This window comes from Quercus suber, unplaced genomic scaffold, assembly GCF_002906115.3.
Source record: "Quercus suber isolate HL8 unplaced genomic scaffold, Cork oak 2.0 scaffold_797, whole genome shotgun sequence".
NCBI classification, from domain to species: domain Eukaryota; kingdom Viridiplantae; phylum Streptophyta; class Magnoliopsida; order Fagales; family Fagaceae; genus Quercus; species Quercus suber.
Genome location: NW_027070232.1, coordinates 214,198 through 285,335, shown reverse-complemented (window position 1 = coordinate 285,335; position 71,138 = coordinate 214,198). Strand labels below are relative to the sequence as shown.

General features: G+C 33.9%; 8 protein-coding genes and 1 long non-coding RNA gene across 12 annotated transcripts in view; 1 reads left to right on the top strand and 8 right to left on the bottom strand.

The window, feature by feature from the left end:
* Window positions 1-269, bottom strand: part of LOC112006355 (flocculation protein FLO11) — a gene marked incomplete at its 3' end in the record, with an annotated part of 2,994 nt that extends 2,725 nt beyond the window's left edge. Inside the window, 1 exon segment of one of the 2 annotated variants that reach the window (XM_024038636.2) lies at window positions 1-269. This exon segment is cut by the window's left edge and continues 206 nt beyond it. 2 annotated transcript variants of the gene reach the window in all.
* Window positions 270-5,359: 5,090 nt separating this feature from the next.
* On the bottom strand, window positions 5,360-6,647 carry LOC112006358 (protein yippee-like; the record flags this gene model as incomplete). The annotated part of the gene is made up of 4 exons (XM_065767359.1): window positions 5,360-5,605; window positions 5,676-5,731; window positions 5,841-5,949; window positions 6,556-6,647. Coding segments are annotated over 4 exons (342 nt in total), but the record flags the coding sequence as incomplete, so codon positions are not given.
* A 7,660-nt stretch (window positions 6,648-14,307) lies between these two features.
* On the bottom strand, window positions 14,308-17,349 carry LOC112006356 (uncharacterized). The gene is made up of 4 exons (XM_024038639.2): window positions 17,172-17,349; window positions 16,614-16,815; window positions 16,449-16,521; window positions 14,308-14,524 (listed from the first exon to the last, which is right to left on the bottom strand). Exons 2-4 carry the CDS (start codon window positions 16,765-16,767, stop codon window positions 14,308-14,310), a joined length of 444 nt encoding a protein of 147 aa, XP_023894407.2. The 5' UTR covers window positions 16,768-16,815; window positions 17,172-17,349.
* Window positions 17,350-19,127: 1,778 nt separating this feature from the next.
* LOC112006359 (chlorophyll a-b binding protein CP29.2, chloroplastic) lies at window positions 19,128-22,194 on the bottom strand. The gene is made up of 2 exons (XM_024038641.2): window positions 21,623-22,194; window positions 19,128-19,625 (listed from the first exon to the last, which is right to left on the bottom strand). The coding sequence occupies exons 1-2, from the start codon at window positions 22,109-22,111 to the stop codon at window positions 19,263-19,265; spliced, it is 852 nt and encodes a 283-aa protein (XP_023894409.1). The 5' UTR covers window positions 22,112-22,194; the 3' UTR covers window positions 19,128-19,262.
* An 8,738-nt stretch (window positions 22,195-30,932) lies between these two features.
* Window positions 30,933-34,685, top strand: LOC112006337 (high mobility group B protein 1). The gene is given in 9 exon segments (XM_024038614.2): window positions 30,933-31,067; window positions 32,057-32,152; window positions 32,389-32,413; window positions 32,416-32,516; window positions 32,620-32,677; window positions 32,800-32,844; window positions 33,326-33,406; window positions 33,505-33,585; window positions 34,321-34,685. Coding segments are annotated over 8 exon segments (540 nt in total). The 5' UTR covers window positions 30,933-31,067; window positions 32,057-32,084; the 3' UTR covers window positions 34,402-34,685.
* Window positions 34,686-36,762: 2,077 nt separating this feature from the next.
* LOC112006362 (E3 ubiquitin-protein ligase AIRP2) lies at window positions 36,763-41,510 on the bottom strand. The gene is made up of 5 exons (XM_024038645.2): window positions 41,048-41,510; window positions 39,884-40,034; window positions 39,639-39,705; window positions 39,254-39,488; window positions 36,763-37,194 (listed from the first exon to the last, which is right to left on the bottom strand). The coding sequence occupies exons 1-5, from the start codon at window positions 41,110-41,112 to the stop codon at window positions 36,984-36,986; spliced, it is 729 nt and encodes a 242-aa protein (XP_023894413.2). The 5' UTR covers window positions 41,113-41,510; the 3' UTR covers window positions 36,763-36,983.
* Window positions 41,511-47,607: 6,097 nt separating this feature from the next.
* Window positions 47,608-50,176, bottom strand: LOC112006360 (cis-prenyltransferase 4, chloroplastic). Of its 3 annotated transcripts, XM_065767356.1 has the most exons (4): window positions 49,654-50,176; window positions 49,512-49,579; window positions 48,310-48,688; window positions 47,608-48,206 (listed from the first exon to the last, which is right to left on the bottom strand). In XM_065767356.1, exons 1-4 carry the CDS (start codon window positions 50,059-50,061, stop codon window positions 48,186-48,188), a joined length of 876 nt encoding a protein of 291 aa, XP_065623428.1. In that variant the 5' UTR covers window positions 50,062-50,176; the 3' UTR covers window positions 47,608-48,185. The 3 variants fall into 3 exon arrangements, with proteins under 3 accessions (XP_065623428.1, XP_023894411.1, XP_023894412.1); XM_024038643.2 differs by having other exon boundaries at window positions 47,608-48,688; XM_024038644.2 differs by having other exon boundaries at window positions 47,608-48,688; window positions 49,650-50,029.
* Window positions 50,177-52,201: 2,025 nt separating this feature from the next.
* Window positions 52,202-56,953, bottom strand: LOC112006327 (protein root UVB sensitive 5-like). Its single transcript, XM_065767355.1, is given in 12 exon segments — window positions 52,202-53,801; window positions 53,869-53,961; window positions 54,103-54,143; window positions 54,146-54,166; window positions 54,169-54,219; window positions 54,310-54,370; window positions 54,599-54,712; window positions 54,832-54,891; window positions 55,612-55,670; window positions 55,673-55,700; window positions 55,909-55,981; window positions 56,083-56,953. Coding segments are annotated over 12 exon segments (864 nt in total). The 5' UTR covers window positions 56,115-56,953; the 3' UTR covers window positions 52,202-53,570.
* Window positions 56,954-58,093: 1,140 nt separating this feature from the next.
* On the bottom strand, window positions 58,094-68,639 carry LOC112006328 (uncharacterized). Its single transcript, XR_010626560.1, has 10 exons — window positions 68,379-68,639; window positions 67,896-68,272; window positions 67,419-67,494; window positions 66,414-66,547; window positions 66,210-66,302; window positions 65,984-66,076; window positions 63,683-63,876; window positions 59,702-59,868; window positions 58,920-59,621; window positions 58,094-58,362 (listed from the first exon to the last, which is right to left on the bottom strand). It is a non-coding gene; the product is annotated as an uncharacterized LOC112006328 (long non-coding RNA).
* Window positions 68,640-71,138: the final 2,499 nt, after the last annotated feature.

Below are 71,138 nucleotides of genomic sequence, written 5' to 3'. Positions count from 1 at the left end.
AAAAAAACACTACGGATCTGAAGCAGCAAGCAAAAGCTTATATATATACACAGAGTAATAAATAAGTAAGAAAAATGAGTAGCATTTATTGTTTCTAGTTTAAGAGAGGAGTGGCAATCGGAGTAATAACTAGTGGAAGTGATGTCTAAAATAGTAAGAGAGAGAGATGGAGGAGTTGAGAGTGGCACTCTGTGAGTGTTGTGTTTTTAAAAGCTCTGAGGAGAAAGAACGAAGAAAGAGAAGCGTAGGAACAAAACAAAATATAGAGGATTTGAATTGCGCACACCGACACGAATGGAAAACGACTACGTTTTTCATACATTTTTACGATGTTGCCATTTCTTCTGGCGATATTCAACGTTTCTTTTTCGTTTGGTAACTTTCATTTTCAACAAATTAATTAATTAAATGCCAAAATAGTGATTACCACTATTTTTTGTCAATAAATAAATATCATGATATTGAAAATTAATATTTGTTTAAATATTGATATTATGATAAGATTCAGTCTATTTTACTGTATAATAAATGGATAGGATTTTAAATTTTGCATAATATATCAAATATCGGATTGCCTTAAAAAATTAGAAGAGGATCTATCCAATAATGTAATATATGTATCGTTTTGAGAGAAATCCTTGAACCTTGTACGTATTTTTTGAACGGCTAAGTAGTAAAAAATGGTAACATTTTTTTTTGGAACCAACTTGAGTCCAATGTAGTTTCTCAAAAAAAAAAAAAAAAACACTTGAGTCCAATGTCTTCTTTAAAAAAAAAAAAAAATTGGGTTTAGTGTTTTTGTGCATTGTACTATTTGGAATTTGGATGTGTCAAATAATTGTCATGTGCTTAAATCTCGATGGATCACTGTACAAAAGCTCTTGACCCAACCCTTGCCTTTTTTATTTTTTATTTTTTTTAGCTTCTATTTTAAGAGGAGATATGAGACTAGTCAAACACACAACACAAGGATTATAAGGCCATTCAAGCTACAACTCCATGGAAAAATGTTACCAAATCATTGCTTACAATTCACAATATAGATCACATAATTTATAAGATTTTAATCCCAATATTATATTAAAAGTTTTGTACTACCTCCGTTCCATTTTTTTTGTCCTCTATTCCATTTTGAGATGTCTCAAAATATTGTCCTGTTTCTAAAAATAAAGGTCATTAATTTACTAATGTCCCTATTATACCCTATTAATTTACTAATTCAATTTTTTGATAAATTTTTTAAGCGTAGTTTTGAAAACTTATACATTTTGAAAAGATAGATAAGACAATAAATGTGTTCCCTTAAAAACTTTACTTTTCAAACAGGACCAAAAAATGGGACGGAGGGAGTATATTTTATAAGATTTTAATCCCAATATTATACTAAAAGTTTTGCAATTCAATTAATTGACACATTCATGTATTTTTAATAGATGCAACTCGAAGGATTAAATTCATTAATTCTCTTCATTGTAACTGATGAAATTTAAAATAAATAAATATTGGTTTTTTTTCTTTTTTTTTTGGGAGGGGGGGGGGGGGTGGGGGAAGAACATGAAGAACCTNGGGGGGGGGGCGGGGGGGAGGATACAATTTTAAATTTTTATTGCTTAAACGTTGGACATTGCATGATGGCACCTTTCATGCAGGAAAATTTACTCTTTGTCCGTTTGGCAGGTGAGAATTTAATCACCTTGGTGCTCATTTAAAACCGACTGGTGTATTCCATGCTTTTTTTTTTTTTTTCAATTCTGCAGTACTGGTGAATGCATGGTGGTCAAACAGAAAACCAGTAAGAAGATTCGCAGTATGGCACTATCATCCTATATATTAACTGTGACTAGTTAAACATCATTTGTGCCGTTTATTATACTTTTACAAACATCTTTCTTTTTTCCCTGAATAAAATTTCATTTATTCAAGCAAGAACCAAAACGGTGAATAAAAGAATAAAGTTTCTCTATTAGTTTGGAGTGAAACTCTTCAAACTTTTCATATATTTTTATATTAAGTGTGAATTTTAAAAATTTAACTGTTAAATTGCATGTTTTTATTGTATTTTTCATACTTGCAAAATTTTAAGAAAATCAAAAATCAATTGCTAGTCATCAAATAAATGTTAAAATTTTAAGGTTTTGTAATCTAAAATTATGTATAAAAAATAAGTTTATTGATTGAAAAGTAAATAACATTCGATTTGAATGAAATTTGATTCGCATATTAAGAACATAAGAAAGATGAAATTCAACGATTAAATTTTCAAAATTTACAAAAAAGAAGAAGAAGAGATATATGATAAATTTAAAAAAAATTTCTCTAATCTAATTTGGAGAGAAACTTTGTTCATAATTAAACCCTTGAACCCCAATAGAAACAACACAACACATATTGCAATGTTTTGGGCCAATACATATAGTATATTGGCTAATCAATTATTCTTTTTTTTTTTGGTAGGATCAATTCTACTTTCACACATCCAATATATTTTTCATTAGAAAAAATGTATTATTTTGTAAGGACGATTTTGAAATTTAAGGGTCTGTTTGGTACATATGTTTAAATACATGTTTTCAGTTTTTAAACAATATTACACATATTTTTATACACTTTTTCATTCACATATATTTTAAAAAAAATTAAAAATTATTATTTAAACACATGTACTACTAGCCTAAACCTCTAAACCTCTAAACTCAAACCTATTCTAAAAGTAGTATTAGAATTGGAAAGAAGTCAAGGACATTCCCATTTCTACACTGCTGCACACGCAGAAACCTTGACACTTTATTAGGTAAAAAAATATGGATGGTAATTCCCAGAGGAAATTCAAACTTTGGCTTTGAAAAGACACTAAGGTTTAAACGTGGGCTGTTGTATTTCTTGGGATAAACTACCACATCAAACGGCTACGCTTGGTCCAAGAAGAAACTCATAAGACTTGAATTTAAATTGCATGACATGGACCTTGAGAATCGTGTGGTTTAAATTTTGGTGTCTGCCTTTGTGTGCGGACCCACTAGGAGAGAAGTATTTAATATGTATTAAAAGTTTTTTTATAATTAAAAAAAAAAAGCTTTTGTTAATTGGTGCTTAAATGCACAGAGAAGAATCCAGCCTACATTAGAAAAAAACAAAAATAAATAAACAAATATTGTAAGGCTTCCTAAAAAAAAAAACTAATTGATTATAATAAAAAACTCAACTTTAACGAATGCATTGAGACACTTGTTAACAGAATTCTTAAATAAAATGCCTAATCAATTGGGTTACAAAGACCCTATATAGTTGGCGGACAATTTCATAAAAGTAAGAAATGAGATTGATTGTTATGTAAATTAATAAATTTATGATGATATGTAGACATTTTAAAATTTTTAATATTTAATATGAATAAAAAAATCAATTCATTTAGAATAGAGAGAATTATTTTTCAGTAAGATATAGTTACGTTAATGTTAGTTTATACTAAAATATGGCTTTTAATGCATAAACTTATCGTAAGTGTTTTGTTATTATATATGTTAGTATAAGAAATATATTATGAAGTGGAAATCGTAAATTTAAATCCTATTTAGTCGTAGAATAATAATACTACTAATAATATATACTATACAAATACAATGCAATGCATCACCTTGGTGATGATTGTAATCGTCACACTATGCTTGTTACATGTATTATACTTTTCATTGTCCCTTAAAGCACCTCAAATTCCATATTGATGTTAACTTTGAAAATGAGAACTCGAGGCATAGGCGATGTGCCGCGCTCAACGTTTGAGACCACACCTCCCCATATCTTTTGGGCAATGTCTCGAGCCTCAACCTTTTGAATTCTTGAGTCGGGCCAAGTGCACATGAGTTTTCACATGGGCCTAGTGTCCATCATTTTCTGTATGTTTAAGAGTCTAGAATTTTATCCGTTGGAGCAATCAAAAGCATTTAAACTCTGTCGGCATGGCAATGGGGCGGATAGGCCCAAATCCATGGGGGCATCTTCCTTTTATTATCCTCTCTTTGCGGCAAGATAACGAAAAAAACTAAAAAGTCCGAGGTAGGTCTGGATATGAAAAGGAGACGATATGTAGTGTTTCAGATGCTTGTAGCGTCACACTTAAAATATGTGGATTCCACGTATCATGAGTGTGATGTTGCATGCTTCTTAAATATTTGATATATACTTAATAATTACAGAGTCCACATGTTGTGAGTGTGATGTTACATGTATTCGAAACATTAGATACTTTTTATAAGGAAAAAAAGAAGATATTTTGACATATTGAATAAGTGGGTTGGTAGTGTTTTAGATAACTATAGTGTCACACTTACAATATGCAGGCACCACATATTGTGAGTGCCATGTTACATGCATCCAAAATGTAATAACACATTTACGAATTACAATAAATGGAGTTTATACGTTGTAAGTGTGTTGTTACATGCATCTAAAAAATTAGGTACTTTTCCAAGAAAAAAAAGAAGAGGGAGATATTTTGCCATCTTGAATGGGTGGAGTGGCATTTGATGAAAGTATGGGAGAAAAGATAGGGGCAACAGTAAGAGTACTAAGACTGAGAGAGAAGAGTTTTGAAAAACTATACGAGAAGGACTAGTTAGAAATGGGACTGAGACATTTTGCTATTTGAACAAAGTTTCTTTATATTGAGTGTGAATTTTGAAAATCTAACCGTTAAATTGCATGTTCTTATTACATTCTTACTGCTTACAAAATTTCAAAAAGATCAAAGATCAATTGCTATGTCATCAAATAAATGTTATAATTTCAAGTTTTTGTGATCTAAAGTTGTATATAAAAAAAAAGTTAATTGATCAAATAATAAATAACATTCAATTTGAATGAAATTTAATACGTATGTTAAGAATATAAAGAACATAAAATTCAATGGTTAGATTTTCAAAATTTACATAAAAAAAAGAAATATATGAGAAGTTTTAAGAGTTTTTCTCCAAATTAGTTTGGAGAGAAACTTTGTACAATAAGAAATACATGATTTTTTTTTTGGGGTGGGGGGGGGGGGAGGGTATATAGGCATCATACGTTAACTTTATTATCGGACCACAAACTTTACCAATCAAATTAATTAGCAAATTCAAGCAAAATGAGTTCAATGGGATACTGGCTCCGGCTCGAAGATAGTTTTTCTGAACTACCTTTGAGTTTCCCTGGCCATTGCCCGGCTCAATGTGCAGCCTTTGTAAGAGAAAGCAAATATAAGGAGTTCCAAGCCTGGTTGTGTTCAACCAGAAAAAACATTTGTGAACGGTAAATTGGACATAGAACCCAGCAATTATCCACATTATATGCAAAGCTATAAAAAAGATTCTATACCAACAAAAAATTAAATCAGAGAAAGTGCATTGTTATAATACTATCTGCAAAAATGGTCCATAACAGTGAAGCGACTAACATTATGAACTCGGTTTTCAGACTCAACCAAGAACATAGAGTGCATAGAATGTACAATTAAAACAGTCTATCAATTCCATATTGAATGGCTAGTCAGGCATCATCAGCATCACTACTGCCAAATATAGCTTCATTAGGTGACGAGTAGTTGCTCCCATCAGGACCCAACACCTTAAACCTACTCAACAATAAAATTCATGTCACTTCAAATGTTAAAAGTGCAACCACAAACATCAGTAATCAATTACCTCTCTAGGATAAATTTTCCTTCCTTGTACTTCTGGGTTTTCTCATGTGCAGCCTCCTGAAAAATGAGTAGCAAGACTTAAAGAGAAACCATTGAAAAACCGTGTTCACAAGTGATGAATAAAGAACAAAAATTACAAGCCATAAATTTTGAAAACAGATCTTACATATTTCCAACCCACAATTGAGCAACATCCAACACAAAAAATGTCAACAACAGTGTGCAATCCAGTAATCATCATGCGCTCTTCTTTCTCTCCAAGTGTGACATTTACGCTGTCATGCATTTGGAAAGCAAAATGTTACTTGAAGCATTCGCATGTAAAATTTCCAAATGACATTGCTATCAATGAGCCTGCCTAGAATGCAAGAGATGATGGGATCTACCATCTTCTCAATTGGTCAAGCATAGGGTGGTGCTCGAATATAAAGAGAAAACACAATGGTAAAGCTTTCCCACAGGCCACAGGCAAGGTTTTCAATTCGTTGATGAGAATGAAGAACCCCTTTGGCTACTTCATATCATGCTGTTTTTTGCAGCAATTTTTTCCCAATTACTAGGACAATTGATGAGAAACATTTTGGAAATTCAATGACGTGCTCATTCAGTAGCCTCTCAGAACAATATAACCAGATTTTCTATGGAGTTTATACCACATTGAGAAATGATTAAAACTGACAAGTACATGTACTATATGAATCATGCAAGCATGCACAAAGCACAACATTGATCAATATCGTACCATATTCATATATTATCAGATAATAGTAGAATTGTGTGCATAAAAAGAGATGTTACCACCCATACTTATGGGCTTAATACTAACTACTAATAAATTTTAAAAAATATCTTAAATATTTCCAATGAGTAGTAAAGCTTACACTTTATCAAAGAGATAAGCCTTTCCATGCCTGCAATGGAAAGACTGTATACAGGAAAACAAAGGGTTAGAGTATCTGCATGTTGCATCATTTCAGATATAATTTGGGTGCTGAAAAATAATAAAGAAGAGGGAATCAACACACCAAGTTGAAGAAAGACAAGATGCTACCAGTAGTCACTCCCAAAGGTCACTTTCATTATCATAATTAGACAGATTATTTTATCATAAGCATGAGTAACAAATTTAGCCAGAGAAGCCCCAGGTCTCTGATGGATGGCATAATCAGAAGACTTGAATTTGGCCTTTAAGAAGAAAAATTATGGGTATGTTGATAGCTATGTTTTAATAAACATAGTCAAAGTACTTTAAAAGAAATAAAATAAAATAATATAAATAAATGCTTTACAATCTGAAACAATTCAATGAAAAGAACTTAGTTCCGTTGTGTATCCTATGGTGTATTTGGAAGGAACAAAATCGGAGGACTTTTGAGAATTTGGATAGTTCAAGTGTTTAGATGATTGCCTCTTTTAGTGGGATGCTTTTTGATTGGTCTCGGGCTTGGGGAATCACAACTAGTGATTCTCTCCCCTCTTTTCTTAGCTCTCTTTCTCTTTTGTAATCTTTCTGTTGTTTAGTTTTCTTTTTTGTTTTTCTTGTTTTCTTCTTCTTGTATTTTCTGGGTTTGCTCTATGTTCTTCATGCATAGAGTAGCTTTTCGTATATATAACATTCTTACTTATCAAAAAAAAAAAAAAAAAAAAAGAATCTAAAACAGACGCTATTAATTTAATAGACCGGTCTCTATAATCTATTTCTGGACTTAAAATTGATCAAAGTTAAACAAGGAACATTTCTAAGGACTATTAGGTAACCAAATTTCTCAGTGGCAATTAAAGATGTCAAAGGTTGACAGTATTCACATTGGCCTTACCTGTCAAGGTTCTAAATAAAATGATCATTATACATACAGATAGACCATTCTTACACAATATCAAAGTGAAAATTACGCAGTATGTATCATTTATGAGATAAGGTGAGAAAATCAACATTAAGCATTCCACTGCAAACCTTCAGCAGTCCACTCAACAGATTTGAACATAACAAAGTATGACATGGAAAACACAATAAAATCACTGGGTACTTTTCAATTCCTCATACATTAAAACACATATGGTACTAAGAAGCACAACTCGGAACACTACAACAACAACCAATCCTAAGTCCCAAAATTTTAAGCCGGTTCTGGATCCACATATATTCTTTTTCACTATCCAAAAATCATACTCTCTGTTACATTCTTAATTGATATGTTATGTCCTCTTTTCATACTTGAAATACATATTATAAAAATTAAAAGAAAACAGAAACTTATTATCAATACAAAGTCCCCAAATTACACTAAATCAAGGTCTCTCTTTTTTAGTTATTCATAATGAGCCTTCCCTGTTTCTATTCTTCCTTATTAACAAAAATAAAATAAATGTTGTAATAGATTTATCAGTAAAGGCCTAAAGGGTCTTCCTCTTACATTGTAGACAAAAATCTTAAAACAAGAAAGTCACACATGAACAAATCATAACAACGCATCGTGCAACATTACATTATAACTTAAATAATATCCAGAAAAAGAGAGCAAAGGGATCAATCAACNAAGAAAAAATCAGCAGAAAATATAAAATCAACAAGATGGGTTACCACAATGCAGATTTGTTCCTGATGCAGAAAAAGTTTTATCTAGGATAAAAACGCAATTTTGGTTTTTTATTTTTATTTTATTTTTGTTGATCTTTATCAACAGTTACACACACAGCTAGAAAGCAATCGAATCGTTTCATCGTACCGATGTTGTTTTAGGTGTGCCCCTACACACACACACACACACACACACACACACACATATAGAATTTATTTACGGAGTTAATTATTTGGACCGGATATTCGGCTTATCAATTTTAAAGAAGCATGCTAAAGACTTATAAAATGTTGTAACTTTATACCATACTTGCTATATAAAAAGTTATAAATATTAGGGATGTGATGGTGGGTTATGTTGGGACGCTTCTACAGTTCTACTAACTCGCTACATAATGGCACATAATTGTGCCATTTTATGCATCTTTGAAATTACTCATTTTAGAAGAGACCGGCATGACTAGTGACACACTTTGTTTAGCCATTGTAACTTGTAATATTAAAAGGACAAAGTTTAGCTACAAACGATTGTAGCCTTAGGCTACAAACTCACTCAATATCTTTTTATTGGAGGTGAATTTTGAAAATCAATCGTATTGCATGTTCGTTATTACTTCTTACTCTTCAAAATTTCAAAAAGTAAAGATCAATGCTATGTCATCAATAAATGTTTAATTTCAAGTTTTTGTATCTAAATGTATCATAAAAAAAAAGTTAATTGATCAAATAATAATAACATTGCAATTAAAAATTACATCGTCATTTAAGACATAAAAACATGTAAATTCAAGGTTAGATTTTCAAATATACAGTAATATTTATTTTATTAAGTAAGTTTGTAGCCTAAAGCTACAACCAATTTTGTAGCTAAACTTTGTCATATTAAAATTTTGTTTTAAAAAATATTGTAATGTAATTTGCAGTTTAAGCTCATAATTTTGTTAAATATATCAAACATGTCACATGTGTCTAAGTGTAGACAAAAAAAATGTTCTTTCACACTTCATTTCTGTAATTCAAACCAATTTGACTTTTTTTTTTTTTTTCAGGAAATTTACATCTTATTAGGGGTGTGTATGGGTCGGGTTAGGTCGGGTTGAGAGGATTTTTTTTACCCAACCCACCATGGTGGGTCAAAAAAATTTAACCCAACCAACCCAACCCACATGGGTTGGGTTGAGTCAGGTTGAACCCATGGGTTTGACAATTTTTTTATTATAAAATTGAGTAGAAAAAAAATATAAATATTAACATATTAAAAAAAAACTCAAAGATTAGTATCAATGTAACTCCTTAAAAGCAAACAACACTAATGACTAAACAACAATAGTAATTTACTAGGGTTTGTGTGAAGTAATTGGCTTTTATATAGGATAGGAAGAGCTTGTTATTTTAAAAATTTTATCAATTATATAATATTATATATATATATATATATAATTAGTATCAGTAGGAGGAACTGAGGAAGTGCTGCTCTATGGTTTTTTTTTTAAAAAATTATTAAATATATAATATATATTTAAATATATATATATATAAGTGCCCTATAGCTAGTTTAAAAAATTATTAAATATATAATATATTTTAAATATATATTAAATATGGGTAGGTCGGGTTGGATTTGGCGGGTTTGTAATTTTATGACCCAAACCCAACCCGACCCGCTATAAAAATAATTTTTGTAACCCAACCCAACCCACCAAGTCCTAAAAATTGACCCAACTCAACGGGTCGGGTCGAATTTGGCGGGTCGGCGGATTTTCTGCACACCCCTCCATCTTATTACTCAACAGAACAAAACAAAATGATAGTCGGTTTGGCTGGAGGACTTACCTCCATATTTTATGCCTAGTTGCCTACTATAGCCGCAGATATATCATGATTAATAACTACTATTAATAAAATTTTCTAATATATATATATATATTAAAGTGATTCTAATCCCATATTTCCCATCCCCACTCTCTGCCTAAAAAAATTGTACATAACTTGTAGCACTTTCTTTTTAAAATCTTTTTTTTTTTTAATCCTTTGTCAAAATACTTTTTTTAGTTTTTTTTTTTTCAAAGTTAATTTTTTGTCATTGCATGGTATTATGCGAGGTCTTATATTTATGGGAAATGTTAATGAGTGCCGTTGGGATATTGGTTAAGAATTCATTTTAAGAAAGTTTTTATATCACTTTTATGGGAAATGAAAAAAGCTGTTAAAACATTAACTATTTTTTTTTTTTTCATAATTTTTTTTAATTAGATTGTTAACTAATGTCCTACGACACTCGTTAACATAATTTTATATTTATTAAAGAATGGTAAATTAACCTCTTTTCTTTGCTGGGGGGGGATTAATAATGCTTTTAATTGGCATTGTAGCTGACAGCCTGTGACTAATGATTTGCCATCAAGTTATTGATTGACTGTAAAGCAGGCAAAATGAGCTGATGAAAATAATGTCAAGTACCATAAATTTTTTCATAAACTGTTCACATTTTGTTCAGCAATTAGTGTATAATAAAATTGTTAAAGGATTTTGTAGTTTAATTAATTGACAACTTTTGATATTTTCATAACATCTAAGATTCAAATTGTACCCTCTTTTATTATAAGTTATAATTATCAAATTATTAAGAAAAAATATTTATCAAAAGGGTTATACTAACGAGTCCCTTAGGGTACTCATTAATAATCTATTTTAGGAAAGTTTTGATACTACTTTTATGAGAAATGAAAAAATTTGTCAAAATTATTAATTATTTTTTTTCATTTTCATAAAAACTTTCTTTAAATGAATTATTAACTAGTGCCCTAAGGGCACTCGTTAGCATTTCCCTTATCAAAATTAATGTCAATGGTTAACCCGTGTAAGTAATGTTTCTCTCCAATTACAACTTTCCGACTTAAAATGTGAAAAAAAAAAAAAAAAAGGTCACCAATATTTCCAGACAGAAAACCTATTCTTTCTCCCTAAAATTCCTAATTGCTATAGTTGTTGTTAGGGGTGTTCGCGGTGCGGTTTAAATAAAATCATAACTGCACTGTACCTTATTTTTGTGATCACATGTGTGGTGCGGTGTGGTGCAGTTTTGAGTTTAACCAAAATCATAATCGCATCGCATCTCATTTTTGCGATCACATGTGCGGTGCTATATATAATATGAGATTTGAAGTTGGTATATTTTTCAAATTTTGGGCATTTTCTACCCATCCCAAAACTAATTTTTTCCCTTTTTTGGGCCAAGTTTTATATTATTTAGCTACTTTTTCTTTATTTTAGGTTGGTTTTTCTAGTTAGCACTTGTTAGGGTTATCAAACTTTTTTTTTTTTTGAAAAATAGGGTTATTAAACTATTAAAAATATATTTAATATTAAAAATAAATAAATATATTAATATATATAGACTGCAGTGTGGTGCGGTTTGGTTTGTGCAGTTTTCTTATTATAAAACTGCAAATCACACTACACCATGTGGTGCGGTGTATTATTACTTGTGGTGCGGTGTGGTTGTACTATTTTGCGAACGGTTTTGGTGCGATTTTTGCGATTTGTGCAATTTTGTGAACACCCGTAGTTGTTGTTAACTTCTTGTTATTATGATCTTAATTCATTAAAAAAATCATTCATGAAGGCCAGCAAAAAATAAAAACAAAAAAGGCAAAAGGACAGAATTCTTACCCAACAAGCCTTTGGTGGTACCTTAGCAGGCAAGTTTTGCTCTATAAGATTTCTGATGGTGACAGTACCTCACCTTCCACTAAAATACACTTCTTGGGGAAGGAGAAAACACCAACATCAACTACAATAATTGGTGAACTGAATTGATAGAAGGGACATATTCATGCACTTTAAGACACACATCCTCATCAGTTTCGCCACCAATTAGGTGGGTTTCATACAAAATAAATGAAAACAAAAGTTAGGCTGTGCTTCTTTCGGCTATAAAAGGAATATGTAAAATATTTTACACCATGGAAAGTGTTTGGATTGGCTGAAAAATTTAGTCAAACAGAAAAGTTGACCGTAAAATAACAACCCTTGAAGTGTAAAATAGTTTACACTTCTATTTTACCTTTAATCCACTTACACCCATTTTCACAGAGAGAGAGAGAGAGAACAGAAAAGTTGACCGTAAAATAACAACCCTTGAAGTGTAAAATAGTTTATACTTCTATTTTACCTTTAATCCACTTACACCCATTTTCAGAGAGAGAGAGAGAGAGAGAGAGAGAGAGAGAGAGAGAGAGAGAGAGAGAGCTTACCTATGGCTNTTCATGCAAAAACACCACCCCCCCCCCCCCTCTCCCCCTCCAAACAAAAAAAATATTAAGTGTTGTGACTATGGCCAAAATTATATTCGTTCAGTTGCCAGATGATGCAGAATTTTAAGCACCTGGCTGCAGATAGTTAAATTTGCTATTTATTTTCTCAGGAAATTACTCTCTTCTTGTGGTGAAAACTTTGTGAAAATAGGAATTTTGTGATGATTTGGGTAAACAAAGTCAGTTCACATTGTCAGCACAAAATTTATGAATTAGTATCATAACTACTCTACTAAACACCAATAAACATAAACATTTGTTTCTAAATGATACACTTCTGGAGCGAGCTTTTGTGTGCAAGGAAATTAAGTTATGTGTCTGCTATATCTGTTCATTCATGGCACTTTGAAGTGTATATAGTCTTTCTCACTTCACCTCCTAAGCACTTTGCCTAACTTGTGCATGCTTTTATTGGCAGATTCCTCTTGGTTTAGTTAAAGGAAGGGTGACCCACGTCGTGTGGCCTCCTCAGAGAATAGGTTCAGTCGAGAGAGTATTTCCTCAAGAAAGAGTTTCTTCTTTTAAGTAGTATTTCAACTGGATTATTTTGCAAGGGATAACAATTAAGTACTTTTCTTGATTAATTTCCTCTTGGGCATTTGCCTAGGCAGTAATTTTTTTATTGGATTTACCATCTTGTCTATGATTGTTGATCTATAAGTTAGGCCCTTACAGTGTGAGTGATGTTGGGTTTTGCCTCCGTTTTTTTTTTTGTTGGGGGGGGGGGGGGGGGGGGGGGTTATTTTGAAGTTATATATACATTCTTACAAATTCACAAACGCAAAGAGGAGTACATGACTAGATTTGGCCTTTGGGGCTAAGATGGTCAACATGTTCAGTTGAGATGTGTTGGGTCAATGTAAAATGGTTTCAGTGTAAAATAATTTCAGCTGAAAATGTTTTTGGTAAAGGAAAATATTTTTGGGTATTTGGTTGCATTCCAAAAAATACGTTGGAAATATTTTCATGTGTTTGTTTTTTCTCAAAAATGCTATAGAAAACACACTTTTTACCCATTTCTCACATTTTCTCAGCTTCCAAACACATATTATATAAAGATCCCAATATTAAACCCCAAAAAAATAAAAAATAAAAAATGAAAATCTCAATTCCACAAACCCAACACTAGATCGTGATAGAGAGAGAGAGATTTGAGAGAAAAAGAGAGGGTTGAGGCAATGGTGGCGAGATTTGAGAGAGAGAAGCAGCGACGGCGCAAGCTTGACAGAGAATAGAAAGGCAATGACAATAAGATCAGGCAGCGAGATCTAAAGGCCTGTCGAGGTAGAGGTAGTTTTGATCTAGTTGTGGTGGTTGTTGTTAGTGGGTGGGGGGCACAGTGGTTCGATCAGTTTGTTTGTGGGTGGGTCAGGGTGGTCCGAACAGTTTGTGAGTGGGTCACGATGGAGCAATGGTGAGCGACAACGACGACAGTCCAGTGAGAGGAGCCATGAACCTGTGATGGAGCCATAGGTAAGCTCTCTCTCTCTCTCTCTCTCTCTCTCTTCTTCTCTCTCTCTCTCTCTCCTCTCTCTCTCTCTCTCTTCTCTCTGTGTGAAAATGGTAAAATAGAAGTGTAAACTATTTTACACTTCAAGGGTTGTTATTTTACGGTCAACTTTTCTGTTTTGACTAAATTTTTCAGCCAATCCAAACACTCTCCATGGTGTAAAATATTTTACATATTCCTTTTATAGCCGAAAAGAAGATTTTTCCATGTAAAACTTTCAGATACTATCTTATTCAAACAAACCAAAAAAAAAACAGTGGAAAGGGCAACTTACTGGGCCAAAAGATCTGGAATCCATGCTAGAAGCTGAATTATCACCCTCTACCCAGCAATGTCCTTTGGGAACCTTCAACACATCATCATGAGAATTATGAGTAGCTCCAATCCAGTCTCCTGGTAAGGCAATTATTCTCTTTATGTGTTTCTCCTTGTGATTACTCGGGGAGCTGCAGAAGGTTGTAACTAATATTATCAGACTGAAATGTTGGCATCAAAGATTACTTAAAAAAACAATAACAAATGAATCATCATACCTTTTGTATTCTTAGTTACATATGGTCAATACTCAATATAATCATATGAGAAGGAAAACAAAATACCATATGTATAAACATCAAAGCATAGTGACACCCAATATTGGTCAGAGCCCAAGATTTAAGTCAAAGATTGGGATGCATGCAACTCAGATGAGATTAAGAAATACCTAGGCCGCTGACCAAATCAGTCCAGTGCAGCTCAATGCTCTACTTGAGAATAGGCTGCTTGTCATCGACAAATCAAGCCATGCTCAAACTTTGACTTGAGGCTCGTTTCTTTAGCTAGTCAACTCAAGCACAAGCACACCTAATATCAACTCAGACCGGTCACAAAAATGGGAATAGCAGGGACTCACTAACACTTCAAAAATTATTTATAATAATCAATTAGCTCAATCTACTGAATTACTAGGAGTTATACCCTAGTCAATTGTAATCAAAACAATAAAGCTCAGCTGTGGATCAGGTTTGAATGTGGTTTGATCCACTAAACAATCCAAGTCATGGCAACTTAACCAGGATTAGTAAATGGTTATATAAAACTCAAATTCATTTTACCTATGAAAAACTTTTAGCTGACAGACTATCATCCCAAAGCTCAGTTTGGCTTAGCTTACTACAACCCTTAAGCCTACCCAAAGCATAAACTTAACGAGAGTACATTTTCTCTAGAACACCAAAGACATGAAATTAAAGTGTACAAACCCCAAATTTATGTAGCCAGCTTTTCCGGAGGAAAACAGAGATGTCCCCCAAGTAGCAGTTGTCAGAGATCTATTAGCATATCTGCAAAGTACGGTTGGAGCTTGAATAAGTTTGTCACAATTTTTTTTTTCAGTCAATTGGTATCACCACCATTTAAAGGGTTGGATTGCTTGATGCAATCAGGAATTAGGTTTCTTTGAATCAAATTCAAATGACTAGGAATATGTTAATTCCGGACAACCAAATCTACTTTGGTTAATCCTGGACAACAGTGCACTGCTAGTTATGTTGTTCAGGAACTTACGCAGAAGGCATAACCATCTGTACTTGCCCACCCCTCCCCCCTTTTTGTTAACTCAAAACTTAAAAACCAACACTTACCTCAAATCCCACATTCCAATCTTCACTAACTATCATCTACCTAAATTAATTATCCATTTCGCTCTATTTTCAGTCACTCTATGAACTCCCAGATTTAACAAAATCGAATTTCATAGGGGAAGAAAAATGAGATCAAACTAAAATATTTCAAAAAGCCTGTGCAAAGAACATGGTCATTTCTACCCAATGCAACTACAAATTTACTCGTATAGTTTTGTCAACATTCACTCTTTTACAAACCTATTTCCCCCTCATATTTTATAGTCAAGTGCTAATCCAGAATGCTGAATGGAGAGCCAATCAAAGAGAGGCCTTGGCAGCATTTCTCAACGTTATCACAAAATCTAGGTAATCACAACTTTCTCTTCATTGATATGTATAATACAAAAACTTCTAGCACTAGCATATTCAATCACATTAGAATGTTTTTTTTTTAAATTTATTTATTTAGTGTGCGTTTGGCACCAGATTAAAAAGCCCATTTATTTTACTATTCAGCTTATTTTTGGTACTATTCATGAGTTTCATTGCACTTTTTGATATTATTCATGAGTCTCACTATACTATTTCAGCAAAATTTTACCTTTATTTACAGTACTTTTAACAAAAAAATTTCAGTTTCAAGAAAATAAGCGGATACCAAACATACCCCTAGTATTAGACAATGTTGGTGCTAAGCCTTTGCATGTGCTTATAGCTAGTTGAGAAAGAGAGCTACTTAAACAACACCAGAGGAACAACAAATTACCAGAAAACTACCACATCGCCGTGTGAAAACCCGTACTTTTTAAGGCAAAACTTCTCCACCAAAACATAGTCATCTGCAACCAAACACATACATAGTCAAACAACAGAATTCACTCTTTTTTATGGCACAGCACATAGTTCGATTCTTATCTTTCAAGAAATGTACCCGTAAAATTTCTGGGTCGAGGATTAAACGTAGGAGACATAGAAGCACCTCGCACCGGAACAATACTTGCATACCGATCAGAAATAGTAAGGCCAATGAGCCCACAGGTTAAAAACTTCTTCACAGAATTCCACAAAAGACTTTGAGTTCCCATTCCAAAGTTTCAATACAAATACATATATCAGGAGCAAAATGGAACCATCTGTAACAACCATCAGGTTTTTCAGCACAAGATCTAAGTAATTCAGATAGCTCATCAACAACAAGTCTACAACAAACATAGCTATTGACAAGAAACTAATCAATACCCATGAACGCATTTTAACAAACAGCTTGTAGGCAATAATAAATATCCACAACAGCATGCACCTGTGATATTTGCATGCCTCAAAAGCAAGAAGCAACACTCAATGAACAGCCAAACTACGAATATCCATTTGATAAAAGTTGAAAGCAAATGCAAACAATGTTCATAATTTTAGTGCTCAGCAAACCCAAGCCAAAAAATAAACCATTCTCTGATGGGAAAATTAAAAATGATAAATAAAAAAGCAATACCACCATACTTGAAGAAGAACGAGGTGTTTGGGTGATTCAGACAGTGCTGTAGCTGCGAAAGCTCTAACAGAGAGTAAGCTGATATTATACGTTGCCGCGAGTGAGAGCGTTGGGTGAGGAGTCGAGGAGGGTTTCCGAGTTTGTCCTCTATTTTTTATTTTTTTTTATTTTATGGGAAAATAAAAATTTATTAATTTAAATTTTTCTAAAATGGTTAGTTAAAATATGTTCTAAGGATATCCATTAAGAAAAATATGCAAAACTCTCTTGAATTCAATAATTAAGGATTGAAGACTTTTAGGACATGTATGTATGTATACGTGTGTGTATATTTATTATTATTTTTTACTGTATCAGTATCAATAAAATCTTTTTATAAGTTTATTTTTTATAAGATTTATATTGTTTTTGTTCTTTTTTATGATTTTTTTATATGTATGTATGATTTTTGAAACTCAACTTATATTAGAAATTAATCAATGTCTTGATCTAACGACAAAGAGCAATCGTTATGGAGTGAACATTATAAGTTATAATTATATCATATTTATCAAAAAAGAACAAAATAAACCTCTTAATTATGAACAAAATACTTAATTCATTGTGATGTAATTATGTGAAAATATCATAGTTGCCCTATTCCTTTGGGATGTGCAAAATCCATACAAGGTGAGAGACAAAATGAGTTGGAGGTATTTTGTCATCCTTAATGGTCTTACAAGAATGGTGGGGATTTGAGCAATACCCAACAACATTCAAGGATAGATGTAGATCCATTGAACTTCAATAATCATTTCAATCATAATGACTTCAACATTAATTAGGTAAAGATGGAAGTGAAATGGGAAAGGTAGTCGTGAAAATGTTACAAGAGAGAAAACAAATGTAGTATAGGATGAAAATAGAATATGCATAAAAAAATAAATTATAATTAAATAGGATATGTATGAAAAAAGATTAAGTTACATAAAATAATTTAAAAGTATATATTACATAGATATGTATATATAGACATTTGGGGTGAGATAAACCTGCACAAGTCAAGTAGGACAAGAAATTTTTGCCACCGTATATTTTTACATATGTTTAATGGTTTACACATAAAACAATACCATAAGAAATGTGTTACACTCTAGATTTTAGGGGTTCATTTTTAAGCAGAAACCACACCAAGTCTTGTGTACTTTTCCTTTCTTCTTTTGATCGTCAATGAAAAAAAAAAAAAAAAAAAAAATGGGCTTTATTTTCAAGTTGTACCAAACACCAAAGTCTTGAAAAAAATAATTTAAAAATGTTTAAAACAAACAAAATGTTAACATTTGCAAATCATTCAAGGATTATTGTTTTTGCCAACGTTTGGTCTTAGATAGCCAACATCACATTATTGATTATTGGCATCTCTTTAAAGTTTGCATGATCCAACCATATCTCATCCCATTGTTATCTCTATATTGAGTTGTTTAAATCGGGTGAAAAAACACTATGTATCTGGTGCATGTATCCTTCCTCTCACATGGGGTGAACCCCACACGAGAGGAGGGATACATGCTTTAGATGTATGATATACCTCCTACTAACTAAGAGTCGAGTTTGTTAACTTCACGCTCATAAAAAATTGGCATTTCACCAGGAAAATAAATAAAGGGGGTGCTTCAATTATTTACTTATTTATTTTAAACTACATTTGAAGTTTGGATTACAAGTTCAAGAATTCTTGCCGTTTAATAGTACAAGGCGTGTTTAGAAAAGCTTAAGAAATAGTACAAAGCAAGCCAAGTGGGGTATTCTTAAGGCGTGTAATATGTGAACACGATTTTCATTGGTACACCAACATAACAAGCTCCCAATGTAACTCACATGATTGGTGTGATCGCCAAAGAAAGTGGAGAGGAAGGGTGGGTGTCTTTTGCTCTAATTTCAAAGCTCTATATCCATGTGACATGATCACACCGCATGTTGGAAATAACACATTCTGCTTAGCCTATTAAATGTCACTTAAAATTTTTACAACATAAAGTACAAATCATAGTTCAGCTCAGTAAAACGTTTACAGTCCAAGGAAAGCAGGGTGTAACTTGTAAGACTAGGTACTTAAGAGGAGGTAAATGCATCAATAATGGTAGTGTGGAGAGGGTCACTCAAATGGGTAGCCCAATTGTTGAGAGGACCTTTTCCAGTGACAGCAGCTTGGACAGCAAAGCCAAGGAATGCAACCATGGCCAAACGGGCATGCTTGATCTCTGCCAATTGAAGAGTGGCCTTCTTTTCTGGGTCAGAGGCTAAGCCAAGAGGGTCAAAGAACTTTCCACCAGGGTAAAGTCTCTTTTCAGGGTCCAACTCTGCATTCCTTTGGAACTCGATGTATCCAATGACTAGAACCTCAATCCATATCAATGTGGTTATGGAAAATGGAAGTGGTTGGCCAAGGTAAGATGAACCTTCAATCAGCTCCACCTGAAACAGCAACAATTTAAAGTTTTTTTTTTTAGCTCAGTAGGTTTGAATTCATTACATGCCCTTGTCATAATTTCAACTTATTAAGCCTTTCTAGTTTTGCATTATTACTGCTATAGTTAAAAGGAAAAATTGCAAATACATCCTTTCCTTTATCCCATTTTTAGTGTTTCATTTTATGCTCTACCAATTATAATTTGCCATGTATACTTTTAGTCTCCACATATAAAATTATTTAATTATTCTTGATCATGTCATAATTGTATTGGTTCTTTCACGGTTTCGCCCATCTGATCATGCCATTTGGAGTTTGGAATGTACACTCTTACTTTAAAAAACTGCCAACAATATTTATTATTCTATCATTCTTTCAATAAAATGTTTTCTAAAAATAGCTCTTAAACTAATGCCCTACGGGCATTGATTAACATTTTCCTTAAAAAAATACTACATGTGTGGACGAGGACCCTTAATCTCATCTAGGTGGTTTGCTGAGATGATTTCCGAGGATGCCCCTTGGACTTTGGGGACGAGCACCCATTGATTTGGGGAATGTGCAGTAACCATAGAAGGCACATAAAGTTAAAATATCACAGAATGACTAAAGTAGACTTGGCACAGGTTATGAGGAGGGTGAGAAGAGAAGGGAGTGGATTTTCCAGGATGCCCCTCAGACTTCGGGGACAAGCACCCGTTGATCTAAGGGACGAGCAGTAACTATAGAAGGCACATAAGGTTAAAATATCACAGAATGACTAAAGTAGACTTGGCATAGGTTATGAGGAGGGTGAGAAGAGAAGGGAGTGGAAGCTATCCCCTCCATATTAAATGAAAAACAACTATTTCTCTGGCCGCATTAATGAGGAAATGACTATGAATAATGGTAGCCCAACTCAGATTGTAAGACAAAAGCTTACCTGTATGTTCTGGATGGGACAGGAGTCCTAAGAATGCAGTCTCAACCCTCCAAGTGTAGCATGAAAAGAATTGGTGTGTAAATATAAAAGGGAGATGAAGATCCTTAGAGAAGGGGGGAGAAAAGAAAAGAAAATAATTTGTAAATGAGAGAAAGCAAAACATTGATATATAAAAAGATCTTCCTCGGGTTGGACCGAGGATCCCTTTCTTTTTGATAATTGAGTGCTCCTAGTCTTTTACTTGGCATCTCTTTTTATTGTAATTAACTTTAACTTATCAAGTAGTCAATATCCTACCAATTTCTCTAATAAATTAGTTGTAGTGGGCCCATTGGGCCATTATCTGGTCGTTCTTGGACCTTAGGTCTGATTGTGCCCTTCCACTACCAATTTTTTTTTAAAATTAAAAACTAACATGTAGATAAATATGACAATCTAATTAATAAATATTTATAATAAAAAAAATAGTGACGCATCATTTTATAAACTTATAAAATAAATTTAAAATATTCTTAACATCACTCGACTTACATCTATGTGATCACTCGAGTTACTTACTCAAACTCTCATGCATATAGCTTGCCATAGCCTAAAGCAACCCATTTTGGCCAATAACTCTATATCCCACTTGAATTTCACATCTAATACGTCAAAACTAGCGAGTAACGTTAACTATACAATATTTTTCACACCTTGTTAACATACTAAGTTATAATTAAAACAGGATTACAGTTTCTATGACTCACCATTAAAATAACTTTTGTTATTTACCTATCACAAGATCCACAACTTATTGCGTTGAAAAAAAAGAAGAAGAAAAGTTATGAAAATTTTGGGTTAAACAGTCAAACTAGCTTACAATGGAACCAATCCTAGTAACTACTGGAATTCTCAAAGAAGATTAACACACGCAAAAATGTTACAATGGAGCACCACATTACCAAAATACAATCACTTAATTACAACCGGCGAGTTTAAATTAGCTTAATACCAAAAATTAATTAGTGTCTCAGTTTAACGATAGATAACGCAATCATCTATATATATATATATATATATAAATTTACTACTATTCCATACCTTTCCAGCATCTTGCCAGGTAACTCCAGTGAGCCACTCAACAGTGAGAGCACCAAGAGTAGCCAACATAGCCCACCTTCCATGAATGAGCTCACACTCCCTAAACCTTTGCAGCCCAAACACCTCAGTGTATGGCTGAAACGGTGTGGACTTCACGTCTTCGACCTCAGACCTTGTCCCAATAATCTCACCAGCCAAATTCTTAGCCAAGTTCTGGTCCAACGAGTCTAATTCATATTGCAAGTACTCAGCCGGCTTGCCAAGCCCAAATGGGTCGAACCCATAATCACCAACCAAGCTCCCATCTAACCATTCTGGAGCTTTAGCTCCTGGGTACCACAGTGGACGATCGTTAATGGGTTTTGAGGGTCTCTTTGGTGGGCTTTTCTTGGTCCCGAATCCAAACCGGGCTTGGATTCGACCCGAGTTTGAGTACACTTCTGGGAGCCTTGTTCCAATGAAGGAGGATGTAGCAGCAGTGGCAGCCATGGATTTTGGGCTAATGGGTTTGAGAGTTGAGACTGAGACTGTGTGTGTTGGTGAAGGAGTTGGATTATATTTGGTGAAGAAGGTGGAGTATTTTTATCAAGGGTGATTGGATAATCCAGGGTGTGGCTTTGTGGCCGTCAGATAAGGGTGAGTATCCATCTGACGGGTGTGAAGGGCTCGGTCTTATCTTTGCCTTATCTGGGAATGGACTTAGTGGGCCCTTTACTGGTCCACTCAACTGGACGTTTTCTTAAGTTCTTTGTGGCTGAGGTTGCACAGAGAAAGAAGTGGAGGTTGGAGAATCCATTTGTGTTTTAACTAAAATATCATGGAGCAACGTTAAACATGCACATTTACTGAAGTCAATTGAGAATGGTATCATGGACAACATTTTTTTCATGGGGCCACCACTTTTCTCCGTCACTCTTAGATTATTACTTGAACTTGTTCCCCCACTCTTGGGAACCCAAGCTTTAAGGCTTGGGAAACTTGCAATAATGTCATTTTTATTATGAGTCTGATTTAAGAGTCTTAATGCATTGGTTAAAGTTGAATTTTTTATTATAATCAACCATTTTTTTTTTGAGTCGAACATTATTTAGTTAAAGAAGCATTTGTTTATTTATTTTTATTATATAGCAATGGAACTCATTTATTCCTCCTTAATGGATGCATTTGTACAATTGTTAACAATAGCCATTATATATCTTTCACATGAAGTCGTGTGGATTTTTCTTCCACCTTCGTGTGGCTTTCTCCACCACCTCAATGTGGTTTCTCTCCACCTCCGTGTGGCTCTTCTCCACCACCAGCGTGTGGGACTTCTCTCCCCACTCTCATTATGGGTCCTTTCCTAACTAAATTTGAAATTTCCATCAATCTATCCCTAAATTTCAGTATTCATACCCACCTAGCTACCTATCCCATAAACTACACAAAATATCTTTCTCCCTTGAACGAGCTGGCTTCAGTCTGGTGAATGATTATTCCAGTCTTATAACTCCATTACAGAAGTGGGTCGCTCTCTAATTGGACCAATTCCTTTTGCAACTTTGTAAGTGCTCTGCTTCTCTAACTTTAGTGGTATAAAATTGAATATTTTTGTGGCTATTGGGGTTCATAATTTCTGCTTTTCAATTTCGACTTTAATTTTAACTGGGTCTCTATCATGCCCCCAACCTTCCCATGAGGATCTTAGGATGGAACTGTCGAGGCATCTGTAGTGCCTCAACAATTTGAGCCCTAAGGGCTCAAATAAAAGGGTCCAAACCTGAATTTGTGTTCCTAAGCGAGACGAAAGCTAATGAGATACGTAAGGAAGAAGTTAAAGATGCTATTGGATTTTCTGGTAAATTAGCTATTGATGCAAAGGGTAAAGGGGGTGGTCTATGTTTGATGTGGAAGTGGGGAGTAAATGTGGAAATTGTGGAATTCAATAAAAATCTTTTGGCTGTTAAAATAAAAGAAGCTATGTGCGAATGGCTATTGGTGGGTTTTCACGAACCATCGTATCCCGCAAAGAAGAGAAAGGCTTGAGAAAATCTTTGTGCTATTCTTGAATCCTTCCAAGGCCCATGGGTTTGCTTGGGAGACTTTAATTACATAGTAAATGCTGAGGAGAAGAATGGGGGAGTAAAAGGTGGAACACCAGCCCTTAATTACCTAAAGGAGATGATATTTGATCTTAAAGCAATCAATCTGGGGTGCTCAGGAAATAAGTTTACGTGGGCTAAAGGAAGATGGGAAAGTGTTGCAATTAAGGAAAGATTAGATAGGGGATTAGCTAGCATATCTTGGAGACTAGTCTTCCCAAAAGCATATGTTCAACAAATTTTGAAGGGAGATTCGTAGCTTGGAGGGCTTGGGAAAAGTTGTGCCAACCTAAGTGCTAAGGAGGGTTGGGTTTCAAAAAAGCCAAAGATGTGAATCAAACCCTATTGGCTAAACTTGCTTGGATGATAGCTTTGAAGAGAGATAGCTTATGTATGAGAATACTCAGGGCAAAATACAAAGTAAGAAATGATTGGCTTCAAAAAAATCCACCAAAGAGAGCTTCACCAGTGTAGAAAGCAATAGAATGGGCTAAAAAGCTTATAGCAAAAGGTGCTTGTTATTTGATAGGAGATGGTACATCTGTTAATGCTTGGATGGATCCATGGATCCCTTGGGTTCAAGGGTTCAAACCTAAACCAAAAGATGAAAGCATCATCCAAAACCCCTTGATGGTATCACAATTAATTGATTCTGGTTGTCAAAGTTGGAAAATCAACCTCCTCCAAAAGTTGTTTAACCTAAACTCACTTCAAGCAATTATCCAGATCCAAATCCCATTGAGCCCGAGACCAGACAAGCTTATTTGGGTTCTAGACCAAATGGGTGCTTTCTCTTTTAAGTCGGCTTATCGAGTCTCCCATGACCAAACTTCAAGCAATGTTTCAGATAATGTTCCTTGGCAGAAACTATGGAGGTTGAAAGCTCTAGAAAGAACAAAAATGCTATTGTGCAGGATAGGACAAAATGCTCTCCCCACCAAAGAAAATATTTTGTTGAGAATTGGTGAAGGGGATCCTAACTGCGTGTTATGTGGCGAAAATATAGAAAATTGCTGCCATCTATTTTTTAAGTGCAATGTTGCCAAGGCACTTTGGTTTTCTAGCTGTGGTGGTCTAAGATCTAATTGCATATCAATCTCCACTAATGAGGATATTGTCAAATTCATAGTTAATCCTAACAACTTTTCGGAGGTGGTATCAGCAAGGAATAGAGAGGATAATAAGCTAGGTTATTTGAGAATGTTGATTACTTTAGAAGAATTTAGCTCATGAGGAATCAATTATTGCGCAATGGAGGCCACATTGACATTATGGAAACCTCCCAACATAAAAAGAAGAGAACTATGGAATATGCTAAGACCTTATCTAAGGAAAAGTCCTTATCCAAGGACAAGAGCTTAAATGGTTAGGAAGCTCCAAAGGAGGGATGGATTAAACTCAATGTGGATGCTGTTGTGTCTGAGAATGCCACTGCTCTGGTGGCGGTGGCTAGAAATAAAAATGGAGAGGTGCTTAAAGTTTGGGCTAAAATGCAAGAATGGTACTCGCCATTGCAAGCTGAAGCTGCAGCTGTGCTCTGGGTAATCCAGCTAACTCTAAGTGAAAACTGGTAGCATATCATCATCGAAGGAGATGCTAAGTCCTGTTTTGATCCCCCTATCCATATATGATTTGCAGCCTAATTGATCCATTGCTACGATTATTAGTAATATACTTGATCTTCGTAAATTCTTTTTGAATTGTAATTTTAGTTGGGTTAGAAGATGACCAATACTGCTGTCCATGAGGCTGCAAAGTGTGCAATTAGATTTTGTAGAGCATTTTGTTTCAATAAGTGTAGTCTTCCTGTAGTAATTGCAGATGCTTGTAAGAGCAACTGCATCAGTTGATGCAAAATTGTGAAAAATGAAAAAAATGTGCTCATTTTACACATTTTGAGCAAAAAAACATCTACATCAGTGAGGTAAAATTGCATATTTATGCATAATTGCTACAGTAATCGTGCATATATGCACGGTTACTATAACACTTGTATTTATTATTTTATTAGTTTTTTCTATCTCCTTCTCTCTGTCTCTCTTGTTGCTCCGACTCTCACCTCACTGTCACTGCCACCGATCATCAAAGAATGCCACACCATGCATCAACAGAGAACACCACATCAAAAAATTTCTTCCAAAATTAAGTAAAACAAGAAATTAATATTACATAGGATTTGTTTGGTTGCTGAGAAAAACATAGAGAAAACAAGAAATAAAGAAAATTAACCAAACACAGAGAAAATCAACAGATCTTTGGTTTCTGATCGTCTTTCCTTCTATTTCTACTCTTTTCCACCACTTTCTCACCAACCAAACAAGAAATAAAGAAAATTAATAACAAAAAGGCTTGAAGGACCTGGATCTTCAATGCTAAGAAGAGCATAAGAAGACCGATCCAAGAAGCAAAGCCATCACTGAACCAAGAAGTGATCCAAAAAGCAAAGACATCATCAGACCGCCGGAACCGGACACCGACGAAAATTACGAAGCTCACACGCCGACGAAAACGGCTGCTACTTCCCTTTGCGTGTTGGGTCTGTGAGAGAGAAGGGCAGTAAGGGAGAGTAATAAAAAATTGTAAAAGAATGAATATTTTATTAAATAAATGTGTAGAGTAGATAAATTAATGTGAGTGTTTTGTAAAAATGTGTGTGTAAAATAATAATAAAAAAAAAGTAATTCTTTTGTGCAAAACAGAAAGAAATTTTGCATCAACTGATGCAATTGCTCTAAGGCTGATAGCCATCAATTTTGCTAGATAAATGATAATATTGTTGTTTCGCACAATAAATATAAATATATATATATATATATTCATTCACATGAAGTACGTCAACAAAGTGATAGATTAGACATGACAATAGATATTTTTATGTCAATTCATATGCCTCAGTAACAAAATATGTTTCTATTAAAAAAAAAAAAACAAAATTGGTTTATTGTAAACTTAAAAACTTCAATAAATAAGTTATACCTCTACCTTAATAATGAATAATTAGAAGTAAATGGTGGTTAATCTTAAGTTATTAAGGAAAACAAAGAAAGATATTTTAATAGTTTCTAAAGTTATTATTATTATTTTTTTTAATGTTTCGATAGCTAGTGAATGGAAGATTTAAACTCTAATCCCTGTTGAAAACACCAAAAAAGTACAAGTTGAATTATACACTCTTAACAAAATCTAAACTATTATAATATTCTGTCTCAATGTAAAAGTAGGAGTCCAAAACTCAAATATAATTATCATCCCATCATTTAAAAAAAAAAAAAAAAAAACTATACATAAACTGAAATGTTATGTCTATTTTTAAGTTCATCTTTGCATGTGAGTCCAAAGATAAAATTTGACCGATTAAAACTATCCAACTCATAAAATATAAACAATTAGTTTCTATCACTTTTAGGGCAAGAGCAGCCTATAGGATGAAAAAGTATTTTATGCTATGGTTCATGAGACTTTTCTCTCACAACATTTATAAGTTATACATGTGTAGATTTTGCATATTGTGAGAGAATAGCCTCATAAGATACCCTCCCTCACATTATAGAATACAAAGTAGTTTTTATATACTTAGATGCCAACTTGAGCTATGGAAGAATAATGGATTTAGACCAAGGAACACATTTGTACACTGATTCGATATTATATGCATTATTTTATATAGCTCACTAGCTCAACCTGAGGTAGAATGCATCTATTGTTTCTGGTTTTTGTTGTATTATATGGTAGCAATTAGGAATATGCCTTTCCCTTTGCATTGACAACTTCTTGTTCCATTTACGTTCATAAAATTTTGAATTTTCTCATATAATTGTAACATTTTATGAAGAGCTAGTTCATTCGCCCTTTATTTTCCAACAGTTTCTTCGAGTCAGGTTTTGAAAAACTTATTCAGAATATTTTTAGGCTATGACACACACCATGCGTTCCACTTTTATTTATCATTTCGTGTAGCTCTGCCTGGGGTAGCACATATCCACTGTATCTTTGTTTCTTTCATTGTCTATATAGTAGCAACTAGGAATGTTTCATTGTCATTGACGTGTATATGCACAAAACTAAAGGAATGAAGACACTTTTTTTTTTTTGGGAGAATCAAGGAATGAAACACTTTTAATTAGTTAATTAGAGGCACAAGTACAACCTTATTTTCCTAACAGTCTATTTTAAAGACATACTATGATTTCCAAGAAGAAGTCTTGTTGGATATCATCATCATGGCATTAACTTAAACGAAGATACTCAAAGGAAGTTTAAAATATTATTGCGGTTTTTTTGGTCATCAGCCATATTCATTGTTTTTTGAGACCTTTTTTCACTTGTAAGCAAAAATCCAACAACAACTAGAGATATATCACATATATATTAATTTATTGGGTTGTTTACTAAATGCATGATTTTTTTTTTTTTTTTTGGACTCGTAATTGTCTCACTTGAGAAGATTTTGAAACACAATGGTGCAACAAAATATCAAGGAAAACTGTAAAAGTATTCACACTTGAAATGATGATCATAACTTTCTAATATGTAATATCTCTTCTTCCTCGTGTGTGTGTTTTTATTTTTATTTTTTTTAAAGAGGCTTAAGACTAAATCTAAGAATACAAAATCTAAATGTTGAATAATTTGATCTTATTTTGTCACATGCCACACTTACAAGCTCAGCTGAGGTGGTATTTATTTTTGACATTAGAGAAACCAAAAGCAAGAATAAAAGCTACATCTATGAACGGACCATAATAGTAGATAACAAAATCTTCATTTTTACAGCAACCTCCCTTGGAAAGTCCTCAATTCTATAGTTTTCTATGTAAGTATTGAAACTATACTCCACTATGAAAAAAGTAAATGCTTAAAGAATAAATTTTTTTTTTTTGGGTAATAAAAGGATATATATTAAACTAACAACAAATAACTCTATTACAAACACTACTAACTTTATTAAAAGCAAGTAAAAGGAACTAACACAGGCGGTGGATTATCAAATATAACAAAATCTAAAATTTAAGTACAACCAAATAGCTAGCACATTCACACATCGATTAAGAAATGTCATCAAAATGTTTCTACAATCAGATAGAAGAAGTTTCCACATAAGATTATTGTAATAGTATGTGGTACTGTAAATCATGCAAACAATGTTCTTAGCATCTAATTCAACAAAGCATAACTTTCATAATTCTTTTAATAATTTTGATTATTTTCCGACAACCAATTATTTTTTAAATTAAAATTTCCAAGAATCATTGAAAAGTGTCATGAGACTGAGTGGTTATTGATGACTGGGCTACTTGCCTTAGGCCCATATAAAGTGAAAAGCAAAATACTTTTTGGGCCAAAACAGTAACTTTTTTTAAAAACAAAAAACAAAACAAAAATCCAAAGACACCCAGTGAAGTGTCACACTTCAAGCAGTACTTACCAACAGAAAAAGTTAAAGCTCCCAAACAGTTCAGTTCAGTGTCACAGCCACAGCCACAGCCACAGCTACAATGACCCGGCAGAAAAATCCACGTGTCAGTTTCTGGAAGCTGACACAAATATCTACATTGTCACTGCCTGTAGAAGATAACTTTGGCTGCAATCATCATAATCACCCTTGCTTGCGATTATGATAAAAAATCAATAATACTCCAAACAAAGAGTCTTTTGGCTAAATATTGCCAAAATTAAAACATTTTTGCATTATAGGTACTATTTGAAGTTTTTTGGCAAAATGAGGAGAGAGGTTGAATTTCGGCAACAGCGTTGCCGAAATTCAAGAAAAAGGAGGAGAGAGAATGAGAAAAGTGGAGGAGTGAGAAAAACTTGAATTACGGCAATACCATTGCCGTAATTCCTCTGCCCAATCTGCCCGGCCTTGTGCGTGTGAGGAGTGCAATGTGTGAGTGCCAAAAAAAAAAAATCCCACAATTTCGGCAATACCATTGCCGAAATTGTGGGGAATTTTTTTTTTTTTTTTTTAATTTGTGGCAATGGTATTTCGGCAATACCATTGCCACAAATGTGGGGAATTTTTTTTTTTTTTTTTTTAAATTTGTGGCAATGGTATTTCGGCAATACCATTGCCACAATTGTGGGGAAATATATATATTTTTTTAATTTGTGGCAATGGTATTTCGGCAATACCATTGCCACAATTGTGGGGAAATATTTTTTTTTTTTTTAATTTGTGGCAATGGTATTTCGGCAATACCATTGCCACAAATGTGGGGAATTTTTTTTTTTTTTTAATTTGTGGCAATGGTATTTCGGCAATACCATTGCCACAATTGTGGGAAATATATATATATATATTTTTTTAATTTGTGGCAATGGTATTTCGGCAATACCATTGCCACAATTGTGGGAAATTTTTTTTTTTTCAATTGTGGCAATACCATTACCGAAATTGTGGGGAAAAAACAATTTTGGCAATACCATTGCCACAATTGTGGAAATTTTTTTTTTTCAATTGTGGCAATGGTGTTTCGGCAATACCATTGCCACAATCGGGAATTTTTTTTTTTTTCAATTGTGGCAATCGTTTTTCGGCAATATCATTGCCACAATTGGGAAATTCACAATTTCGACAATTCCATTGCCATAATTGGGAATTTTTTTTTTCAATTGTGGCAATGGTATTGCCGAAATACCATTGCCACAAATTTCAAAAAAAAAAATTTCCCCACAATTGTGGCAATGGTATTGCCGAAATACCATTGCCACAAATTTAAAAAAAAAAAACCACAAATTAAAAAAGAAAAAAAAATATTTCCCCACAATTGTGGCAATGGTATTGCCGAAATTGAATTTTTTTTGGGCACACACGCACAAGGCCGAGCAGACTGGGCAGAGGAATTACGGCAATACCATTGCCGTAATTCAAGTTTTTCTCACTCCTCCACTTTTCTCATTCTCTCTCCTCTTTTTCTTGAATTTCGGCAACGCTGTTGCCGAAATTCAACCTCTCTCCTCATTTTGCCAAAAACTTCAAATAGTACCTATAATGCAAAAATGTTTTAATTTTGGCAATATTTAGCCAAAAGACTCCCAAACAAAAGAAAACAAAAAAAATTCCCCACTAATAAGAAAAGGTAATAAAATATAAACATAGTATAATTAGCAATAATATGCTACGAGAATTTTGGGAGACCGGCTATAGTCGGTAAAAGTAGTCTCATCTAGGTGACCCATTTGGCGGTAATCTCTCAAAGGTTTACTTGCTGTTCCGGTTGCTTTCTTAAACTTTTATTTCCTTTCTTTCTACTACAGAGTACAGACTTCTACTTTCTGGCTTTTTCATTTTTTCTCGCTTTGATTCTCTGTTTTCCGTTTTGTTCTCTTTAGCTTCGAAGACTCATTGCTCCGTTCCGTTCCAGGTAACGCCGTTTCTTCTCTCTAGATCTATTTCGTTGGTTTTTTTGGCTTTTTTTTTTGTTTTGCTGATTGAGGAAAAAGTTAACTAGACGAGAAGATAGAAGAATTTTTATTTTTTTAGTATTCGTTATGTTGTTTTGTATTATTTTCTAAAGGAGTTTTTGAAAAAAAGTAACGGCGTGAGTCTATTATATTTTTTAGTAATCTATTTATTTATTTTTATGGGCCTGTAGAATTATTTTGGTCTGCTCTATTTAGAGTTATTATTATTTTTTTAGAACTTTTATGATTGAAAGTTTGAAACTTGAAATTCTTTGTGTACTTATAAATTTCTCATTTTTGGCTGGACAACTTTTATTATTATTATTATTATCATCATCTAAATAATATAGACTGAAAGAGAAAGCGAAGCAAGATTGAAGCTAATGTAGGAATATATAGTAGCTACTAGCTAAAGCCTAGGTTGTAGTGACTAGGATTACGTTGCTTGTTCTACAAGTTAATGGGCTTGTAATAAGCTAACGATTAGTATCATTCAAACTCTCTTTACGTGTATATGTATTTTTAGTCTAAGCTTATTATTGAGTTGTTTGCTATTGATCATTGCAACTATTGGTGTTTCAACTCCATTTCTTAAGAAAGTGTAAGTTTGACCAAATGCTTGTATCGTTGTTGATCTTTGCATATATAAAACCATGTGAGCTTTTTTAAAAAATAAATAAAAATTTTGATTTGTTTGTATATGTCTTTTCAACATTCTGATTATTTGTTTTAAAATTATTTTGTGTAAATGTGTGTTTTACATGTTCAATATGTCTTGTGACTTGTGAGGTTAATTTATGTGTCTGTGTGTTGCATTGACTTGCATAGAGCTCAATTTCTTGTGAGCTAAGCTTTGTTTCTTTGAGGGTAATCAATGTTGTTCAACCATTGCGCCATGTATTTTATATTGTGGTTAACTATTTCTTGAATTGTTTCGTTTTGCAATTAGTGTTTATTTGCACAGAAAAATTGTAAAGATGAAGGGTGCCAAGGGTAAGGGGGCTGCTAGGAACTCAAGGGAAGCTTTGAAGCCCGTGGATGACAGGTTGGTTTTGATGTTTTGATTTTAAATAAAATTCTTACATTATATTTGATTGTGTTGGGCTTAACTTGAACTTTGAAAAAATTGTTTCCTGTCATGATCTATTTTTGTGGGTTGTCAGTTTCACGGCCGCTGCTATGGTTATAAGTTCTATTGATATCTAATGTTATGTACTCAATGGTGTATACAGCGGTTACAGGAATATTGTAGTGATGTGTCATGTATCTTCAATTTTTCAGAAAAGTTGGGAAGCGGAAGGCAGTGTGAAGGTTGACAAGAGTAGCAAACGACAGGCCAAGAAGCCAAAAAGTGCCAAGAAAGACCCTAACAAACCAAAACGGCCTCCTAGTGCTTTCTTTGTTTTCCTGTAAGTATTTCTTTCTCTGTTGCTTTCTACAATTAATATTGATTGATTTTTTGGAAATGGTGATTTTGAAGATCTGTCTGATCCATGTGGGTTAATGTAATAGTGAGGAGTTCAGGAAGGAGTACAAGAAGGAACACCCTGAGGTTAAAGCTGTGTCAGCTGTAAGTTATATACTAGATTTGCTTCCCAAACCGGCCCCCCAACCCCCCCAACCCCCCCCCCCCCCAAAAAAAAAAAAAAAAAAAAAGCAAGTGATTTTGTTCATTGTATGCTTTAATTGAAGGTTGGGAAAGCTGGAGGAGAGAAGTGGAAATCCATGTCTGATGCTGTAAGTATTCTAATATTTTAATCATATATGATGGTCATATTGAGGGGTTTTCTGCCCTCTGAAGCGGTTTGATTTAAAATTCTATTGAATTATGTATGAAAAGCTGTTGTAAAACATAGTATTGCGCGACACAATTTTTTTTACACCTGACACTGAAATTCTTGGGAAAATCACTATGAACTTTACATAAGCCTAGTGATAAATGACTGTTTTTACCTTCTCAATCCCTTGAAGGAAATGGGTGTTCTTGTGAGGTTGAGAATTGAAGATGTATGTGAAACAGGTATTGTTTTAGTGAAGGCAAAACCTTTCAGTGACAGGCACATGGTGATCTTGGTGAATGAGTTCTTTGAGATAGATAATTTTAGCCATAGGAGATGGTTCTTTCAGTGAACCACTTCTGCAATGTTCATTTTTTTAATTTTATTCTAGTGAATGAAGCATGTATTATTGACTTAAGCTTTCTTGGCTGGTTTGGAAGGAGAAAGCTCCATATGAAGCCAAGGCTAAGAAAAGGAAGTCTGACTATGAGAAGCTTATGAAGGCCTACAACAAGAAACAGGTGAATATTATCACATTTATTTCTTATTTTTGGTACATTGCCAGGCTTGTTTACTTGATTGACATTCCTTTATTTGTTTCCTTTGTTTGTGATAATAGGAGAGCATGGCCGAAGATGGTGATGAGGAGTCAGATAGGTCAAAATCCGAAGTGAATGATGAAGATGAGGAAGATGCTGAGGTAGTCCTACTTCTATAGTTTCGTTTTTTTGGGGGGGCACATTTTTCATGTATAATGTTTCTTGGTTGTTACATAAAGTAAATTCTTAATTGATATTATTGCCCTCCTTTTCTTTAACTGGTTAAGGAGGGTTAACAATATCAGAGAAGATAGATTGCTTTCTGTTCAGTTATTTAAAATGGTTAAAGTTCTAATTTTAAGTGCTTTGGTCTTTATTGGCCTGCTATATGAGTCAGTTTCAAATTGCTAAACTTATTTAGTTAGGGCTATACACGACCATATTGTGAAGTGAAATTGTGTTTAACATGCTAAATGGAAGGGGAAGCGTGGCCCAACAGGAAATAGGGGCTTTTATATGGAAAATAGCTTTAGTAGTTAGGGAACTCATGGAGAAACCAAATTAAACGTATGAATTACTTGAATTGCGTGCCTTACATGAAAACATTATGGGATCAATGTCATAGTTTAAGCTCCATAGTGGTTGTAATTTACCATTATGCAAAACATATATGGGTCTTTTTTTCGCCCAGTAGTGGAGAGTACACAAAATTAAATAATGTTCCTGAAATAATTTTGGTGTGTCTTTTTGATGCCACCATCGACTTTTCAATTTAATGGTGGGGACTGAGAGGTCAAGATGTAAACATTCCATGTCTTGCATCATTCACATTGATACTGGGGTTGTTGCTTTGGTGGTTCATGCCAGTGCTTATATATTGCTATGTTTCTTTGCAGGAGGGACAGCACGAGGATGATGATGATGATGGGGAGGAAGAGGAGGAGGAGGAGGAGGATGAGGATGAAGATGATGACTGAGATTGGATGCATTTTGACATGGGCTTGATGGTTGATCTAGTGAGAAAGGATTGTGAATCCCTTGTATGTTAATACTCCTAGGTCACATTTAGTGCCCTTTTGAAAAATGAAAAACATGTGTTTTGTGCTGCTGCCAGTATCTTGTTAGTTACTTGTATGGGCAGCTCTAGCTTTCCTCTTTTAATTAGATATAGTAGCTATAGTTCTCTTTGTATGTGGTGGCTAAAGTATATATAATTATATCTAAATCTTAATTAAAAAAGTTGACACCTTCATATCAAGAATGGTCGCTGAAGCAAGCTGCTATTTATATGGGATAACTTACAAGTTCATTAGATTTGATGATAATAATAATGTAGAAACTATATGGCAGAAGTGGTTAGAAACCTCATGTCATGTTGCCTTAGATGGGTGTGGTTAACAATTTTGTTTCTAGTGTGTTAAATGTTTTGGACTCATCCGCTTTTTGATTAGTGCTCGCGTTAGTGGGTTCAATACTTGGAGAATTTTTATTCTAAAATGGAGTTAATGGGTAGGCATAACTATTTACTCTGATTTCATGAAGTATAAACGGTTAGAAAAAGATAAATTTAATTAATGAACTTTATAAAAAGGATGGTTTTTATTATTTATCTGTTATTTTAAGAAAAATTCTAGGGACATAATTTTTGTATAATAACTTTTGTCATTGTCGAATAGTAGAGGAAAAAATGGTGGGATATAAAAGTGATAATTCATCATAAGCTTTTGACTATTTCAACAAGTTGGGATAAAAATCATGGTAAATAGTACAATGAATCATTTTTACGACTCCTTATTTTAATAAGAAATGCATAAATATTGTAAATTTTAAATTCTACCAAAGGATTGAAAATATAGTATAGGGGTTATAATTTGGTATCATTGCATTAGGATCTTCTGGTAACTATCACAGAATTCTCCAACAAAATTTTATCCATCAATTTTGCTTCTGGTGGTATGAGTCATGGGTTTGCTTATAGAGTTAAATCAATTATTTCTAAGAATAAATATTTGAATATCAATCTCATTTGGATAGAATAGAAGCCAAAAAAATTCTTCCAAACAGTTATGAATATGTTGGATCAACATCAACTTTCGCAACACAGAAAATAATAACAGTTTATCTTGGCATTTGTCTTTGAAGTCATGATCTCTATCTATAAGAACTCATTGGTTATTGGTTGTGTTCTATTCGGTTGAAACTGTCTCATAGCTTCACCAAGTCGTCGCCGGCATGGTCTCAAAGGGCGAGTTCCTTCACTTACCTTCCCTGAATGATCTCATTCTTTCAGTTCTTGTAAATTAAATTTTGTTAGGATTATATTATACTTCCTTTGTCTCACTTTTTTTGTCTTCTATTTCATTTTGAGATGTCCCAAAATATTATCCTGTGTCTAAAAATTAAAGTCATTAATTTACTAATATTCCTATTATACTTCTATTAATTTATTAATTCAATTTTTTAATAAATTTTTTTAAGGATAGTTTTGGAAACTTTATACATTTTTAAAAGGTAGACAAGACAATAAATGATGTTCTCTTAAAAAGATTAACTTTTCAAACATGACAAAAAAAGTGAGACAAATGAAGTAACATTTAGACAGATTTTGACTATAATTATTTTGATGTCTATTAAACTTATTGATGCTATCAAAAGAAAATGATTTAAATTATTATTGATGTGAGAAGAACATGACTAATTAATTATTCGCAAAACTTAAACCATGATTTGGTCGACCATTCTCAGGATTTCAGCACAAGCAGAATGCTTTTAACAGAAAAAAACAAAATTAGGGCCAATATTTAAATATTGTTGTTCAATTTTCAATGTTATAAAAATACATATTTAAGTGTTAGAAAAATTCTTATCAGAAATATTATTATTATTTAAAAACTGAAAATTGTTGTTTAAACAATAGTGCCAAACAACCTCTTAATATTTAACTTAAAAAAAAAAAAAAAAAAAAAAAAAAGGGTTATGATTTCCCAGAGATATGTCTAAACTTTGAAGTGCTAGTAATCACTCAGAACTGACATTTCATGAGGTCCATCCACCCGACCCACCATACTAGCCATAAATTCCTTCTCCCATTATCCCATCAGATGATAATCAACCACTTTATAGTTTATATGTCACGCATCACCATTTATTTCTAGCAGACAAAGTTTGAGATAAAATGAATGAACCTTATCTATAATATACCTTCTAAGGAAAAAAAAAATTAACGGTTAAAGAAAGGAAAAAGTTTACTTACAAACTCATCTGGTGGAAAATTCCTTTAACCTATTACGTAACAATTGCTAAAATCATCTGTGTATTTTTTGTCACATGATTACCTATTTAATGAACCATATGACTTGTTTATATAGACGGTTTATGAGTAATCACATAATGGGGCATAGGAAATTCCTCCAAACGCTTTGGAAGAAAACTTTATCCGTTAAAAAAATAAAAATAAAAAATTTACAGTTTCAAATGAGTAATTCAGGAGACAAGAATTATGTACAATCGAGAAGGAGCTATGTACAAGTTGTCAAGTTTCCAGCCAGCAAATAATCAGTCAACGATGATGAGGGTCATAAGAAACAAATGCAGGATCTGGAACAATGAGTGGCAGCTTATCAATGTACATAAAAATTCTCTTTAAGTTCTCTCTGGAGATTGAAGACAAGTCAACAACCTCCCTGCTACTGATGTAGATCCAAAGATCATCTGTGTCAACTCTGCTGAGACTGTCCCGGCAAAAGGGGCATGACTGAGATCGTATACGCCTAGAGCAATCACAAAACAACAAAACATGATGACCAACTTAGAAGGTATAGTTAGAACATGAAAAGACAGACAAATGCCATATCTAGCACTCAAGGAGAGAGAAAATTATGGATACTCACCAAATGAACCAAGAGTTAGGTATTTTAGGTTCTGGATGTTTATGGGCAAGAAGAGGAGGCATCTTTCATTTGGGAACCATGTAGAGAAAATTTATACTATACTAGTGGTAGTCTGGTTGCTATGATGATTATAAAAATTAGCAATAGGCACTAAAATCAAGTGGCACTACTTCATTTGGAAGTAAATGATCTTCAATCAACACAAGTATGCAGAGTCCATAGGCATTAAGTTCACAAGCAGCAATGCATGCATTCCGTCTATGATATCTGACATACTTTTGCTAGCATTATGGAGATGAGACATAAAGTTAGGTCCTAGCCATAAAGCAACCTTTTCAAAACTCTTCAATGCCAGCAAAAGGGTGAGTTCTAACACAACATAAAAATATATGTTGTTTAGCACTTCGAGGTTTGTGTAAGAAATGAGCTCTGGATTAAAGTATAGTGAAAACCATATTCTCAGATTGGGTAAAAAAAATTAGCAATAGGCACTAAAATCAAGTGGCACTACTTCATTTGGAAGTAAATGATCCTCAATCAACACAAGTATGCAGAGTCCATAGGCATTAAGTTCACAAGCAGCAATGCATGCATTCCGTATATGATATCTGACATACTTTTGCTAGCATTATGGAGATGAGACATAAAGTTAGGTCCTAGCCATAAAGCAACCTTTTCAAAACTCTTCAATGCCAGCAAAAGGGTGAGTTCTAACATAACATAAAAATATATGTTGTTTAGCACTTCGAGGTTGGTGTAAGAAATGAGCTCTGGATTAAAGTCTAGTGAAAACCATATTCTCAGATTGGGTAATAAAAATTAGCAATAGGCACTAAAATCAAGTGGCACTACTTCATTTGGAAGTAAATGATCTTCAATCAACACAAGTATGCAGAGTTCATAGGCATTAAGTTCACAAGCAGCAATGCATGCATTCCGTATATGATATCTGACATACTTTTGCTAGCATTATGGAGATGAGACATAAAGTTAGGTCCTAGCCATAAAGCAACCTTTTCAAAACTCTTCAATGCCAGAAAAAGGGTGAGTTCTAACATAACATAAAAATATATGTTGTTTAGCACTTCGAGGTTTGTGTAAGAAATGAGCTCTGGATTAAAAGTCTAGTGAAAACCATATTCTCAGATTGGGTTAGCTGTAAATTTTCAAAATGAACAGGCTTTTGATCTAAATTGCTTATGTAGCCATGGTGGTTCTGATAATCTTATGGAAACATGTTTTTGATTCTGGGTCAGTATTCCAGGGGAAAAGTGGCATGTAAAGGGCTCATTAAAATACAATCTGCTAATTTCTGGGACAAGTCTTTGAAAGGAATAAAATCATCCCAAAGTGCAAAATGAGCAAATTCAATTGTCAAACTGGACAAAACATGGTGCAAATGAGAAAAAAGTTTAATGTGAAAGAACTAATGAGCCCAGGAACTATTAAGGATAAAGTAGACTCTTCAACATAAGACCCTGACAATGATATCAAACAATTACCAAGGAAAGCTACAATTAAAGAAGAGGGAAATAGCCAATTTGGTACTAAGGTCTAGCTGTACCAAATTTGGAATTTGTATCCATGGGAGAGAGAGCAAGAGAAGCCTCTCTATTTAGAATTGTTAGTCCACTCAAGAGAAGATAATGATCATAGCTCTTCTCAGTTTCTAAAATGTCTCAATAGTTGGCAAGTGACAGCAAAAAGGCCATGAACCTCAGGCATTCAATTCCATTTATTTACCCCACCCCACCTCCCCCCCTTTTTCCCTTTTTTTCTCCCTTCAGTTAAGAAAGGAAGAGACTTCTCACGCTTATCCCCATTGCATAAACAAATACATGATCTTTAACATTATAATAGGATAACAGTGAGCAGATGATAGATTGCAGATATAAATTTGCTATAATAAAAGCTATGAATTGTGTAACAATCAGCATACCAATTTCGGTAGCACTTCATGCACATAGAATGACTGCAAATGGGCAATACAACCTTGCCGTTCATCTCCATGCATATACCACATTCTTCTTCCCTCTCTAAATCAATTTCAGAGAGCTTTCCTTTGTCCATCTCATCCTTCCTCTTGTATTTAGCAGCACAAATTTCTCTCTGTTTCCTGTCTTCTATATCAGTGATTCCTCTTTGAAGTTGCAATAGAGAGGGAAATATCACACCTGTTCTTGAAGAGCCAAAACAGTAAAAAAATGGATTGACAGACAGTTATAACTTCTTCTCAAAGATAATACAAACAGAAAAAGGGGAAAAAAGCATTTTCAAGAACTTCACGGGTAAAAAAAATTGAATTTCTTCTGGAACCTAATTACCATAGAATTCTCTTAGACTGGCTTTCCTTTCATGAATATACATGGTAGTCTTCCCATCTCCATACACCTGAGACAAACCTAAAACTTTCACACCCTTAAAAAAACCAAAGGTAGCATTTTTCTATATTATAATGTATTAGGTATTCAATAGAAACACTACAGCAATCAAAGAAATAGACTGAAAGCAACAATACCAGTCAAAGGGACTGAAAAAATAATTATAAAAGGCAAAAAAATTAGTTCACCTTGTATATAAGAATTCTAAGCAATCCTAAGGCACCAGCAAGGTTACAATCAGTCCACTGAACAAGAAAGAGAAAAAACTGTGCAGCCGGACAGTAGGACAATCTCATCTGAAGGCAGGCACCATCAAATTCCCTTGGATAATCAGAAGCCCTGTATCACAATGTACTTAGCCAATTAAAAACATGGTAACTAATATAATCTGCAGAATGTACATTCTGTTCCAATGGATGAATCTTGCAGATACAATCCCTCCCCCCCCCCCCTACCCCCCCCCCCCCCCCCCCCCCCCAAAAAACAAATTTTTAGTTCTCTTCTAGTCCCAAAATCTCGAGATTGGTTATGGATCTCAATAAACTAATCAGAAATAGAAGATTTACAATATGCAAGAAAAACATTTCAAAGAGCCCCCTACAAATATTTAAAACTATGCAACGGGCTTAGAAAAGTTAAAATATAGGCTTTAATGAGAATGGGACGAGGGTTTTAAGGTCAGCCCATTTCTTAAAAAGGATTAAAGAAAGACTCAGGATCTCAGTATTAAAATTGCAAATGGAGGTACACGTGCTTTGACTGGTTCTCTCTTAAAGTGGAAGCAGTCACAGAACCTTTAAAAAAAAGTCTTTTATGGTTATTCCTAATGCTTTTGCATTTCCCTTAAGCACCCACCATACCAACCAAGCATCTTCCAACAAAATCAACAATAAGTTTCTGTACAGTGTAATTCATAAGATTACAAAGCAAAAATCACAGCTTTCTTCCACACAACCGCGTGGAGCCCATTGAAACACACAGAGCTATTAACAGTAAGTAGGAATGAACCAGAACCTCAATTTTCTTCAATTGGGTCATAAGCATATCGCACATATAACATAAATTCTTAAAAAACCCAGACTGGGTTTTGGATAATATTTTAAAATAAACTGTGTTATTATAATTCAGCAGCTAAGAGCATGAAAACAGAGAAACCCAAAAAACAGAGAAATCAGAAATTAATAAATTTAATTAAAAAAAAAAGAAAAGAATTGACTATACATGTCAAACAAACATCTTTCACGGCCCTAAAGCAAAAATAAAAATTTCAATGAAATAATTCCTATAATCTAAAACTTTAAAAAATAAAATAAAAAAATAAAAAGGTGAAATTGAGAGAGAGAGAGAGTTACAGAGTATTGGCGAACTGAATATCAGCTTCCAGGGCCTTAAGAGAATCCTTGAAAGACTTGCGCATGTTGTCCTCTTATTAACTGAACTCATCCAACAGCAAATTACAAACTCTCTCCCTGAAAGGAAACCTTAACACACTCCCACTATTCACTCTTACAACCTCAAACCTCTGAACCCAACAAAAACACAAATAACCCAACTCTCTATCTATGTATCTATCTATCTATATCACTCTCTTATTAACACCCAGATAATCTCTCTCTCTCTCTCACTCAAACACACATACACACACAATCTCTCTCTCTCTTAAAAAAAAAAAAAAAACAATATTTTTGGGTTCAATTGGCTACAGAGCTATACAGTTTATATGCATGTAAGAGAAATACATGTATAGTTTAGGAAGGTTTGAGAAAGAGAGAGAAAAAAACAGGTGGGGCTTGCTTGACTTTCGCGTGGCGAACACGTAATGGTGAGTATATATTATATAAACAACAACACCATCTCAACTCTTTATTAATGCGAAAGATAGCAGTACATTGAAAAATCAAAAAAAGAGAAAATGTGAGAAAGAATGAAGAATGGATGACTTGTTGAGATGACCGAATTGCCCCCCAGTTGTGTTTGCCTCGAAAGTCGTCACGTTACCGTTTCCCGATATTTTTGTGACTCCCTTTACCCGCCAGTGACGTTTATCCACCTCACAGCTCAACCGCTAGCAAGTCATAATAACAAAAATTTACTATAATTTGCATTCCATCTTTTATGGATTAAAATCAGATTTTGTTGTTAAATTGTCCTAGATTTATTTATTTATTTTAGGGCTGTAGCTTTATTGTAGGAAAAAATTAGTTGTTTTCATACCTATTTTCTGACAAAGTGTAAAGTATAAATGGTGAGATAAAAAATTAAATCTAGAGAGGTAAAATGAAAATTTTGAAATATAAAATATAAATATAAAAACAAATCAAATATGAAGGTAAAATAAAATGAAAATTTTAAAACGTGAAGGGCTAAAATAAAAACAATCCCCAAATTTAAGGGCTAAAATTATTTTTAATATTTTTTAATGTGTTAATGACAAAGTTCTAATAGACAATATTAATAGAAAATATTGACATTATTTTAATATTTGAGAGTGTAGATCAAAATTTTTCATAGTTAAAAGGATTGATTTTGAGGCGATTCAGAACTTTTCAATCTATATCTAATTACTAAATATTTTTTTTATTATATTCAAGTTTTATTGGCTCCTATGTTAATGACGATGATGCAGTTTTTTTTTTTTGGAAATAAAATATTAATGATGGCATGTAACCATGTTTATTATTTGATTTAGAAAATGAAATGACATGAATTTATTTTATATATATTGTAGGGGTGATAGGCCTAGTAGTATATATCTATATATATATATATATATTGGGTCGAGGGCCCAATCCCAGGACGTCTGGTAGTACAAGGACGGTTAAATGCTATTATAGAAGTCGACATTAGTGAATACATAAAGGGGATTGGTCAAGATGATCCAATAAGGTAGTTCGAGGAGGATTGCTTCCTCGGCTGAGAAAAGCAGAGGTCAGAAGTTGCGGTCTACCATCTAGAAGTAACATTCTAAGAGATTCTATTGATAATGATACACATCATGAAAGCCCAGGACAAAGGAAAACTATGAAATATCTAAGAGAAAGCCGCTACCACCTCATTGAATGCTCTATAGCTAACTCTTTGCCTGCATTAATGAGGAAGTGATACATAAACAGTAATTTTCAGCCTTACAACTACTCCCAAAAACTTTAGGAATGTGCTGATGAGACAAGGATCAAATACTAGCAATCTAATCTACACATGGAAGGTGGAGATGAAAGGAGGAAGATAGTATAAAATAGAAAGAAGACCTTGAGACAAGGAGATAAGAGAATTAAGAGAAAAACATTGTAAGAATAAAAATTAGACTTGTAACCAAATTCAAAAGAGATATATACAAGAACAGGTCTCCTCGGATTGAACCGATGATGATTTTTTTTTTTTTAATTAAACTATTTTATCTTTGCTTTCTTATCATTTGAGCCAACTATAATTATTGTCTAATTCATTAGAGCTTAGTTTTTGAACTTATTCTCTACAAATTCATTGTATTAGACTCTTTGAGCCTAAATCCTTTAACCCTTTGGGCTGAAGGACTAAATCTTGCCCTTACACACACACACACACACATATTAAGTAATGTATAGTTTTCTAACCTAGATAGTAACTCAGAAGCATGGAACAACAATGATAATGAGGTAAATTTACTTAGGTAAGTAAAATAGTTAACTTAGGGCACGTTTGGTAGACTGTAATAGATATTATAATGTAATAGATATTCATATGTCATAACTATTCGATTGTTTGGTTATGTTTTTATTACAACGAATAGTTATTCCTTACGAATAGCTACTCTTCAAAATGAGAAATAACTATTCCTTATCAAAAGTACTGAATATCTATTTCTTCATCTTATGTAATAAATTTTAAAAAAATTTCCTAAAAAAATCTTTTTTAACTCATTATGTGGCGATTAACAAGTTATTGACTCATTAAAAAAATCTTGTCACTAAAACTACACATAAAATATGTCTTTAGCTGCTGCATAATGGGTTAAAGTAAGATAGTTTCTAATATATTTGGAGCCTAACTTATTCCTCAAAGTTTTGGATCATTTATGTTTTTGAGAATTTCATTAGTTGAATTGAAAGATTTTTTACTTACTTTAGTATAAAATTTGATAATTTGTATTTAAAATGAAATTTTTTAAGAATTCCACAATGAAAATGAAAAAATTAAATTTTATTTTATGAAAAATCACCATCAAACATAATTTTAATTCAAAATACTAATCTTTTTTTTTTTTGAGTGTGTGTATATATATAACTTATCAAATTAAAAAGTGTGTATTTATAATAAAAAAGCATGTGTGTATATATATGTGTGCGAGGAGCTGGTTTTAATAAATATATTAGTGTCATAACTTAGTCTCCAAAACCAAAATTCCTAGCTCTACCCTGACTACATGAGTATATACTTATTGTGAAGTTATGGTTAAACTGAACGTGTCACTTCCTTCTTTATGATTTATGCGTTCTACGTACCTCATTGGGTGATGATAAGGGAGAAAACTGATACATCAAAGAGTTATTGTAGTTTGTATTAGTGTAGTGGATTGAACAATGCTAGTTGGAGATGGTGGTGGCAGCATCTGCCGACACGTGGACAGCACGCATGTTCTAGCATAACCGTTACTGTGTGGAGCCCACAGTAGGTGGTTTAGTTTAAGCGCGACGTGTCGTGATTGGTAAAATGCATGGGCCCCATTTGGGCCTCAGCTGTACTCTATTTATATTGCCTAGAAAATGAAGTAGATAATGTTTCTTCTGTACATAGAAAAAAAAAAAAAAGGGTTAGCTTATGAATATGTTGCCCCTTTGATTAGATTAAAGATCAAATTTGTCAATTAGTATTAGCTCTTTGCTTGATGTATAATAATGTATGTACGATAATGACAATGCTTTTGCTTACGGATAACCATATCCCACTCAAACAAGCATTATTAAAAATCTTATCCAATGATTCTACTATATTCTTTTTACAATATTGCCTTTTTCTCCTTTCCCCACTATACATAGTGCATGACTGCTATCCCAACTCCCAAGACACATCCAAATTCAAATTTTGTGGATTATGGCAGTCTAAAAATGCCCTTCATTTTATTTTTGTGGGGTCTGAGTTGTTTGTGTGTATATATATGAATTTGAAGTACCTCAAAACCAAAACATGAGCTTTGGGCATTTTTGTCAGCCCAAGAAATAGAATCCCAACTTTCCCTAAAAATAAATGTCCTCTGTTCATTTACTGTGAAGAGGTAAATGCTATCTGGTCATCTCCCATTGAATCATTGCACTGAATCATAGCAAGAAATTTATTTATTATATTATTAACGTGTTAATCACATTTCATTGTTAATGACTTCCTAGGGTATTTCTAAAATTAGTAGCGGGCTTTGTAGCCAAATTGGCTTCTCTACATGGGATCTAAGCACTAGCATTGAGAGGTGTAAAACTCCCCCAAGTTGTTATTTTATAACTCAAACCATTAAAAACATATCACAACGGGTTGCTAGATACAAAAAATTATACCTACTAGTTACAGTATATATGCAACCTTGCTATTTATCTTATGGTTGTGCGTGGAGAGAGAGAGAGAGAGAGAGAGAGAGAGAGAGAGAGAGAGTGATTTTTTATTATTTTATTAGATAGTTTATATTATTTTATTAAGTTGTATGTAAAAAAAAAAAAAAAAATAGAATTTATGGTGAATTTTAAAATAGATTGATAAAATAAATAAAGTAGTGTTTGAAAATATAAAATATGTTTTTTTTACATCCCCATATGTTAAGTGTGAAAAAAAGTTTAAATTACAGAATTAACAACATGTTGTAATTATCTTTTAAAAAAAATTAGTAATACCTTTAGCATTTTACCAAACTTCTGATAAAAATAAACTCTGATCCGTATTCATCATGAGATTGGAGACTTGACAAAACTACTGTTATTGGCAGGTCACTCAGCCACGCCAAGACCGTAAAAATTTCTAATTTTTTTCGGTGTGCCGAAAATATAGAAAACTCTTGTTGGATCTTGGACTTTATAGCCGGCAAGATTTACCTTCTTACCATAATTCAGAGGCTTTTGATAAACTTTCGGCTACTAATAATAATATATAAGATGTTAATATCCCATGCCAAGAACGTAAAAATTTCTAATTTTATTCGGTGTGCGTGTGCCGAAAATATAGAAAACTCTTGTTGGATCTTGGACATTATAGCCGGCAAGATTTACCTTCTTACCATAATTCAGAGGCTTATGATAAACTTTCGGCTACTAAAAATAATATATTAGATGTTAATATCAGCAGCGGTCCAGTTACTAGCAAAAAGAAGAAAAATAATAAAAAGGTCCAATTGCGCTCTCACCGACTGACCGACTTGGACGTAACAGTGTTAGGCATGGCTCAAGTTTTTCTTTACCCAAATCTTTTCTCAGTTTCTGTTTTCATGGGTACATTAAAATATATATATATATATATATATGTTATTTGGATTCATATACCTTCACAAGATGACAAAAATACGTGGTTTTCACTATAATGATTGCCATTAACATCAAATTTTTAAACGAAATGATTACTATATAATATAATAATTATCAATTGAAAAAAGATTTGGAATAGATGGGACTATAGTATCCGCAGTGATGATTATTTGATACACAATCATAATGTATTTAGGTGAGGCAAAACCTTTATTTGAGGATTCTGTGTGTGTGTAATTATGAAGTGATCCAACCAACATGAGCCACATGAATCTAAGCCTTTCATGTTGTGGCAATTAGTTGACCTTTGGGGTATACATGACTTTTTCCTTTTTTTTTTTTAAAGAAAGAGGATAAGAATGTATTCAAATACATGGTGTTGAAAAATAATTGTTCTGATTTCATATTGACAAACTTTTAGGTGCTCACTTATGACTTACCCAAAAAACATAACTTTAGGTGGTTGGGTTCATGATTCATCTAGCAAAACCGGTTGTGGGGACAACAAATAATGCTTTATTATTATTTGTGTTTCTCTTTTAAAATAGAATATGAAAATACAAATAAGTCTCATTCAATGTGTATGTAGAATTCTCCTCACAGACGACTAAATGAACTTATCTAGCAGCTCATATAAACTGTGGAGTAGTTTAATTAGGCAATTGTGAGGAACAATGAACCATGATTTTAAATTATTGGTTTGGTGATAATGACATGCCAACCTCTCATTGAGAAGAGAAAAAAAAAAAAGATAGGTAAACTATACAGTGAGTAATATTGGTGAGAGCAACCACCATTTACTTGCCGATTTGACACACCAACTCAGCTACACCACTTTTGTGGGGTCTGGAAGAGGGTATTTCATAGACACTGTCACTTCCAATTTTAGAAATAAAATTTCATATGCCCCTTGCACCAAGTGTTTTATTAAAACAGAGACGTGTACATTAGCTAGGATTACATCAAGAGAAAAGAATAAACAGAAAGGAAAGCAAAGTAAAAAGAGAGAAAAGAAAAGAAACAACAAAAAACAAGAAATCATGGCGTGAAAGACCCTTTTGGCTTAAACCAAGACCCACATAGCTGAAACTTACCCCCTAGCCCCAGAAATCAAAAAAGTAGTTTTCAAGTCAGACTCAAATCAAGACCATTATTGGGGAATCTCTAACAGAGCCATAGAATTTGTAAAAAACAGATGAAAAAGCTGTCATACTCAACAGTGTGGAGATTGTGCAAAGAACAATTTAGCATTGGCCAATTGTAAAATTATGATAGATACACAAATAAACAAGATCCAGAATGAAAACATAGATCACTCACCAGAGGCCGAAAAGTCTCAATCTACACCACAGATCTACTATTGTCTAACCTGGAAAGAACAAAAAAGTTCTGTAAATATATATGGCACAACAACTTATAGTGACAAAGCAAGCTACAAAAGAAATACGATAACTTCACACAGCTTTGAACACAAATGAGGCAACAGGAAATACAGCAGCAGCAACAGGATCATTATGAAACATTATAAATAGTTAAATACCTAGGACTTTGGATAGAATACAATGAAAAAAAAAAATACATATGGCCAATCCTAACTAATATGTTGAAGATCCATGGCGCACCCAAAAAAAAAATTTGGACTAAAGATTTGTTGTTGCTGTATATATAACTTAAGACTTTAAGAGGATGCAATATGGTCAGGTACTCGGGCTGATTTAGTCTATGTTATCCAAGTGACCTCTTACACTGCCAAACTGGTTACGAAAGAGAGATTCACACTTTTAACGGAAGCAAGAATTGGGGTTCTTATAACAATGAACTTGGCATGGGGTGCCTTTGGAAGCAATATCAAAGTCAAAAAAGGATTTGGCCTGCAAAGACTATATTCGATGGCCCTTTCCAGTTTCAGCTTTATCGATGGACATAAAAGTCCCCCAACACTTTCCAGTTTTCAGTATCAGAACTCTTCAACAACTATCACTCTTAAATATTTTGCTTCATCGCACTAACACTAGCGCATTTCTCTTTCTGCCTCTTCAACAACACTGAATTCAAGACATAATCACTTAAAAGTCTCTTCCACCATAACGCCTCTGCCTTTGTTGAAATGCCTTTAAAGCCTCTAAAAACTCAACTTCTCCAAAATCAGGCCAGAGTGATTTTGCAAAAAATAACTCAGTGTAGGCCAATTGCCACAACAAAAAATTGCTAATCCTAAGCTCCCCACTGGTACGTATCAGTAGATCAGGATAGGGAAACTCGGTACAGTTTGTTTCCAGCTCCTGTTCAATAAGAGACTCATTGATATTATTGGGTTCAATTAGTCCATCCTTTACTTTTATGGCAATCTTTTGGCAGGCTTGAACAATGTCATACTGTCCACTATAGCTAACTGCTACAATAAGTTGGAGTCCGCAATTAGTCTTGGTGGCCTCCTCGGTTCTTTTTATTAGCTCCTGTAGGGATCTTGATAGCTTAGAGGAATCCCCAATTACAGAAATTCGAATGTTTTCCCTGTCCCAAGCCAAAAATCAGCAAGATTAATGTATGTCAACTATATAAGACCATGTAATCTATCAAGTCAATAATGCAACATACCTTAACTCGGATATAATGAAAACAGTGTATGATTCAGATCATCACACGATATGTTAACGGCGGTAAATCATAATCTAACTAAAAAGTGAAATCCTAAATCTAGGAACTCAGAATCTCACTCCTAGGCTTTGCTAAGACCATATTGAAAATTTGAAAGCAACTAGTACTGTCACTCCTATCAAGCTCAATCAATTTCCACCCTTACTTTTAGTTAAAAATACGTAATAACAGCATTCTAAAGTTGCTAACTTGACCTAAAAGTTAACATTTTGGAAACATCACTATTCTCGTGCATAATAACTTCCATCTACCTAAATGGAAAGCCAAACCCCATTTACGAAATCAGTTCACTTAACCAGAAATATAAATCCTTTGTAATCATTCACTCACTCCCCAATCCATACCACTCAATTCCTGCAAGTCTCACATAACCAATTACTCAATTCAATACAAATATAGCATCTTACAAATGCAAACCGAAGCTGTGGATACAGATCAGGGTCCTTTCCATTTTCCTTTGATTCAAAGAATGTCTATTTCATGAAAAAAAATTTATTTTGTCACAAATCTGATGTGATACACCATACCGATAGAAATAAACCATCTAATACAAAAATATGACATAAACACCTTTAAATTCTTTGGAAAAAAAAAAAAAATTCTTTATCATAAAATGATACTATCTGTGTCTAAAAGATGTAGCAATTGAAGGAAGTGAAATAGTTTCGGAAATGCTGACCTCAACAAGCTCCCCATTTCATCTCTCATTCCTCTTTCAAATAAATCCATTAAAAACTCAACTTCCACCTGCATCATTAGTAACCATAACTGTTTCAATCATTTCAAACCAAAAAAACAAAAACAAAAAAACACATACATACTTGAGGGCGAAACCAATTTTCACTAGAGAAAGCGAAAACAGAGAGAACTCTAATTCCCAACTTGCAGCACAGCTCAACAATGGCTCGCAGTGCCCGAACACCGGCCTCGTAACCCGACCCGACCGGCAAGCCCCTGAGCCGGGCCCACCTCCTGTTCCCGTCCATGACCAAAGCCACGTGTCTTGGCATTGACTCTGTCCGGAGACCCGCCGGTAAAATATTTTCCTCCACCGCAGCTCCGGCGCCGGCGAAGCTCCCATTGTCTTCGAGGATAACGTGGTGTGCCTGTGAGGAGGCGCGGAGACGAGGAGGTGGTGGTTTTGGAGGGAGGACGTGCGGGCATGAGTGGAATTTGAAGCGAGGTGAGGAGGTGAGTGTGGTTGGTGAGAGTGAGAGTGAGAAGAGCATTGGAAGATTTCAATTTTTAGGGTTTTAGGGAGGGTAGTGGGAAATGGAACTCTTGACTGTAAGTCTGTAACTTACTTACTACTGGCCCTTCCTAGTTCCTAGTTTGGGCTAAATCTTATTGTCGTTGGTCATAACTCAAAAGCAAGCGCGCGCGAGGGTAGAGGGAAACGACGTGTACTCTTTGTTTTTGTTTTTGATAAAATATAAAATTGACCCCCAAAGTTTTTTAAGATTTCATTTTAATCATTAAACTTTACTTTTATTCATTTCAATCTTCTAACTTTCAAATTTATTGAATTAAAACTTTTCCATCAAATTTTGTTATATATTGTGGTTAATTTTTCAATTTTATAAATATTTTTTCAAATTTCTTAAATTATAAAAAAATTTAATTAATGATTGAAAAATATTTTCTAGATTTTTTTTTTCAAAATATTTTAACAAAAGTTAATAGAAAGGCCTTAATTGAATAAATCTGAAACTTAGAAGACAAAAATGAACAAAAGCAAAGTTAGAAGATTGAAATAAAATCTGAAAAAAATTAAAAGGTCAGTTTTACATTTTAACCCTTTTTTTTTTTTTTTTAATCTGCAAAGAATGGACTAGACTGAAAGGATGCAAACTAGACTGAATTAGACCGAATGGACCGAACAATAGGTAATATATAATTTTTAGGAATAAAATTCTATTTTAGTCGCTAAACTTTTTCAAATATTTGTTTTTCATTCTTAAACTTTAAAATTTTGTTTTTCATCCATAAACTATTGAAAATTTTTTCTTTCATTCATAAATGATTGAAAATGTTTTTTTTTTTTTTTTTGGTTCCTCAACTTTAAAAAATATCTTTTTTTTTGTTCTCTAAACTATTTTAAAAAAAAGTTCTTTTTTTTCTTTCATTCATAAATGATTGAAAATGTTTTTTTTTTTTTTTTTGGTTCCTCAACTTTAAAAAATATCTTTTTTTTTGTTCTCTAAACTATTTTAAAAAAAAGTTCTTTTTCGTCTATGTTTTTGTCTCTAAAGTCTAAGCTATTAAAAAAGAGTTTCTTACAAAGTTTGAGGATGGAAAAAAAAAAAATTTTTAAAGTTTTGGAACTAAAAACAAACTTTTGATAAAGTTTATGAACCAAAATAACATTTTACCCTAATTTTTAATATTTTATATTTAAGTTATAAATAAATAAATAATACCCTCTCATTCTCTCTGCCCGTCTCTCACAGTCTAACTCCTCAAACTCTCTAACTCTTTCTGTCTCTCTCATTGTCCCCCCATGGTGCCATTATCTCTTTGATTATTTTCTTCAATTGTAAAAAAATAAATTAGATGCTTAATAAATGGATCAATACATTATTTTGATATTTTGTAGGTCTATTGAAAACTAACATGGTCAGAATAGATGAAGAGTAACTACACAAATAATTATAATCGGTTTGAAAATCTTAAAAATTCATTTCAAAATATTTTAATATATTGGGTAATGATGTTTTCAAATAACAATGACCTTCCCACCAAAAGGGTGCTTGGTAGTAATTATAGAGTAAATTAGAGTGATATTCTCAGACATAGATGTTAGGGAGATTGACACATGAACACCTTGAGATATATATATACATATAGTTTGTAAATATCAGCTTTACTATGATTGTGAGCGTTCTTTAATGCATATTGCGTAGTAAATGGTTGATTACATTGGACTATTCTTCCCTTTTTCGGCTGAGAATACAAAGAAAAAACAACCCAAAAATCGAACTTTAGTTACCCAAAATTATTTGCCAAAAGCCCAATAGCTAGAAGCCTAACAGTGTAGGCCCAAGACTGAAATCCGAACCGGACTGACCAGGACCAATTGGGACTGAACTGGTTGAGAGTTGAGACTGTAGCCTGTCCATTCCAGTCAGGTTTGGTCTAGGATTTTAATAGACCGTGCATACCGGTCCAGTCCTAAAAAATGCAAAAGTCCAATCGGACCGGACCGTTTACGCTTCTAGTTTGGATTGAAGGATACAAGAGAGAAATTATTTAGTGCGCTATAGAGACCAGGGTACCAATATTCAATGATCCTCCCATCAATAAAATTACTATTTTTATTTATTTTTTGGTGCATAGAGGAACTTCATAGATTAAGTAGATTAAACAAAGTTGGGACAAAGCTTCTCGTAATACATTCCCAAATTGTCATAAATCAAGCAAAATACAAATATCCACCAGAAGATTATCAAATACAACAAAATCTTGGTGAAGATCCACTCATTTTCTAATAAGGGCATCTGCATATTGATTAGTCTCAGCAATGCTTCATCTTCATCTGCAGTACTATATTATTCAATCACCTAATCAAATACTACTCTGGCATCAATCTCAATTTCTACCGCCAATAAATTGAGATTTGTGCATATAGTGCAACCATTCCAACCCAAAGCTCTGCATCCACACTAGTAGCTACACCTATGACTTGGGTAAAACCCATAATCTGTACCTCTATGGTCCCTGATAAGCGATAACTCCTCCACCACTTGCTAACCCGAGTTACTGACTTTTGCCCACAAATTGATGGTAAAAATAAACTTACCTAACAGTTCCAAACATACACTTAGATTGACCACGACATGGATGATACAAGCCCATCTCATCTTCTAGCGCTCTATATTAGTGAGTTCATAAAATATACACTGACACACAAGGTTGCACTGTCTTCAACTGCAACATTTTTACACATCTCAACCAGCAAGCATACTATTTGGTTTTCCCAACTGAAAGCAAAATTTTATTCCAAAAATTCTCCAAATTCCACACATGGGGCAGATCATGCATAGTCTATGGGAACAGAAATTTTCTTGTGCAGTGGATGTACATAGTGTCCCATCACATGTGAGAAATCTACATATGTTGATCCTACATATATATGAGAAAGATGATGCAGATAAAATTTGGTAGCAATTAAGTTGAAGTACAATAAAATCAAAAGAAGAAATAAATAAAGGGTCCGGTTAATGTATGCCCTTAGGACACACATTAACAAATTCGTATTTGGAAAATTTTTATCGGGAATTGAAAAAGCTGTCAAAACTTTTTCAATTCCCGATAATTTTTTTTTTCAAAAATAGTATACTATTGTGTGCCCTTAGGGCACACATTAGTAAAATCCATAAATAAAAAGGATCCAAAATTGTGGTCCATAGATCTCTTCAAAACTTTGAACAAGCCGAAAAATATTCATTTACATTAACAAAATCTTGTCCATCTGAATCACCCCTCCTAGGACAGAACCGCAAAGCATGGCAGCCAGCCACTCAAGTCAAAGTGCCTAATGGCTCCCATAGCTCCATCCTATTTATTTTTGGATAGAATGGGTCCAAGGAACTAGATACCTACCTCAAAAGGTAGTGTGATGCATGGCATCAGCATGTCAGTTTTGGCTAAGAGAGTGATAGCCCACATTATGATAGCATAAAGAAGCTCAGGATCACCCACCCCCAACAAGGAAGACAGATCACTGATACCTGAACAATCAAACAGGACCTGAATCATCAATGGTGATGTCCTTGGGGACCCTCAGATTTATTTGATGCATATCCCATCCAGCTCTATTTAGCTGTTCGATGAAATCCTCAAATCTATCTTCCATCTGCAATATGCTTTGTGCAAGCTGATGGAAGACATAATTGGAATTGTCCCGGTTCTCATGTAGCCAATAAGTCTGCCAGACACTACGCAAGACAGACATGCTTGTAGCTCCAACCTGCAGTAAAATCATTAGTTTGAACTCAGTTGGGCCCTATATCCTGACAAATAATTTACGTGCTTACCTTGAATGAGACAAAAACCTCAAAGTCTCCGTGCTGTAGGTTTACGAAAAGAATATATTGTTCATTTGTATATAGTTTTAAGAGGGCCTTCACCTGTTTCAAAATAAATAGATAAATAATAAAAATAACCGCTTTACTGCTCTGGACAGCTACTTTAAACTGTAACAAAAGATAGCAGCACAATTTTTTTTTTTTTTTGACTGAAAGATAGCAGCACAATAATCAATACAATACAGTGGAAATAGATTTCGTCCCAACAACCATCTCCTCCAAGATACACTGAATGTAATCCGTGGCTCATGAATCTTTGCCATGATATAATTTTTTCTTCCCTGTTGCATGCAACACATCCTGAAATCAACTTATCAAAAAGATGGTTCATTTTTGTAAACAAAATAATTTATTTGATGAGCAAAGGACTAAAGAGTGTGTAACTTTTACCCAGAACAGTAGCATGTAAAACATGTGATTTTACCAGCATACGAGCACACTTGAGATTTATCTGTCAAGAAAGTAAAACAGAGAAAATAGTCCACCAATGAATCAAAATGAAGCTACAGATTTCTATTTGTTACCCAAGAGTATGTTTGTATAACAGCCAATTTTTTTAAAAAATGAAACAAGTGGAATGCAAAATGTCAAAACTCAATCCCATTAAGCATGCCTAGAAACCTTCAATATAAGCCTCTATTCTACGGTTAGATTAGGAATTGATACATCAAATTCTTACTGTGTCAAATTGTAGAACTGAAAGTGATTGATAACATAACCAAAGGTGCAGAAGCCGCATGCTCATCCATGTCAATACCAACACTGGATATGCTTTGACAAGGCCAGGTGTCTCCTGCATTCATGATTCTAAAGTCAATTAAATGCAACAAATCAAGAAGTCTCTCGGTTCCTTGTAATTCACATCACCATCAAGTGAATATACAAACATCATTTTGAAACTACATAACATACCAGGATCAGTATTCCCAGAGCAAGGCCAAGAAGCTGAGCTGCTACTTCCCAAACTTCCTTCTAAATCAATTAATTAATCAGTCAACTGGAAAACATTCTCTTTTGCTTCAGCACTTATATATTTATACAAAGTGGGACTTCTTAGTTACAGTCCAAACCAAAGGGGATATCATTCCTCTAATAATGTGCATTGATCTAGCATTGAGAAAGTAATATTAACAAGAAAACGTAAAAAAAAAAATTCTATATCAAGAGATGGCTTATAATTTTCTCCCACAAACAAAACCTAAGCAAAAGTCAATTGAAAAGATGAACATAATTAGAAGCAAATTTCTTACTAATAAGAATTTCAGTCAAGTTACATTGATATAATTAAATATGGAACAGATTATACCAACTCCAAATGTCAAGCGTATATTGCTTGAGTGAAAAATACATAAAGAGACAACTATTGGCTGCAGTTCCTCATTGGAGTAATGACCAGTTCAATTGCTTTTATTTGTCAATTAACATCATAGGAGTAGGGAAAGTTGGATTTAAAACCTCAATTGCTATGCAACATTCTAATGTTTCCCAACTAAATACTTCATAGTTCTAGAACAGGCCTATAGTAGCTTTGGATATTGACAAAACTTTGCTTTGCACGCTAGGAACTGTCATTAAAAATATTGATGGACCATATGGTTCTCTAGTAGATGTCTATCCATAGAGGGGAGTCGCCCAAATAATTGGGGTTTCCCTTTTTGAGTTTAGTCGATTAAGGACATTACAAAAGCATACCTTGGCTGCAAACTCTCCCAGATTTCCTGAGATTGCCAAATGGTTTTGAATCACACGGTTGAAGGATCTTTTAGTCCTCTTGCTACAGCCTGTTTAAGTTTCAATCTCAAGTAAATCAGTATAAGTCTAATCACTTAGCACATACTTATGGAGCACTTCTACATCTACAATAGCCATAATGTGTTACTGAAAAACAGTGAAAGAAACAGAATTGATTGCAGAAGAATATAATGTACTTGAGTTCAGTATATTATCAAACTAATCAAGTGAAGCCTATATAACACGGAAGGGAGATACCTTTGCAAGATTTCCAAGAGATGCCAATGGTAAAAAATAGGCAGGATACAGTGCGGTACTTAGATCAAAGATGCTGCATGATAAATTAAAAAATTTAATGATCTATATTAAATCTAATGATTCTAATCTAAAATTGATTTATCCTACATCTAAAAGAAAGCTTGTTACACAGACCTTCCTGCACTGCCAATGAAGTCTGCATACATGCGCCATTGCTTTGGATATCATCAAAAAGATTTCCAAACCACCCGCCTGGAAAAGACAGCGAGAGTCACTGATAAAATGCTCATCAAAATATATGACATTTTCGGAGTACTTAAACAAAAAGTAAGTGATTTCTTATCTTGAATGATGTTTTGAACTTATTGTGTATTTTTCCCTTTGAATTCCTCTATACAGTTCCATAGATAACTCCTGTACTGATCAGGTATGGGATACCGCTGATGTATCCAGGACAGCCTTTGTTGCGGTTAAAGAAAAGTCATAACCCATACAACCTTCTTGTAAACTTCGATGAGGAAGGTTTGTTAATTTGAATGCTTGAGCTTTGTTACAACGTAAAATGTTCTTATATGTAGTAAACATGTTCTGTTTATTGGTATTCAGGTCTTTTTTTCCTTTCCTTGTGGAAAATTTATGTGCTAGTTATGATTTCATAATATTTAGCCTTTGTAGAGAAAGATGATTTTATTTCATTTTTCCAACTTTGATAATCTAATTGAAAAAATTTAGCTGAACAATGTATATTGTCGCCCTAATCTTCTCCATTATCAACACCCCTCAACTAAGTCATGGCTTTCAGCTTTGTCTACTACTACTATGATTCCCAGTTCTCATAGGGTAGACCAAGTGGGAGAATTGGGGTTGGTGTTGGGAAGAGTTTTTAGTTGGATCAGATTCTTAAGGCATGTTGATCTAACTCAAGCCAAACCAAACTCCTTTTCTCTTCCTAATAAACATACCCAAATGTACTGGCTTGAGTTAGATTAACATGACTTAAGAATCTAATCCAACTAAAAACTCTTCCCAACACCAACACCAACCCCAATTCTCCCACTTGGTCTACCCTATGAGAACTGAGAATCATAGTAGTAGTAGACAAAGCTGAAAGCCATGACTTAGTTGAGGGGTGTTGATAATGGAGAAGATTAGGGCGACAATATACATTGTTCAGCTAAATTTTTTCAATTAGATTATCAAAGTTGGAAAAATGAAATAAAATCATCTTTCTCTACAAAGGCTAAATATTATGAAATCATATAACACATAAATTTTCCACAAGGAAAAGAAAAAAAGACCTGAATACCAATAAACAGAACATGTTTACTACATATAAGAACATTATACGTTGTAACAAAGCTCAAGCATTCAAATTAACAAACCTTCCTCATCGAAGTTTACAAGAAAGTTATATGGGTTATGACTATGCTTTAACCGCAACAAAGGCTGTTCTGGATACATCAACGGTATTCCATACCTGATCAGGACAGGAGTTATCTATGGAACTGTATAGAGGAACCCAAGGGGAAAAATACACAATAAGCTCAAAACATCATTCAGGATAAGAAATCACTTACTTTTTGTTTAAGTACTCTGAAAATGTCATATATTTTGATGAGCCATTGTCAGTGTTTCCATCAAAAGGACTCTCAGCAGAGGTATTATTCACAACCTCAACAACAGAGTATATTTTTCCAGTGTGAATTGCCAAAACTATCATATCCTTGAGGTTGTTTATGTCAGCCATACTATAAGCAAAGTGGATAACATTAGTGCTGTATGAACCATTTCTATAAGGCGATAAATTTCCTGTCTCACAGTTACAATTTTCAGCACCCAAAAAAGGGCTTTTTTTCATGATTTCTACTGCAAAAATGCAAGAATTGATGCTCATCCAATTTATTTGGCAAGGCTCAGGACTTGAAGTGTTCAATGTAGGTAGAAGCAAATACATGTTTGATGGGCTCCATAGTGATTTAGTTTCATTCTTAAGTAAAAATTTTCTGCATGTTCCAACTGATTTGGATCCAAAAAAAGGTCTCCCAAACAAACCATTAAAGAAAAATTCTTGAAAGCACTTTGCTTTTGTCATCTGATAAGGAAAAAAGGACAGCATGGAATTAGAAGAAATATTCCCAAAAAAGAACAAGGATGATAAATGAATTAACAAGCTGCTGTCAGTGTGCACCTGTTCTGCATCCAAATGCACTTGCCCACAGAAAGATACAGAAGACTTAACCTTCTTTGAGACCAAGTAAAGCTCCAATTCAATATTTCCCACATCATCATCAAGCTTTGTCTCAAGCAAAAGAACAAATCCAGAATAAAGCTCTCCAGGAATATTACTTAAAAAGTCAAATTTATAGGCCTGAAAAATGGCTCCATCAACTTTTTCTCCCCAAGTTCCGGATAGTGCATGAATTCAAGTAATCCCATATAACTCCTTTGTTGTTCCTTCGAACACCAAAATAATAGGTATAAGGAAAATACAAGGAGAAAAATAAAATGCCTTGCCAAATGCCAGATATGATACAAAAACAAAGTGCACAACATAAAAACTCAGACACCTAATGTTTATTTTTCTGCATTTGAATTCATAAGTAACTCAAAAATAACGCATGAAGTCATCCAAAGCATCAAACCAATGTATATTTTTAGCATGTTAAAAGCTTCAGGATCAAAAGTATTCTCTCATGAAAAGTATCAACATTGCTAAATCATTTGTTTTTGCCCATAAAAAGGCAAAATAAGAAAACAAAGAATTTATCAACAAGTGATCTTTTATTAAAATAACATCACAAGTTGACAATTGACTTGTAAACGAGTATTTTACCAAGGCTTGCTTTATTGTTCCAATGTATCCTAGATTGGGTCAGATTCAAATAGAAATGCATGTCTTTCAATATATCAACTACCCTAATGAACCCTAAATAGGGACTACAGAACCATTTAGTGAACACTACACCTAACAACCAAAAATCAATTGGTCAGTAGTTTACACATATACATACCTGCATCTGAAGCTGATTCTTGGCCTTTTAAAATGAGATTTTTCTCTGAAAGCTCTTTGATGGATGGGAGAAGATGATCATCCAAAGCACCCATTTGATGCAACTTCTTACATGCTTCCGAGCAAACAAGCTGTTTTGCTAAATTAGAATTCCTACTTGAGGGTCCAACTATGGATTGGAAGGCAGCATTAGGGGGTAATGTCACGAATTATGACTGAATAAGATAACTTGATTTAATGAATAAAATTATAAAATAAAAAGGGAAAGTGTCGGAACAGCTAATTTAGCTTCTTGCCAAAAACTTTTTGCTCAAAACGTGCTAAAGTATACTTGTACTTTGAAATTTTTTGAAAAAGTAAGAAATGGTGGGAAAAAATGAGGTTTAAAAAAGTTGTACATAAAAGCTAAAAGTTGAGCTTATAAGCTGATGCCAAATAGACACCAAGTATAACTAAACAATTTACAAGGAAGACATATCCATACTTGTCGCCAGGAAGTTTTCCACAATATCAATGGATGAGGTTGACACTAGAATCTGCAGTAACCGAGGCCCCAGTTGCATCCACATGATATGCATTTACTTCCTCAATAGTACATGCCTTCAGAATGTGTGCATTTGGGTCTCTATTCATGGTTGTATCTGTCACTGAACGCTCACTCCTGATTATGTCAAACAGTTGATCCCTTTGTTTCGTGTTTCCCCTTTAGATATATGTATAGTTAGAGCAACAATATATTTGAAATTACATACATACAATAGCTGCAGAAAGAAAGGATCTTACTTGGAGCCCAATTATTCTAGTTTGAAAGAACCATTGCCTCTCAAAGAATGGCTCCAAACACTTCGCCAAGAAGAGCCCTCTGGCCAGTGCATAACCCTCATATTCAAAAGCTTCATTTCCATCTGCAACCTCAATGAAGCCGTTAAGAAACAATGGACCTGTAGACACTGTGAGGACTTTATCAATGCATAGAATCCAGAAATTAAAATTGCTTTTTTCTGGCATGAAAAATTTACTGAGAACATTGAAGGGGATTCATAAGTTGCTTTTTGTTTCTGTTCGCTTAGCTGCTCCTTAAACATTAAGTAGCATGTTTCAGCTCAGTCTGAGTGCCTTAACTATGGAATATCATGCGGGATACCAGACAGCCCTTTATTTTATATCCTCTCTAGATTACACACAAACATAGACCATGTAATTTAGTCTACAGGTCTGCCACTCTTCTAACTGACCTCAAGAGTACATCAATAGTGCCCTGCATGCATTCCTACACCATTTGATACTTAGAACATTTCATTATTTGAGTTACAAAAACGTTTTACTGACAGTGGAAGAGAGCGGGAGAAGTGAATTTTCATATGCAGGACAAATTGAAAACTTAGGACAAACAAAGCTTGTAAATAAATCCAAAAGATAAAGCTGAAAATGGTAGCATAAGTTCTTATGCCTGCCAAAAACAGAAACCTCACAGATTCCATAGATGTTCTATTCTCGAACTGACTGTGAAAGCATGAATATAAGTTGAAATACAATTAAGAACGCCACTATATTCACATCAGCTTTCATTACAATCCAAGCATGAAAGTAGTAAAAGATAAATACAATGAAAAGAAAAAGACATAAGCAAAATTGCATATCTAATTGTCTATATGTTGGACTTAAGTCACTCCCTTGTGATCTACTGTTGTTGGACTTCAGCTTTCTTCTTCTGCCAGAGACAGTCCAGCCCTTTTTCCCATCTCACCCTTGCGCCCCACCAAGGGCCGTTTTTAGGCCGATTAGCCAACCCCAATATTATCTTGGGTTTAAACCCTCCCTACCATGATAGGGCATACTGGGTAAATAATGATGAAATCCCAAACATTGTTTATAGGTTTTTTTAGTGAATATCACATCAACCCATATAGGCTTCTGTTATGGACTCAGGCAATGGATATGGAACTCGATCACACTAATGTCTTTATCAATCCATTAACAATGGATATTGACATTCGAGCTGATGTTGTGCGACCGGGTTTTCCGCCTTTCGACCACCCTCGTCCTAACCTTCATTATAGGTCCATGTATCCAGTGCCGGTAAGTTTTTATAACCTATTTTCGGCTGTATATATGGTCCTACAATGGTATATATACAGAGACCAGATATACAGCCAAAAGGTCATAAAAACCTATTGACATTGAATACGTGAAACTATAATGAAGGCTAGGATGAGAGTGGTCGAAAGGTGAAAAACTCAGTCGCACAACATTAGCTAGAATGTCAATATCCATTGTTAACGGATTGATAAAGACATTCGTATGATCTATGATTGAGTTCCATATCCATTGTTGAGCCCATAATAGAAACCTATTTGGGTTGAAGTGATATTTACTAAAATACCTATAAACTATGTCTGGAATTTCATCATCGTTATTTACCTATACGCTTATCAAATGGTAGGGAGGGTTTAAATACAGTATAACATTGTGTTGGCTAATTGGCTAAAACGGCCCTTGGTGGGGTGCAAGGGCGAGATGGGAAAAGGCCCATCTCGCCCTTGCACCCCACCAAGGTATACTGGGTTTTTCCCATCTCGCCCTTGCACCCCACCAAGGGCCGTTTTAGCCAATTAGCTAACCCCAATATTATCTTGGGTTTAAACCCTCCCTACCATGATAGGGTGCAAGGGCGAAATGGGAAAAGGCCCATCTCGCCCTTGCACCCCACCAAGGGCCGTTTTAGCCAATTAGCTAACCCCAATATTATCTTGGGTTTAAACCCTCCCTACCATGATAGGGCATACTGGGTTTTTCCCATCTCGCCCTTGCACCCCACCAAGGGCCGTTTTAGCCAATTAGCTAACCCCAATATTATCTTGGGTTTAAACCCTCCCTACCATGATAGGGCATACTGGGTAAATAATGATGAAATCCCAAACACTGTTTATAGGTTTTTTTAGTGAATATCACATCAACCCATATAGGCTTCTGTTATGGACTCAGGCAATGGATATGGAACTCGATCACACTAATGTCTTTATCAATCCATTAACAATGGATATTGACATTTGAGCTGATGTTGTGCGACCGGGTTTTCCGCCTTTCGACCACCCTCGTCCTAACCTTCATTATAGGTCCATGTATCCAGTGCCGGTAAATTTTTATAACCTATTTTCGGCTATATATATGGTCCTACAGTGGTATATGTACAGAGACCAGATATACAGCCAAAAGGTCATAAAAACCTATTGACATTGAATACATGAAACTATAATGAAGGCTAGAATGAGAGTGGTCGAAAGGTGAAAAACTCAATCGCACAACATTAGCTAGAATGTCAATATCCATTGTTAACGGATTGATAAAGACATTCGTATGATCTATGATTGAGTTCCATATCCATTGTTAAGCCCATAATAGAAACCTATTTGGGTTGAAGTGATATTTACTAAAAAACCTATAAACTATGTCTGGAATTTCATCATCGTTATTTACCTGTACGCTTATCATATGGTAGGGAGGGTTTAAATATAGTATAACATTGTGTTGGCTAATCGGCTAAAACGGCTCTTGGTGGGGTGCAAGGGCGAGATGGGAAAAGGTGGGCGTATATTTTCCATGAGGCTAGGTTAGGGTTAGGGTTTAAGTATCGGTCAGTTTGAAGTGTGATTTTTCTACCCAACCAAAATTTTCGGTTTTACAAAATTTGGTACTGACACCGAACCGAAAGGGAGGAACACCGACACCGAATTGACTGAATTTCAATCGGTTCAGTTCAGTTGGTTTTTGGTTGCTTCCAATTTCTTAGAACCAAACAGATTAGAGACAACAACAACAACAACAAAAACCTATTTCTCTTTACTTTCCCACATTTTCTCAACACCCTAACACCAAGCAAACAAAAACAAAAACAAAAACAAAAACAAAAACAAAAACAAAAACAAAAACTCAAAATCATGTATATAATCAGAAAACATACCAAAATAAGAAAATATATATTTCATTTGCTTTCCCACGTTTTCCCACCACTCAAACACCAAGCACCAACCAAGTAGCAAACACACAAAAAAAAAAAAAAAAAAACAACAACAACAACAAAAACAAAAACAAAAAAGAGAGAGAGAGAACGGAGAAGAAGCACTGAAGCAGCGTGATAGTCTATATGTGTTTTTTTGGATAAATTTTTTAACCATCCAAACAAGAGGGACAGTGGGGAGGCAGTGGCAGAGGCAGAGACTGTGAGAGAGAGGGACTGGAGAGTGGAGAGTGGTGTGCTGCCATCTGTGAGAGGGAGAGTGAAAAGTGTGGCTGGGTACTGGGTAGGGTTTTCTAACTTTTATTTTTATAGTTTAATATTAGTTTTAGTTTATAGAGGCTTTTTTTTTTTTGGTTGCTTTTCTTTTTTCTTTCTTTTTTTTTTTAAATAAAAAAAGTCAATACTTTCTATTCAACCTAATTCAAGTCTAATGCATTTTCTAGTTACGTTACATTTTATTAAAATATCAAATTTTCTTGATTTTTTTAATTATTTCTCTTTCTTCATACACAACAACCATCATCTACTTTCTTCTTTCATCCTTAGGATACGTAAAGCAAAAAAAAAAAAAAAAAACTAAATGTAAAATAAATAGCATTGGTGTGAATTTAAAGGTTTGCTACAAATTTACATGGTTATATATGAATTAATGTGGGTCATTTTTGTGCAAAACTGTGTAAATTTTACACATTTTTCTATTATACACCCATTGATGTGAGTGCCCTAACAATGGAAAAAAAAAATACCCTTTCTTTATCTCATATATAGGCTTCTTATAACCTTCCTTTTCCTCTATCTACAACATCAGCAGCACCACCTTTGCAAATAGTTGGATGTCCTGGTTATTGGCCTCTTAGCTTTAGGAACATCATAATCATAGAATGATTTCTATCCCAACATAGCTAGCTCCTAGTATTCCATCCAAACCTTTCATATCAACCTGGAATGAAGGGCTTCTGTTATTAGTTTTTGCATAGGAAGATGAACAAAACTTTAATATTGAAAAGCACAAATTGAATGAAATTGTAGAGAGATATTTGAGAGAGAGAGAGACATGGAGGTTTAGTACCATGTAACTGTATTTTTTTGGTTCTTTGATTCGGTAGGACCAAACTCCCAACTCTTTAAAATCACCATTTCTCATCAACAATAATTTTCTCAAAGAAAAAATGCAGTCATATTTGCAATTAACATATACATTCAGATTTACATAAATAAACCCACACTCATACTCAAATTAATAACCAATCCCCTGTTCTCCTCCAAACAAATCGCACACAAATAGTGCTTCAAAGGAAATTAATGGCCAAAGCCTTAATTATATTTTGCATCCAATTCAAAACCAAAGCCTTAATCATATGTTAGCAGCAAATTTGGAAATAAAATTTAAAACTTTAACAATAATATTTTGAAAGTTAAGATGGTGGCTTTAAGTTGTAAAACAAGGTGACACTGGTTTAACCCGCGCAATGTGCGGGATTATTTTACATATTAACAAACTTTGCATCCAACATAAACTTAGTTATCATACTTCTACTACATATATTCAAACTTAAATAACGTAGTATATTTAAGCATATAGTGTCCAATATCCCCTAAAATTTTTAAAAATGAGTTTCTTCAAATCACTCGTGTGTGTGTGTGTTTCCCTATTATGGGAGACTAAAAAAAAAAAGAATCTGACATTAAGCAATTAAAACTTACATGACAATTTCAAATAACAAATCTGCTATTCCTAGGAACCACAATGAATTACACCGAACTAAAACTTGCAAGACAATTTCAAATACCAAATCTACCATTCCTAGGAACCACAATGAATTAAACCATGAGATTAGAGAATTTTACAACCAAAAAGTTTAAAAGAGAAAAATGGCTATTGGTTTGTGAAACAGAAAGTTCGAAAAATATTAGTCAAATAATAATGCATAATCAATAGTACATTGGAATCTCAAATTGTAAAACCAAACCAAAATATAACCCTTAAAAGGGACATTGAATCCAACTTTTTAATTGCAAAAGAAAAAAGAAAAAGCTGTAGTGCATAATCAAGCCACAATATATAAACAAAACAGAATTCCACCTGCAACAAATAAAATGCATAATCATAACCCATAAAAACAACATCGAATCTTAATCTTGACCCTAAATTTCAATTGCAAAACAAAAAAAAAGAAAAAAAGAAAAAAAAAAGCTCACAATCCCGAACAGCTGCAATGATACAGAGAAAATTTGTTAACAACCCTCGTAGTGATAAAAAAAAACAGATATATTAGATTATACACACACCCAAGTTATGGAATTCATGAATCTTTTCACCCATTATTATGTAATCATTTATTCATAAATGGATTTCTTTTATGTCCACGTCCAATTAATTACATGACCCAGCCAGCAGCAAGAATTATTTCTAATAGTACTAAATAGACAATCACTTTTAAGTGAATGCATTAACACCACTCACAATTTTACATGAAATCTATATCAATACCTATAAGCTCCTTCAGCAAAACCTAACATTTATCAAAATTCATCATCTACCAATATAAATTGATGCAAGAAGGTCACTCCTAAAAAAAATGATTTTAAACATTATAACATAATGAAAATGATAAATGTAAGAGTCTATAGAATAACACATAGGAATGTAATGAAAACAACAGTGTGAACCGTGAATCAAACTTTAAGGTAAGTTTACATATGGTTTATCATATTTGTGGTTTTCTTACTAAATACCCATTGAGAAGCTTCAAACAGGGCCAAAAAAATAATCCTTTTACAAACCTTTTCTTTTAAAGATATAGAGATAATAGGTCATACAGTATCAATTGATTTGTGGTAAATTATGATGAAATAAGCTTCAAGGCCCCAATATTTATAATTCACTCAAGTTAGAAAGTAAATTCCCAAAGTCATAATCTATTAATTCTAAAGACAACCACACAAAAATACATGTAAACGCTAATAGTTCTATATAAACAAAATTAAAACTTAAAGAAATAAAAATTGAAAGAAGAAGAAGAAGAAATATTAGAAGAAATTCTTACCCCAAAATTCTCAGCCGCAAGTTCATGTTGTCTTCCCCACCATGCCTATTGCTTTTGCAGATCTTTTACAAAACTCACTCTAACATGAAACACCTAAGCAATCCCAACCAAAATGAAAATATCACCCATTGGAAAGCCATAAAAGAATATATAAACAAAATTAAAACTTAAAGAAATAAAAATTGAAAGAAGAAGAAGAATAAGAAATATTAGAAGAAATTCTTACCCCAAAATTCTCAGCCGCAAGTTCATGTTGTCTTTCCCACCATGCCTCTTGCTTTTGCACATCCTTTACAAAACTCACTCCAACTTGAAACACCTAAGCAATCCCAACCAAAATGAAAATATCACCCATTGGAAAGCCATAAAAGAGTCAAACTTTACAAATATAAATAGAGAAAAAAAACAAACTTTACACACATACACATACATGGAGAAAGACAGAGACCTTGCAGGTAGTGTAGATATCAATGGCTTGAACTGAAAATTAAAAGGGGCTGTACAAAGGTCTGAAATAGGTGGACAACCTAGGTGCTTTGGTTGGGATATTGAACAGTATTACCGCTACAGTGGGAAGAATCAGCAAAAAAACATCAAGGAATAAGACTCATTATATTCTAATAATTACGAAAATCCTTGTAGTAAACAAAACAAATATCATGTTGTATTGGCATGAAAGAAAAAACAATAAAAAATCCAGACGAAAATAGAGGATTTTCATAAAATAAACATAAAAAAAATTTCCAAGCTTTTTCTTTTCTTTTCTTTTTTTTCTTCTTTTTTTGACTTCACTTAGACAATTGTCAAGCACATCGAGTGATGCTATGATAGGGTTGTCCTATCTTCTAAAATCTTTTGTCTCAATGAGTCTTATGTAAAGGTCTAGAATTTTGAAGAAAGGACACCATGCACTTCAGCTTGATCCAAAATCTACCAACTAAAAAGGGCAACTGATGATATAAACCATACAATATTTTTAAATAACAAATCACAACACAGATAGGAACATAAAAATTCAATGCGTCCAATAATTTGACTTATCTAAACCCTCTACATCTAAACCCATCAATCTATGAATTCAATTATAATTCACACATGATCCAATTCTACGCATCACGTATGAAAATAATAATAATAGCAAAGTAATGTAAATCCAGAACCAATAGCCAAAAATTAAAGAAAGAATCTTCCACCTCTAGAGGAAGAAGCCCAAGTTGGAAAACCCACTAAAGTGTTTTGACTTCTACCACACTAAGATATAAAGCAGATGAAACCATAGCCCCTAAAGTAAATACAATAATTTTTTTTTTTGGAAAACCCTTTTTAAGGCCTGCGAACTAAAGGCCAATCATTCAGCCATAACAACCCAAAACACCCAAAGTAAATAATAACAGGGTAGGAAGGTTTTCAATTGAAAGCGAATCAGAATTCTTACCCGGGGTTCGGATTTTTCTCTTCAGAGAAGGTTGGCTTTAGTTGCAGATTCTTTGATTTTGACGGTGGCAAGGGAACTATATATGTACATTAAAACGTTACACATACAAAACAAAGAAAGATTTGGCAGCATTACACACACAAAATAAAGTTCTAAAAGATAAAGGTTTAGGATTTTGGTTTCAATTAGTCAAAATATAATCCAAGAACCAAGATAAAATCAACTACATCCTAATCTCTTCGTTCTCTTGCAGAACACATTGATGAATTTTCGCCTAAATTTTGCAAATTTTGAAAGGAACCGGGAAAAGATTCTCTTTTTTCTCAAAACAAAAGCAAATGTCTACAAACTTTTTGATAGAAAACCCTAAAACCCAGAACAAAAATGAATCAAATCTAAACCTATCCAACAAAAAAACTCAATTAAAAGTAGAATTTCATACCCAGATCTAAAAAATGGAAAAAAAAAAAAATTTACCGGTGTCGGTTCCGGTGGTCAAAGTCTGACCGGGGAACGCACAATCGCCGGCCTTGGATATTTCTTTCTTTCTCTTGGAGTCCGACGAACAACTCTGTTCTCTCTCTTTCTCCGTATACGGGCAAGAATCGATGCAGTGTTCTTCGCCTTTCTCTGTTTCTTTCTCCGTGTCCCAGGCTCATCCTCTATTTCATCGCCTCTCTGCTTCTTTCCCTGTTTCCTTGTCGCCTCTCTCTCTCTCTTTCATCGCCTCTCTGATTGCGCCTTCATTGCGTAGGCGAACTCGCGCTTGTGACCCGTCCGAACCCGACACAGCAACACGAACTCCTCCCAATCCGTACCGTTCGCCATACACACACACAAAGATCGATTCAAATCTGATTTTTCAAAAAAATTTAAAAATTTGAGGAATTCAATAATATAGAGAGCAAGAAACAAATACGTGAATCTTAAATTGGAAAAAGATTGAATTAAAGAACAAACCTGTAGCCTGCATTGAAGGGATTGAATATTCTTGAAGAAAAAGATTAGGGTTCGTGAGAAGAGAGAGAGAGAGAGAGTTTGGGGGTATTGGAAGAGACTGTACGGCCTTGATTGGTGTCTGATGTTTTGGGTTTCAGTTTTTGATCTCTCGATCTCTCTCTCCTTCTCCGTTCTCTGCCTCTCTATTTCTCTGTCTCTGCTGTTTTCTCTCTCTCTCTCTCTCTTCTTTTTTTTTTTTTCTCTCCGTGTAGCAATCTTTCTTTTTCTGCCAGCAGTCAATTTCCTTTTATACCAGGAGGGCTCTAAACGGTGTAACGCAGTGAAAAATTATAATTTATCGCTTTTAAACGGTGTAATAATGTTTCCAAATAATGTAATTTATCTATTTTTAGAGCATTCGCATCAGTTCGTATATTTTACACGTCTATTTTTACACTAAAAATTTACTTTTTCTATTTTATACATACACTTTTACAAAACATTCACGTCAATTCATCTATTTTATCACCACTTTTATTTAAATAATCAATTTTCTCAATTTTTTTATTATTTCCTTAACTAACCCTTATTATACATGCGCGCTCTCTTTCTCTCTCAGCCCATTTTTTCTCAACCCATTTTTTCTGATTTTGCTCTCTCTCTCTCTCTCAACCCATCTCTCTACCCATAACCCATCTCTATACCCATTTCTGAATCAGCTTTACCTCTCGGTCCATACCGCTCCACAGCTCCCACAAGCTCCGATCCACAGCTCCGCACCACCACTCCGATCCACGCTCCGATCCAAGCTCCCACACGCTCCGATCCACAGCTCTGAACCACCGCTCCGATCCAAGCTCCCACAAGCTCCGATCCACAGCTACGAACCATCGCCGATCTGAAATTTCCATCTGAAACTCCAATCCAAGCACAATGCCGATCTGAAACTCCGATCCAAGCACAACGAGAAGAACGCCGATCCAAGCACTCCGATCCAAGCACGCCGATCCGCCACAAGCGCCAATCCACTCTCTCTGTCTCCATTGGTGTGTTCGTGTGTGGGTGTGTTTGGTTTTGTGGTGTCTGTGGGTTATTTTGTTGTTGATTTTGTGGTGGTTGATTTTTGATTTTGTCTGTGGGAGTGTGTATCGGAGGAAGAAGATGATGAGGGGTTGGTTGTGCAGATGGAGAAGAGAGAGAAAAAAAGGAGCGAAATTAGAAATTATTAAAATAATCTATACACGAGCTACAGTAACCGTGTATATATCCACGGTTACTGTAGCTCATGGAAATTTTTAGAAGAATTTACACAGTTTACACGATCTGATGTGGGAGGATTTTTGGCCAAAATGTGTAAAATGAGGAAGTTTTTGTATTATAGATGATTATCCACATGCTGATGCGAATGCTCTTAAAGTGGAACATGCCTAAATTCTGGATAGACACTTTTTTGATTTGTCAACTCCTCCTTAATTGTAGGAATCCATTTTCTTTCAGTTTTTACTATTATATAAATAGATATAGATATAGATGTTTAAACTTTAAATAGAGAGAAGCACAGAATGAAGAGGCCGAATTTGATCTGATCTGATCACAATATATATATATATATATATATAATGCCCAAATGGGCCTAATGTTTTAAAATAAAATGAAAGGGTTGGAGCCCCAACTAATGTACAAACTAGAGGCCCACTTTTAAAAAAAATAAATAATAACTAACAGAGGCTCAAATTGCATATATATATATATATAGAGAGAGACTTTATATTAAAAAATTTATGTAAAATATATTATAATATGTTAAGTTCGGTTTTAGTTCAGCATATTCAAACTTGAAACCGAAATTGAACAAAAATTTTCAGTTTTTAAAAATTAAAAACCGAAATTGAACTGAAATTTTGGCAATGGTTCAGTCGGTTTTGGCCCATTTTTTTTATTCGTTGGTTTTTTGCACACCCCTAATGGGGACGAGCAAATTCTAAACAAACAAAGGGGAAGTGTTGTAGTTGGAACTAGAGGTTGGAGGAAAACACAGGTCTACCATGCTACAAAAAGTTTTTATGTCATATCAAATAGAAATAAAAGAGAGGAAAAAGACAACAAAACCCAAACAAAATTTCACAAATAAGTATGGTAAAAATTTCACAAATTATTTGAGCTTGCCTTGTTTTCTAATGGAGTGCCGCCGCTTGTCACCGCCATTGAGAGGCCATCATTCGTTGAGCAAGAGGTAAGGGATGACATGGTGGCGGAGCAAATAAAAGAGACAAAGAGAAGGGGGACTGAGAGAGACAATTGACTGAGAAAGACGAGAGACTAAGCAAGGGACTGAGGAAACTGATGAAGACAAGGAAATGAGGGACTAAGCAAAGGTCTGAGGAAACTAAGGAAGATAAGGGAATGAGGAAACTGAAGGAAGATGCCTTATATTTAACTATTTAAAAATGAAATTAAATAATATATATTAATTAAAAAAATATTATACTATTTATTTATATTTATAATATATTATTATTTATAAATAGTATAAATTTTCTATAATCTATATATATATAATAATAGGTGAAGCAGAGATAAACTCAAATTGCAATTTCAAATTAGAATTCTAATTTTGTGCTATGTGTCTACATCTATATGACCATCAGTTCATAATTATCCTTCCAATTGTTCAATTAGATATTGAAATTGAAGTTGAATTTTGCTCCATGTGGCTAAATGTATGTGGGACCATTCTCATTAAAATCACTTCTATGTATCGAGTCAAGTGAATTACTGTGC

Excerpts from the sequence above, each read along its gene's own strand:
- LOC112006362 (XM_024038645.2), bottom strand. The coding sequence starts at position 41,112 with ATGCGCAAGTCTTTCAAGGATTCTCTTAAGGCCCTGGAAGCTGATATT. Across the intron at positions 40,035-41,047 it reads ATTCAGTTCGCCAATACTCT|GGCTTCTGATTATCCAAGGG; the intron begins GTAACTCTCTCT and ends ATTGTGATACAG. Across the intron at positions 37,195-39,253 it reads ATGAAGTGCTACCGAAATTG|GCGTATACGATCTCAGTCAT; the intron begins GTATGCTGATTG and ends TGATTGCTCTAG.
- LOC112006356 (XM_024038639.2), bottom strand. The coding sequence starts at position 16,767 with ATGGGAACTCAAAGTCTTTTGTGGAATTCTGTGAAGAAGTTTTTAACC. Across the intron at positions 16,522-16,613 it reads TCGACCCAGAAATTTTACGG|ATGACTATGTTTTGGTGGAG; the intron begins GTACATTTCTTG and ends GTTTGGTTGCAG. Across the intron at positions 14,525-16,448 it reads GGCGATGTGGTAGTTTTCTG|CTCCCCGAGTAATCACAAGG; the intron begins GTAATTTGTTGT and ends AACCTTCTGCAG.
- LOC112006359 (XM_024038641.2), bottom strand. The coding sequence starts at position 22,111 with ATGGCTGCCACTGCTGCTACATCCTCCTTCATTGGAACAAGGCTCCCA. Across the intron at positions 19,626-21,622 it reads CCTGGCAAGATGCTGGAAAG|GTGGAGCTGATTGAAGGTTC; the intron begins GTATGGAATAGT and ends TTGCTGTTTCAG.
- LOC112006360 (XM_024038643.2), bottom strand. The coding sequence starts at position 50,061 with ATGCTCTTCTCACTCTCACTCTCACCAACCACACTCACCTCCTCACCT. Across the intron at positions 49,580-49,653 it reads AAAATTGGTTTCGCCCTCAA|GTGGAAGTTGAGTTTTTAAT; the intron begins GTATGTATGTGT and ends CTAATGATGCAG. Across the intron at positions 48,689-49,511 it reads GAAATGGGGAGCTTGTTGAG|GGAAAACATTCGAATTTCTG; the intron begins GTCAGCATTTCC and ends GGCTTGGGACAG.